Consider the following 72,089-nt stretch of genomic DNA (forward strand, 5'->3'; position numbering starts at 1 on the left):
TGTAATGGTTTCATTATTTATAAATTCTGTGCCCTTGTCTGTTACAAGAATTTCTGGTAGTGCAAACTTTGCTTTCAAATTTAGTCCAAATTTTGCTATCTGTAGGCATAATAAGCATTAGAATGGGGTACAGGGCTGAGTGCTACATAATGCGTAAAAGCACCAACTTTACCATTTTTTTCGAATTTCCTTCTGTGGCGAGTGATGTAGGGCCTTTGGTGTCAAATGAAATTCCTAAAATTGTTATATCGGCTTTAAGAGGTTTCGTTTCATATGGGTTAGTACAACAGTGCCAAAAATAGTTTAACCGTGCCGAAAACGAAAAATTTGTTCAACACGAACTTCAACATTTTTTAGGAGCGACAATCAAAAACAAAACGGCTAACGTTTACAATCTTAAGTGACACCCAAAGATTTTGAGAGAGAAAAAGTGATTTTACTTGATAATTAGCATCAGTAATTTTCTGTTCTTTAGAAAATGCGACTAAATTGTTTTGAAATTTTGTGTAAAGAGCAAAACTATAGGTTTATGACCTGAAAAGAAAACCGTTGAATAATTTGATCCGAGGATTAAGAATTCATATCACGTTCATGTATCTGTTATGGCTGTTTATTCTCTCGTAAGAGTATAGAGTCTGAGATCTGCTTGTGTAAAAAGCCGTGAATTAGCTAAAATCAGCTCTAGTTTATTTGTACTATCAAGTGATTGTAAGAGTGCTGCGCCAATTCCAAAAATGAAAGCATCGCAGATAGCGTAGAATGGTAGATCTGGATCTGGGATTGTGTTTGAAAGTAGTTTTGTGAGAAAGCTTTTTGAACTTCTGATGACTGTTCGAATTTTTTTTGTCTAGTTTTAAAAAAGTGGTCTGAGGTATAGTTTAATCATATCTAACAAAAAAATTAGATATTCCAAGGAGTTCGTACATTTTCTTCTATTCTTTGGTTGAAGTTATAGGATTTCATCTTTTCGTGGTTTTATAGGTGTGATGGCGGTGACTTCGATAATATGTCTAAGGAATTCTTAATGGGTGAAAAAAAAATGTGATTCACCTGGGGCTGCTTCCATACTTTTTTTCAAAAGATTTTTTTGTTTTTCTAAATCTTGAAAAATTTCTTGTTTTGTTTGTGATTGTATGAAAACATCGTCTTGATGCGTAAAATTTTTTTTTGTAAAGAAACTGTTATGGATATACCGTAGAACAGTCTACTTTATTCAAATTATATATCGTGCATCTAGAACTAATTTGAACTGTGATTTGCCTTTTGCGAGAATAATTACGGGGTTAATCAATGTGTTTGGTTTGTTGTTCTTTGTTTACCTGTTTACCTGAATTTCTTCTGTAATGCTGAATATATTGTTCTAACATCAAAATCAGATGTGGCATAAACCGTGAGATATTTTAATAATAACTCTGCTAAGTATTCAAATACTTGTTGATTGGTTCAAGTATGATGAAAATTGAACATTGTCAAGAGTTTTTGTTTTTCATTTGTATATTTTGAGATTTGGAATGTTGGTTTAAAATATGGATTTTTAAGTTTCGTTTTGAAGCAGTTTTAATAAGATCAAGTTTTAATAAAGTTTTTGTTTATTCAGAATGGTCTTTCCTGTGTAGGATAAAATGTTGCATTTGTTTCCCAATATCCTAAAAATTTTAATGGTAATGCAATTTTATTTGGTGAATTATTAAATACATGTAGTGCTATGATATCTGTGTTTGTAGCTTTAGCGTATTTAATGAATGAATTTTCTACTCTAAAAATTTATGAATTGGCTTTAATTCGAAATCAGACGTTCACAGTTTCTGTGTAGTTTGATCAGGCTTAAATTGATTTACTTGATTGAAAGAAAATTGTATATATGTTGGGATAAAATTTGCAATAAATGGGATTTCAACAATGTTAAACTAGGTTTTGGAGTTCATTTCATGTTGATATGTTGATAAAATTTGACTCTGCGCCAGAGTCGATTACAAGTTTATTTCTAGGTCTGGTGTTTGAAAGTTTTTGTTTTCCGGGCTCTCTAAAAGAAGTAGAATCGTCCAAAAATTTTTTGTTGTAGATATTTTTTGTTGTATTCTGGTATAGGTTATTGTACTTGAATTAGCTGCAAACATATGAGGTGTAATTTTTAGTAGTTTGGTTGTTATCTGGTTTTTTAGGTTTAGTATTCTTAATGTCATTTTCATATAATACTTCGATTCAATCGGTGTTTCATATTCATTATCTATTTTAAGCTTGGTTATTGTGAGTGTGTTTTCTGTGTCTTTTTTGTTATCTGTGCTTTCACAGTGTATGTGGTTTAATTGTAGTTCTGAAATTTTCGTCTTGTCAATACACGAAGTATCTGAATTGTGTCATCTGTAGATTGTACTTGGTTAATGTGCCTTTGATGTTTTGGTGTACTACTTCTACAGTTTTGATTTTGTTTGCTTGAATATTGTGACAAATTTGATGTGTTGATTGAAAATAGTATCATGATTTGTTTTGATAGTTGTTATTTCTATTTCTGGAATTTTCACGATATCTATTATTATAAGAATTATTGTATGGTTTTTTAGTAGAGTAACGTTGTTATTTATCATTGGAGTGATTTCTAGGTCGATTGTTTGAATAATTTCGACTTCGATTATCAGAAGAGTTCAGTGAACGATCATTGGAGTGGTATCTATTTCGGAAATTTGAATATGAGCGAGTTCTGTTAAAGTTTGAATAACTGCTTCTTGTTGAGGTAATTCTTCAAACTATAACAGAAACCGCTCAACTCAAAGTCCTGAATTAGATTATACTCTAATGATCAATCATGGAGCTCTTCTAATAGTCGAAAATTATGTCGAAATTATTCAGATTTCAGTTTGATCGAGAAAAACTTTTTCTGTATTGCTGGTTTTGATTAATTGATCTGCTATATCTAATTTGTGAATAATTTTGTGATTTTCGTTGACCTGGTGATCTTTCGCGAGATTTATTTGAATCAGGTGACTGTGATCTGTTATTGCTATAGCTTTTAGAAAGTCGCTTCCCTGAGCTACTACTGTTTTGTATACTTTCATTTGGTGTTTTTTGTCTTTTTTCTTGTAATTGTAAATTGGTTGTCTATGTTTTGGTGGTCTATTCAAATTGTTTTGCTGTTTTTGTCAACATTCAGCATTACTATGCCAGTATCGCCACTAGTTACAACAATTTTGAAGATTTGCATTAGAAAAACTTTAGAAGGTTTGCATTAGAAAAAAAGGTTTGCATTGAAGTTTTGCATTAGAACAGTTTGAATGAAGATTTGCCTTTGAAAAATTGAATTCTTTCCATGAACTTTTAAGATTTGTGTAATTTTTTGAGTATTTTTAATATGTGAAGTTGTTGTGTGAAAAAATTATTTTTATAATCTGGTTTCAATTTTTCAGTTTTTTCTAGTTTCATTGTGATTTCTATTTGCTCTAGCTTATCTGCTAACTTTCTAAAATCTACATTGGGTTTTCTAATTGATAATGGATGTGATGCTCTATTTTACTGCAATTTCGCGTAATTGTGGTGTTAGATCATCATTAGGATTTTGGTCATCTTTGTGATTTTGTAATCTTGTGTGTTGAGAAAATACGTTTTCGGACTGGGGTTTCAGTTCGTACTGCGAGATATTTTTTTTCATTTGGAAGTCTGCGACTTTCGTTACATCAAATTCTTTGATGTTCTTTGTTTCTTTCGGAGTCGAATATTTTTGAAAACTTTTGTGTAAATCTTTTCCAGTCGGATTCAATGTCTATGGGTAAAACTGAGAAACATTTTGGGGCTGCTCCATCAAGCGTGGTTTGAAATAATGCTGCATCCCTATGTATCCAATTTTGTTGAAGTGGTGCGTTTATTGGTAGGTTCTTGACCTTTATTCAAAATAAGATTTGCTGTAACTGCTTTTATATAGTCTTCTTCTGAATATTCAGGGTCTGTTCCTAAGAATAAAGTGAGTGGTTTATCAGATGTAATGGATGATCTACCCATAACGTATAGATTCATTGTCATTTGAAATGATTGTGCTGTGTTTGGTGTTTGTGCAAAATTTGTAATTTGTGTTTTTGTGATTTCATGTTGTTGTAAGTAATAAGGTTATAGGATTTCGTTTTGCATTGGTTTTGATTCGTTACCTTGGGTATATGTGTGGTTTTGTGTTTGCTTTTTGTTTCTTGGTTATGCTAAGTTTTGTTGTTGAGAAAAATGGCGTTTCATTTGTCGTGTTTGTTCTGAATTTATGTGAGGATCAAAATGTCTGATTGATGAGTATCATCTGGTTGGTCATATATGTACCACTTTTTGTTTGTTATTTTTTTATCATTTTTGGTTGAAATTTTTTCATTCTCAGAATAAAGTGGTTGACTTCTCGTAAATTGTCTGTTTGTTGTAGTTTTATTTTGTTGAAAAAATTGATAATTTTCAGTACGCTCTGACGGAATTTTTGTTTTTCATTAACAAATACAGATTGAGATTCTGCTTTTGTATCTGCTGGGTGTAATCAATTTCTTGAATTTGGTTCCGTGTTGTATAAAGACATTTTGATATATGTTTGATAATATTATATTTTGCGAAAAAAATCATAGTCGTAGTTAGCAAAATTATTTCTGTTAGCTTGTTTTTGCTTATTGTTTTGTCGTGTTTTAGCCATTGGTCTATTTGTTCGATAATCCAGTTGGTATTACTTTGGAACAAAGGATGGATTTACTGTTGATTGTAATGCTGTTTGTGGAAAAGCAGTATTATTGTCATGTGGTGTTGTGAGTATTGGATGAATAGGAAAAATGCTCTTGTTTTGTTTCAAGTATCGCTTATACTATTTTTTGTCTATAAAATGTGATGGAGTCTGAATGTCTCGGTGTTCAGATTTCTAGTTCCAGTACGGATTTCTTGTGTGCTTATAAATGTTGAATTTCAATTCTTATTACTTGTCCTATCATTGAATATTATGTTATAATTTAAGGGTGCTGTATCAGTTGTCAGCGGAATTTTTTTGAATATTCATTGTGTACAGAGACATTGCGAATTAGTGTACTTGATATTTTGTAAGCAAAAATAAAACACGAAATATGAGATCATTCAGGGTCCCATACATAATCTGTTTCGTCTGGCAAACTGTTTCATCGTTTGGAGTTTGTGATCGAAAACGTTTTCTTGCTGGTGAAATTAAATCTAAAATGTGTTGAAAATAATCTATTATGCACTATGCTAGGAATCTTTGCAGGGTGGTTTTTACTATTTGTGCTATTTCGTCATGAAAAATTGTTTCAAGAATTGTATCTGAAAGTTGCGAGAAAAGATTGACTTCTTGTCGTACTATTGCATTTCGAGATGTTTGTGGTGGTGATACGTAATATATTTCGTTTGATTCTATTAAAAATAGATAGCTACAAATAATAGCAAGAATATAATTTTTGTGTAAGTTGAATTTGCTCTTTGTGAGTTTGATATTGAATATTTTTTAAATGTTTTCTGTAAAACTTTTTAAAAATTATATTTTTATAACATCTGTTTGTGTGGTGTTTGACTTGATGATTGTTAAGGTAAAATTTCAATAGTAAATATGCCGTAATGTGAAATTATATTAGTAATGCCTGGTAGATAGTGATGGTGTACTTGTCTTCCAATTTTTATTTCGGGAAGTTCTTGCTTACATGGGCTATTTCTTTTTTCAAACAAGTTTGCGAAAATGGCAAAACTGTACTTGTCCTCTAGCGGAATCGCTCTTTGGGTAAATGACATAGGAAAGGACAGCGTTCATGTTAAAACGTTTGCCGTATTGAACCATCTTTGTGTGGAATTACAATTAATTTTTAACTTTGAATCTACTTTATTGGTTGATTCCTATTATAAAATTTTACTGGCTTACGAAGGCTTTTATTTTTCATTCTGTATTAAATTTGAGAGATGATGACCTTGTGCTTTCTGATTTGTAAAAAAAAATTTGATCGCTAAATGGTTTATCTTTTTTGACATTTAGTTCTCAAAGATTTTGAAGTTCTTGAATTGTAATTGTTTCAGATTCGGAAACTGCAATGCGTTTTTTGGAGATTTGTTGTTTAATACTTTGTTTTTGTTTTGCTATTATTGCCATTTTTCTGGTAAGTTTTATCGAACTGATGCATCCTATCTATTGTATGTGCGGTGTAATTATAAAATCGTATCTTTTGTTTTTAATTAAACATTTTTGGAGTGCTTTTGTTTGTTTATTTTCAAGATTATCTCTTGACATAAATTCAGAATGTTTGTTGCAAATTCAAGGGGGATAATTTTTTTAGTTTCCTTAATCAAAACTTCTGCCAACTTTTTTGGCGTTTTCATGATTTAAGGGCATAGGTCGTCGTGTGTAGACGGGTTGGAGAGAGAGTATTTCAAATCGCTAGAATGATGTTATACTTTCTCTGTGGCTAAGACATATTTTAAGTGAAATTAACCTAATCTTACTTATGGTTGTGATTTTTGATCAAGGGTTGAAGAATACTAAGTCAATCCTCAAGGTGCAGGTCTAATTATAACACAAGTAAAATTACTAGATACTATCATAGATCTACTTTATGATGTATTTTAGTCTGGTCAACTAAGAGGAGGGGCTCAAGTGAAGGATTACTAATCGAATTTCTTCACTATTTATCTTAGATGAAATGGTTATTTTTTTGAAAAAGTTTTTTTAGTCTTGGTTCATTGCTAAGGGCTGGAGTGTGAATCAACGTTAGAGGTCGTTAGACACCTTTTATTAGGCGGTGGTGGGACCAGAAATGTTCTGATCAATCCAAGGAAAGCCATGATGACAAATTGTGTTTAAATGAATTATAAATTATCAATAACTTGAAAATTGAAAATCCAAGGATAGAGTTGATAATCTGGTTCCAGGGAAAACTTAGCATTTTACAAAACAAAGATAGCCCTTGACAAAATTTATGTTTAAATTTTAAGTTTTTGGTAAAAAAAATCATGAATTGAAGATTGATTAAGAATTGGAAATTTAAATGATAATAATTTTTAGTTGATTATGGTTATGTTATGAATGAAGTGACACAGAGGAATTGGCTAAAAGGGGTGTGGTAACGAGTCCTTGAGAAGCAAGAAATTTCTTATAAATTTACTAAAACCAACTTCAATTTAACTACTAACTCATGTTTGTATTTTATGATAAATCTAATTTTAAATTCACAAAAATGTGAGAGTTACAGCAGATTTTTTGAAAGTGAACAACATTTGTATAATTTTATGAGACGTTATTATGTACTTAATATAGTTATACATCATTGAGAGGTATATGGCTTGGAAATGATTTTTACAGCTCCAAGTAATTTTTATTTTATTTTGAAGAGGAATAATTGTTGCAGTTTAAATCGTTTCACGATATAGAAGCTTGGTACGCTGTTTGGGTTTTGACCTGGTGTTTGCCGTATCGTTTCAAATGAAGGAGTATACATAATGAGACGTAGAGACGTCCTTATTAGGTTGTCTATGCTGTCTGACATTTTTTTAATGATTTTTGATCTTATTCTTTTTTTATGTGGTAAACCTAAGTTTGTTAGCAAAATTTGTTCGAGAACCTTGGTCGCACGGTTCTCGAACAAATTTGGCTAACAAACTTAGATGAGTGTAAGTCCGAGGTTGCTCACTCATAGAGTATATTCAGATAAGGTACACCGTCTGCTATGTACGTGCTACTTCTTAGTCTAATACCGATCCTAATCTTACTCTTATATCTCCTAGTCTCAATAGATCAAGTGAATACTGGTATTTGCGAGTTAGAGATCTGGAACTGCTCTAAATGAGAACAAATAATGTCTTCTAAGTTATATTTAAATTGTTCTGTTGCTGAAACTAATAATAGTTTCAGCGTTACAAATTATTGTCAGTGTTAGTTATGGATCATGATTCGTTAGTAAGAAACACTTTAGAGAGATAGTTTTATCAAAAAAAAAGTTTGTTCTAGTTTTTTTTTAAAAAATTTTATCAAGTAGGTCCGGCTTCTGCCATTCTTGTGTTTTCGTTTTTGTGCGAATTGAGTGAACACGCTTATGGTACTAAGGTTTCAAATCTTACTGTTATTTGCTTAACTGATTCTTCAGGAAGTTTTCTTATTTCAATAGAAAAATCTGTTTTGTTGTCTCAATTTTTTAATGCAAGTTCTCGTGTCATTTTTTGCATTTGTTTGCATTCAGCAACCTCGTGTTTTCGATTTTGGTCAATCTAACTTTTGCTCTGTTGCTTGCATTTCCATTTTTTATCCAGTTTTCCTTCTGGGATCTGTCTAGGATTATTGTTACTTTTTTAGCGGAAATTGAACATGGTGTTGCAAACAGTGTTACGGCTAAATAGCTTAGGTCTTAAATTTTTTATTCTCTTTGGTTTCACCAGATGAGTTGACTCGTGATGAGAGCTAACTCATGAAGTAATTTCAAACTCCATGAATTGCCTGTTCATCATGCTTCTAGCTTTCAGCAGACTAGTTTCGTGTGATTTCTTAGTCCAAAAGGGATGTTGATCTTACTCTTATAACCTAGGCCTTAGTAAAACTTAATAAAGTACTGTAAAAGCAATTAGTTGTTGACCAACTTTATTATGTGTTATTTAAAAGTGGTCTAACTGTAAGAAGCCTGTGTACAATTAAAATTTAATTTATTTATAGATTATGATTTTTATTTAAAAAAAACATACTTCACAATAATATTCAAAATTAATGATATAAAGTGTGCGTGAAATGAAAAACATGAAAGAAAACCGAACAAGTCGCAATTGGGTTACCACCTATTTTTGCAAAAACTTCTAAAGATTTGACTGTAAATGCAGTACCTTCAATTTGTTTTCATGCACAATTGGAGTACTTGATGAATTACCTGCATCTTTTGCCTGGCAGTCTGAACGCGTAGTTGGAAACGCGCAATTTGGCTATTCAAAGAATATAATATCCACTCTATGTCAAGCAGTGATTCCATAGTAGTGACACAAGGAAGTCTTCCGAATTCATCAATTAGATCAGAAGACGACTCTGTAATTGAAATTAGAAGGTGATGGAACTCGTTAAGGGCTTGAGCAAGAAAACTTTTCATCTCCAGTTCCTGAAAAACGAGCAAACAGAGAATGAGACACGGAAGAAAAATCATCAGATTGTGCTACCCCCACTGACAATATGGATATTCACAAATTTAGTTTGAAAAAGTATGTAGACTAATATGCGATCAATTTTAGTTTTGAACAAAAATGTAGATTAGGTGATAAAATTTGGTCATGATTTGAATCAATTATAAATCAATTTAAAATGATCGTAACTCTAAGGTAAAAGAAATGATTCAATCGGCTTTTAATTGACCTAAATCTTAACGAATATTTGTGTTTTTTTTTGGCCCAAAGTTTGATTTAGATCGACCACTTTCTTGATTTTTTACTCAAAATGTTATTTTAAATGAAAATTTTTGTGATTTCATTGCATAGTTTCGAGCTGAAAATCTGATTTATGTCAATCATTTTCTTGCTTCTGCAGTTTTCAAAAACATGCTTAAAATTTAGTTGACTTTTTTTAGTTCGACCACGTCAATTTTCCAATCACTCCTAAGATCCTTTTTTGATGGAAGTTTCTGAGCCCCAGGCAAATTTTTGAGAAAACATTTTAAAAAACTATTTGGGGACTTTTTTTAGGTTTCAGCCCACGATCCCCTTCAAAAATAGTATCTATTGGCGCTAAGGTGCCTCAAAAAAGTTTTTAGAGTAGGCCAACCGAAAATGTCTCAAGAGGGGATCATTGAGGTGGCGCGGGGATCGAATCACTGAGGGGCGAAGTGTCGCGTCCAACCCCCTCCCCCCTAATTCCGCTACTACTGGCTGGTATATTTCCCTAACTATTAGTGAAAAATAAGCGGCGATTAAAGTCTAATTTGAACTAATTCGTTTAGCAGCCTAGCGATTTTGAAAATTTAAATCACTTACAAAAGTAAAGCAAGGAAAATGTTCATACCCATGTTTGCTTAGCTTTTTGGTCTTTATCACTTTTTATACTGAATTGAGTCTCTGTGTGTATCTGAGCTGTTGCTTGATCTTCTTTTCTGTCCTCATCTCTGTCATCTGCTTGCTGCTTTCTTGTTACCCCGCTGAGGTTTAGGTCCTCATCTTTCTCTGACATTTGCTGTCCTGTTCTTCGAACTCTCCTTCTGATTTCGTTCTCACAAAACTGCAAAAAGTAACAATTATATTAGTGTCAAGTTGGCTTATCGAAACGCTGAGGTCAAAAATTTCAGGTTCAACGTTTCCCAGCCAAGATAAAAAAATTTTATGTACATTTTAGAACAGTTTGACCAAAAATTGCAGATTTCAGGTCAAGTCCCCCAGGGGTCCATAATTACAACAGGGAAGCTAAAAAAGTAAGTGCAAATAGGGAAAAATCACTCACGAGGAAAATCAAAACAAGAAAACAGTATTCTGTCGAGTATTTTGTCCAACGTTTATTTAACAAAAACAAAGATCAAGTTTTGACTTTATTTAAAACAGTTTTAAAACGTGCAACTAAATTTAGAAGTGAAAAATGATAATGGATTGCAATCGATAATAATTGATTACAAAAATTGATTTCCCGAAAATCGAGTTTTTTTCTTACATTTTTAAAGCAACTGCGAGTCACAAAATGGCAGTATTATCAATTATTATCCGCATGGAGTTCCAGTGCGGGAACGCATCATTTTAAAAAGCTTGATTTAAACGGTTCCACGATATTTGGCCTCTTTTTTAAGCAAAGTCAATAGCTTGCCGAGAGGGGGAGGGGGGAGGGTTGGGGTGACCGCTTGCTTTAATTGCGGTTGATTAATTGAGAGGGAGCACGCGTCAATTTTTCTTAAAAGAGCTCGAAACCTCATTTGTTCTTTAAATCAAAATTTTCAAAATTTTCCGAAAAGCAACCCCCCTAACTGAAAAAAATTTCGGCGAATGCCACTGAGCAAAGTCTGAAAACAATTAACTGCCGATTAAAAACTGTTTGACTTACCTGCAGATGACTCGTTCGCGATAACAACAATTGAAAAATTACAAAACTAAACTATTTTTGAACGCAAGAAATCATTGTTTTTTGTACACGTGGAGAATGAACATTCTTTATAAAAAGCCAGAAACATCGTGTTATTGTATCGTTATAATACTCTACGTTCTAACTTGTTTGGCTGTTTTATCTAGCTCAAATTTTTCGTTGATTGACTATATGCAAAACACGATAAAACTAATTTTTACCCATGAGTTCATGCATGTTTTTTGCTTTGTTAAAGGTAGAATCTATCGATAATTCTCAAGAACCAAATGTTCCAATCCAACATTATCAGTTTTTGGCACGAAGTCTGAATAAGCTATGAAAGTACAACTTTAGCTTAGCTATACATTCGGTTATGCATTTTCAACCGAGCTTTATGCTCGAATCTGGTGAGTTTTGAAGAGATATGCAGCTGATATAAGACTTCATTAAAGTGTTTGGTCCTGCAAGTGCGTACATCTAGTTGATTAGATAAAAAAACGAATTAGCGTGAACATGCAAGCCAGTATAATAATCTCAGGTCTACTTTTCTTAAAAAGACTAAAATATTAGAGGCGTCAATCAGATGTTAGTTTTAAAATCAAAAGCAGTGTTTTGGACAAAAAACCCAGGTTGACCTCCAAACACCGAAAATGCTTACCATACAATTCCATACATCCAATGCGTGGAAAAAGGCTTGTCATACAATTTTCATACAATTTCGAAAAGTGGTTGAAAAAAGATAGAAACTCTTTTCTGCGGCTGTTTGATTCTAATAAAACAGTCTGGTGATGAAAAAACCGAGGTTTTTTTTGTTTTGAAAAAATGCTTATCATACAATTTCCATATATGGAAATTGCATGACTAGCATTTTTTTGATGGCAACATTTTTTTGATTTTTTTTTTTGAAATTGCCCCAACTTTTTTGTTTTTTAACAGCAAATAGAACTTTGTGATCAAACTAACATTCTCAAAAAACTTTTTTGCTTGCAAAACTTAACTTTTTGTGTCCTGGATACACTAATGTTGAATTTTTTTTTTGACTTTTCGCCTGAACAATTTTTTCAAAAGTGCTGAAGACTCTTATTTTTTTTGTATGGAATCTTTGTGTCTTGATCAATGCCTGATAATTTGAAAAATCAAAAATTTAAAATAATCATCATTGGAAAATTTTGCCAAAAATTAAAAGTTTGTCACTTTTGTTATATCATTTGTGAAAAACAGCTCGATGACAATTCAGTTCTTTCTCTATGCAATGTAATTGCAAGACCGTCCAAATTTTGGTGCTTTGAGTAACCAAGATTATTGTCACTTGTGTTGTGTTCCAAACACAAACCAATATTTATCAGAAATAGTTTTAGAAACAAAAACAACTTTTTGTTTTATGAAAAAAACACCTATCATACAAATTCCATTAATGGAGAAAAGTTTATTACAGATATTTCATACAATTTTCTGTACGTATGCACTTGTAGGGAACTGTATGACCAGAGATTTCCTATTTATGAGAATTGTATGAAAAGCATTTTTGATCATCTCGGGAAGAAAGGGCTAAAAAAAATTTCGCAAAAAAGAATGTGATCCAATTAGAAATCAAAAGTTTTTAACAATTATAAAATTTTTCTACAATTACTCAAAAGAAAATACACAGTTTATACAATTGTGACTTGAAAATTTTTAATTTAAATTTAGAAATTCCAAATGAACGTTAGTTTGTTCTGTAAAATCAATTTCACACACGTTAACAGCTAATGTGGAACAAAATTAAATCATATCGCCATCAAAAAATTAACAACTAAAATGATAAAAAAAACCAATAAATTTCTTTTGAATGGCCAACGCAACAACAAAATCTTTTTAAATAATTAAAACAATTGAGATTCCTAGATATCTTTAAAATTGTTTCTTGTTTCTTATCCGAATAATAAATACTCCAAGATATTTATTAAAGAAAAAAAATAACCAAAAAATACAAAAATTATATCCATAGCGAATCAAATAATCGTCATTCTACTCTCAAAACTACCACCTATTATATAATAAAAAAATTCAAAGCTTAAGTTTTCACTTAAAAATAATCTAAATCACAGAGCGCAAAGATATCGAATATTTTTGAGGACATCCCCAAACCTATTTTTTGTTTGAACCGCGGGTTAACACGAAAAAAATCACGAAGCAGTTGCAAGACCCGGGTCGAGATCCCGCTCAAAAACCGTTCAAGATATATATATATATATATATATATATATATATATATATATATATATATTGAGCGTTTTGCGCGGTTTTTCAGCAATATTTGAGCGGTTTGAGCGGTTTGGGCGTTTTTTTTTTTGGAAAAACCGCTCAAACCACTCAAATCTTGCTTGAAAAACCGCTAAAAAACCGCTCATTTCTTGCGGTGATTTTTGAACGGTTTTTCAAGCAAGATTTAAGCGGTTTTTAAGCGGTTTTTGAGCGGTCTTATAAAGAAAACCGATTAAAACCAACAAAAAGGCCTGGAAAGGTAATGTGATCCCGGGTTGACCTCCATAAACCGAAAATGCTTGTCTTACATTTCTACACACTGAAAAAGCTTATCATACAATTGCCTGCATCAAATGTATGGAAAAATGCTAATCATACAATTTTCATACATTTTCAAAAAACCATTGAAAAAAGATTCAATCTAGTTTCTCCGGCTATTTGAACCAAATACAACAGTCGGGTGATGAAAAATCACGACGTTTAATTTTTTTGAAAAAAAAATGGTTATCATACAATTTCCATAATCTTGCGCAATTTTTGAGCGATTTTTTTTCGTTAAACCGCTCAAAACCGTTCAAATCTTGCGCGGTTTTTTCAGATAAACCGTTCAAAAACCGCTCAAACCGCTCATTTTGAAGCAAGATTTTGAGCGTAATTGTCTAAAAAACCGCTCAAACCGCTCAAATCTTGCTTCAAATTAGGTGAAAAATCTCGACTCGGGGAGAAGCTCCCACAAAAAGGTTCCTAGAAAAATCACAATGAAAAAACCACGGATCAAACAAACCCTCCTCGCCAAGTACGAATCATCACCACAATTAGAAGTTAAATCAGCGACGGTACATTAATATGCGGTCAAAGTTGTTGATACAAAACTACTTAAACCGATGGGAACTTTTCAATAATAAAAGCTTAAGTACATTTCCGGCGGATACAAAAAAATCAAACCACTAAATGATATTATAGGCAGATAGATATTCCCATTGATAAAAAAAAGCTCTTTTATTGAAGATATTTTTCTAATCGGACGAATATATCAGGATACAAAAAACAACATAGGGTTTCTTATGAATATTTTGCTCATTAAAAGCACACGCTCATTCTGTTCCATTTAACGAAAAAGAAGAACTCCTAGCCGATCCAAAATTATCAGAGGAAAATATCAATTACAAACAAAGACCCTGGAAAACATTAAAATAAGGGCCTTGTTTTATTTCAACTGAAGTGATGGCAAAAACAAAATCTAAACGCATCAAGACAAATCTAACTATAATCAGAAACAGAGCACATTATATTTTTTTAACCGTTCAGCAGCACATCAAGCAATCTAAAAATAGATGCCTCGGAAAACTATTTCCCAAACAAAACAATCACATTATAATTCTCAGTTTTAAAACTTGAAGCAGTTAACCAAGTACATTCAGTAGATGGAAAGGGAACAGAAAGAGGAACAGAAAAAATCTACAGAGGAAGAGGAACAGAAACAGAAAAACCTACAAACTGTTTCAAAAAAAATCTGTATTCCGCAGGCACATTACAAATGAAACCAATATGCACCAAATTGTTACAACGAGAATTCATTACAACTCCATACTGTGTATTTTGTGCATTGTATGCGGATTAGGCAACCAGGACGCTTCCTTTGTTTTTCTTTTGTTCCACGAACATACAGGCACAAAATTGTGCGCCTATCCAGTGCACAATTTAGCCGCGTAATGGTTTTTTAAGTTTTCTTCTGGGCATAATGTTTTTTTTTCTATAGTTTTTCTGCTATCTTGAAACTCTTGATGATAAAATACGGGGCTGATATAGGATCATAGGAATGTTGAAATTTGAAATTTTTGCCGAACTTTTTAAAGTGGTACCCGGGGTGACATCCATAGAAGAAAAATACTTATCATACAATTTCATATATGAAGTCTGTGGAAAAATGCTTGTCATAGAAAATTCAAAAAAAAATTTAAAAGTGTTTCAAAAATTTTTAATGAACATTTTTGGTCTGCTTGCATCTTTTGAAGCTTTCTGGTCATCAAAAAATTCTTTTGTTCTTTACCTTCCTTTGATCGTTTCGACTAAAATTTAACATGTTTACAGACTTGTCTTTGGAATCAGGAACATACAAAAAGAAAATTGTGCGCCTATCCACCGCACAGTTTGACCTCGCAATGTTAATTAAAGGCTCTCACATTAAAAAGAAATTGTAAAAACAACAAGATGAAAAAGATAAACTTTTATTTTAATCAACGAATAAAGACAAATAGAATTGAATAGCCGTCATCAGACAGAAATATTTGTTTAATGGTACTTTTAGACGCAACTACCCATTACGTGATTTAAATCCAGTAGCCCAATGCAATTGATACTATGCAACATCCATAATATTTGACTCCTGATTCTCGAAGTTCATAATAATTTTTTTATTAGTCAACGATAAGGGAACAAAATAAATAAACCAAGAACAAATTTTGAAAATTTCTTTACTAAAGAAAACTTTCTGTGCTCGTACACGCTGATCCCCAAAGATTAATTGATTAGTGGAAGGCATGAACTGATTTTTGCAGAAACTGATGTCTAAATAAAGATCAAACAAAACTGCTCGTATCAGGGCGAAGCCCTGAACGTTACGACTGCCTTTTAAAATCTATCGAGCAGAAGATACATGAAAATTTAAATGTGAAAAAATCAATATTTTTTAAATTTGAGATTTTTTTGTAAAAAACATCCACCACATGTCATATTAGGTGCAAAGTGATAAATTTTGCTCCTATTCACGAATCAGTTATGGCATATAAGCTTCCTTGAACCAATTTGGAGCGATTTCTAAGAGGGATTAAATCTTCGCTTACGCGTCAATAGCGCGAGCGAAATATATCGCGCGTTAATTGTCCCAAATTGGCCACAATGGCAATCTTCAAACCCCCATAACTTTAAGAAAAATGATCACAGGTGAAATATTTTTTCAAAATTGAGCTCAGGACAACAATACCGTTCGAATGATATAAAAAAATACAATCAAAATAGCTAGTTAAAAAGTCGAAAATTGTCTGAAGAAAAAAACCCACCCCGAGCACAAGTTTTCCGTTACTTTTGTATCGAAAGTCAGAACAAAAACAAAAAAGCGTGAATTGACAGTTTATGTAAAATTATTCTCCTAAGCAAATGTTTCAAAAATTTGAGCCACAAAGTTTATCATATTTTCTAAAATAATTTTTAGCAAAAACCGAAACGATCATTTTTGTGTCGCCCAAGTGAACAATAAAATTGAGAGGATCTTATAACCCAACAAAATAATCTAACAGACGATACAATTGTTGGCGATCATTTTCATCACTCTGGTATACTGAAACACAATTCTGGGGGATCCCACACTGAAGTTTCATGGATATTAATTGATTATATCGGATTTTCATTGTCAGTCTCTGTAAAAAAAACAAAAATAATCTATTATAATCGATTGAAAATGGATTACAATGATAATATTGTTCAACCATTAAAATCACTACATATTCGATTATTTTCAAAAAATTTTATTTAAAAAAAAATTCATTTTAATCGATTATAATCAATAATAACGTATTTTATTAAATCATTTTTTCATAATTTTGTTGAACCTAAGTTGATTATTTTGTTCTCCTGCTTAATTTATTTTTTTCTATTTTCAATCGAGCTCATGAAAAATAAAAAAAATTTACCTATAGATCCAACACCAGCTCTCCATCCCCCCTCCACGACAACCCGTACTTACAGTTAGGTGGGTGGTGGGGGAGGCTTGTGGTGGTACGTTTGGGGGGGGGACGTTTGGGGTACGTTGGGCGGGGGAGGAACTGGTCAAAAATGCTGTTTTTGGGAACTTTTTGGAAAATTACTACATATTGGCCGCCTCTGGATGAACGTGTTCGTTCGAGTTTTGCACAAAGTTGCAAAAATTAGAGCCGTTTTTTACAAAAATCAATCAATTTTCATGGATTTTATGTACAAAAGATAATCCATTATATTGAAAACCAAAATGGATTATAATCGATTATAATGGATGATAATGGATTAATACTTTTCAAAAAAATCGAACATAGAGGGTTAAAAATCAATTACGAGGTCTAAATATACCAGAATATTCGATTATATAGACAACATTTTAGTCAAAAAAAGTCCATTATAATCGATTAATACCCATGAAACTTCGGTGCGGGATATACAAGTTATTTCAAAAAGAAAATACCACTCAATGAAGCATACCAGAAGGTAACAAAAAATTAATTCAAAATTAACACACTCTAGAAAGAATTTTTAGATTTATCCCAGGAATCTCGTAATTTATACAAACATCAAAATTTACTACTCGTACGTAAATTTCGAAAAAAGATCACTCAAAATATTTGAAAAAAATCATCAAAAGTTATTTGTATAAAAAATCATATTAGACAAAAAGGAAAAGAAATGCATCACATGAGTTAACCACTAATTGCTCAATCACAAGTTTAGACATAACATAAAAACGACAGGGTAAAATACCAAGTAAATTCTTCCTTAGAATATCTCGCGAACCACATTTGAACGGAGTACCACAGCAAAAAATAAAAGACTACAACAGAAAAAAACATGGAAAAATAGATATCTGATGGAAAAGATAAATCCCACAGAGCAAAACAAGAAATCGGATCTAGGAAGCTCTCCAAGATTTCAATCACAACCGACAGAATATTAGCAAACTTTCATGCACAATCAAATTTCCTTTAAAATAAGTTTCGAAAAAAAAATTAATAAAAATTGCAGAACAGAGTTGTAACCATTCGTCCACTTAAAAAGTCCACTGAAAAATTATAGTTGTTTTAACTCTTGACACACTACGGTAAAAATTCAACATTCAAAATCATTCTTTTATTATCTTTAATCAAGAAGCAATAACTGCAACTCGACTTGAAATCGCTAGCTCCCCTATTTTGCAAAATAAAACAATCAGTTCAGACTAGAAAAAATACATTTAGAGCAAAAAGAACTGAGAAAGCAGTTGAAAAGTTCAAAAATCTACAAACAATTTTCACCCACAGGATAAAAAACTAACATATTACGACCAAAATAGATGACAAAAACAAAATAATTGAAAACATCAATCGAAAAAATCATTCCCAATCTTCTGAAACTATATCGGCAAAAAGAAAGCAAAAACATCTCTCAGTTTTTCAAATGCTGAACTCTGAAAAGTTAATTGCAATTTTCAATGAATAATTGATTGAAGTAAAACTTAATCAACAGTAAAAAAAAATTCATGATCTATTCTCAGGTACTTGCCACCAGCCCGACTATCGGCTTTCTGTTTTTAATTGTGCAGAGACAACCCGATCATCAGCAGTCCTATACTTTCAATTATTCTTCAGCAAAGCCCGATCATTGCCAATTCTCACTCCTTATCAAATAATAATTACATGCAGTGAGCTCAATCCAATCATTATAATATTATGCGGCCAAACTGTGCACTGGATAGGCGCACAATTTGGTGTCTCTGAGTCTTTGGAATTAGGACTCAAGTGTTTAAACAAGCTCCAAGATATAGTGGATTTCATTTACAAATTTTTGTGGATTCCACGCTCAAATACAAGTATGGTAATTCCTTTCGGCCCATTTTTTGTCGCTGATTCCGCAACGAGCAAAACAGCTAGTTTGAGAGCGGATTCCACAACATTAAAGCGGAATCCGCAAATGTTGTAGATTCCGCATTTTCTTAGTTATGCCGAAAGAAAAAAACTCTTGCGTGAACATTTAGGAGCTATAGCAGAATTTTAGCTAATGCATGATATTTAGTTAAAGTAGAAAAATTTAACTGTTGTCAGTGGAAACCAAAAACATATCTTAAATCAATGGTTAACTAAAAATGTGGATGTACTCCATTTTTAATTGAGATACTTTTCCCATCAAGCTGTTTTTGGGACCAAAATTTGAGAAACACATCATTTTAAAGACGAATAATCAAGCTTAGTGCTTAAGAAATGCGAAAAACGGTTGTGGTTTGGTGAAATTGTGACTTTGTGACTATAACCAACGGCTATAGTTGGGATGAGTTCTGAGGCTATTGGAATGACAGCCAGTGGCGATGTTTTAAATGTTCTGATAACCTCTAACCATCTCAAATACTTGATCTAAAAATTCTGTTAGTCTCTGACCTAAATGTGTTGTTTTATCAGCATAGAAGATTATCACTTCAAACCACTCTGAGCTTAATCGCCGTGTTAAAATCTCTGAATTTGAAACTCGGATTAAAGAACGGATAAAAATAATTAAGTTGCTTAACTTCGATTAAATATCGCACTTAGCTTAAAAGTTTACAGCGAAAGCTGAATAAATTTTTGCCTTTATAATCCACGAATACTTTACTTCGTCTCAATTGATTCTGTTTTTGAGATTGAAAAACTGGAAAAAAATGTTAGAGACTGTAGTCAGTCTGGTGACTTCATACTGCTTGCTGTGGTTGAAGTTGAGCTATTTTCAGTGATTGAGTAAATAGTTTTGGCAGTTATTTAGATTTAACTGTTGTCATTTAATGAAAATGAGCTCTTGGAAAGTCTCGTTGATGACCCTCAAAAACGTTTTAACTTAAAAACTTTTTGATAGTTTCTTTTCATACGGTATAGATCCAGATTCTGTAGAGTGTCAAGAAGTTAGAAAAGTGGAAAACTAAACGTATATTTTTCAATTGACTTTTCGTTATGATGCTTGGTTTGAAAAACAACTGTAAGTACAAGTAAACAGTTTTTCTAATTTAATTTTTCAGATTTCTATTATTTGCGTAACAAAATTGAGCTTATAAAAATGCTAATGAGAAAGGAAGTTTGAATGAAGCTTAAGCTAACAAATCGAAACTCACACAAACTTTTTTTCGCACTATAAATAACTGCACTCAAAGTTTTTTTGTTGCATGAAAATTGTCAATAATGTTTCCTTGCTTCTGTTTTTTCTGTCTGATTACTGAAAAAACAAATGCATATATTGGCTAACCAAAAGCAATAAAATTTTTTATTGTGCATTCAGAGTAGCATTTGCAGTGCTGAAAAAAACTGAGTATAATTATGAACGGTTCTCAACTGAGTTTTGAAAATGTTAATTTACAAAATTCATTCACACAATTGCACGCCAGAACGTTGAGAAAGAAAAAGATGTAATTTTGTAAAAGTATACTTTTCATCTGAACAAGAACACATAGCTTTGGAAAATTTAGAGGGTTTCTCTTGAACTCAAAAGTTTGTGCTAACAAACTCTTCTAATAAAAATGTAGCTTTCCTTAGCTCTTTGGAGAAATTTCTTCAGTACAAAACAAATTTGAATTTTTTTTAAGATCATTTACATTTTCAATCCATGTGAATTTGAACCCTTGGATTTGCACAATTTGAAAAAAATTCTTAAACGCAAAATTTGATGGTAAAAAAACCCTCCTGAAGTGACACATAATCTGTAATGAAGAAGCTTCTGTAAGTGTGATGGATATTTTTCTTGATTGCATCAGACTGATCAAGTTTCGACACAAAAAAAAGTTAAGTTGAATATGTTTTGTAGAGAATTTGATGGATTTCACTACCGTGCAAAAAAAATTAATTGAATTAAATCCGTTTATTAGGTATTAACATTGGGTAGTATTTTGTCTGGTTTAACATCGAGTTAAATCGATTTCAATCTCAAGTTTGTCAAGGACAGTTTGATTTTTCTATTAAATTCCGCAACAGTTTGCGGATTACGCTCAATAATGTAGATTTCAGTTGCCACTCGTAAATTCCGCTGAAAATTGCGGAGTGTGCGACAGCGAAACAGTTATATCATATATATTCTTATTTGTTTTCGGATTCTACAAGTTCTTCCGGATTCCATGAAAGTCGCCTGTTTTTGGAGGGATTTCCAGCGACACGTTTTTTTAACCGCATGTTCGTGGAATCTAAAACAGCAAAGAAGATCAAAGAAATTTAACAAAGTCGCCGATTCCCCGACAAATCTGTTTTCGGCTTGTTTCGGAATCCACAGTTTGTCTTTTGCATGAAGTCCTAAAAATCCAATCCAATCTGTCAGCAGTTCCAATCATCAGCATTCCCAAACCACTATGTATTCTGAAATTTGACCAGCATCCCAATCATCAGAAAGGTACAACACAACATTTACCTCTGATAAAAAATCAAATGCCGGAGCATAACATGGAACTAACGTTTCAAATTCGTCATACTTGCTCGAAAGAACGACTTGATTGGCCTAATCGTCTCCAGAGAACAGTTTAAAAGACATTATTGTTCCCTGCATTGTTAGCAAAAAAAGTTTTCTGAGAATATTTTGCCGAAAACGACGCTTTCGATAAACTATAACAAAATTATGCAACGTTTCATCTTATATAAGCAATAAAATAATATTTTTGACAACGAATATTGACAAGCATTAACATTTGGCAAGCATTAACATTTAGCTTTAATTTTTTTTCTCCATATTTTTTCAAAAACAATATTTTTAAATTGACATCTTCTAAAATTGTTTTTTTTCTATTTTCAGTTCGCCTCTGACGAAAAGATCTCAGTCCAAAAATATTATTCTGTCGCACAGCAACAGGCTACAGTGCTGATTTAAACTAACTGGACAAAACAATCAAATTTGAAGAAAGCAAAACGTACTTCTCAATATGGATTGAGAACAAAAATTGCTTAGAATGCTACCAGAAGTTTTGTGATTTAAAGGTTTTGCAAATTTCCTAACCAAATTTATTTTCAAAAGATTGGCTGCTTTTATTAAATCATAAAATGCAGCCATTCTGACTGCTTTTGATAATTCCCAAATTAAACTAAAACTGTCTTTTCCATTGACGAGCAAGATATATCACGGTGAATTTCCCACAGAAGGGTATAATCTTTCCTCTTGAAAAAAAAATTTTCTCCTCTAGGGAAAATATATAATTTGACTATTAAACAAAAATAAGTTTACTTATACAGATTTTTGGAGATTATAACTTCCTAAAATTTTGTTAGACTGAAGTGACTGCCACTGTGATATAACGTGCTCATCAATTGAATTGACAGTCCTAGCATAGTTTGTCTTTAATTAAACACAAAGGGGTTTCAACTTGGTGTTTTCTTTTGGTTCCGGATTTTGCAAAATAAATGCAAACATCAAAATTGAAATTCTAAATTTTTCATTTTTTTTGTTTTTTTTCCGGATAATCTAAATCAGCACTGTGCTCTTGTCTGTTGCATTTAGCAAGCAAATCAAAATAGCAATAGTCTTTCGAGTTTTAGTACTACTGGACTCAAAGAAACGTTTTTGTAAACAATTCATGAGAACTAACGAGTTAAAACGTGAAAAATAATTGAGGTTTTAATACATAAGCGTTTGTCTATCACTGTTAGAGGCTGGCCATCGAGTCAACTTTAAAAAAGCACGTTTAGTTGATATTGAGCCCCAAATTGTAATTAAACGGTGAGTTAACTTTTCTTAGCTTTTTCATCTAATACAGATATCAAACTTAAACTAATCTTGTTTTACCGGCTCGATATCCGTGTTTTATTTTTAGGCAAGTTTCAGTAGTACCACTAAAAGTAATTTTAGTACCGAAAAAATATAAGCTAATCGAGTTTTGGTTGCAAATAGTCTACAAGTTAGACTCGATACTCTAAATTTGCGCAGATTAAAACGCAATTATATTATATGTATACATAGTGTTTCAAATATGTAGCAACAAAATTGCAAAGGTCGGAAGAATTGCGCCGGTCGCGGTCATCTATTCATAAGTCGCGTCGGTCGCAAACAGTATCACTGGCTTCCGCTGGTCACAGACACAGATCAGAGTTTTACTATTGAGGAGATATCGAAGGGCGATCACATAGGTCTCGAAAATTTTTTTTGCGATCTTCCCTAGTCTGCGAAACAACAAAATTTGGTTAAGTAATCCTTATTATAAAACACAACTTTGTTGCGCAATAGCTTAAAAATATAGTTGTCGTTTCTGAGGTTAAAATTTATCCTATTGAGTTTTTTGTTAATCGTTTTTTGTCAGATGTTTTTTATCTTGTACGTGAAAAAGGTAAAACTAGATTTTCGGGGGTTTTATTCCGCGTAAGGTTTTTTATATATAAAAATGTGAAAACTAGGAAATTTCTTTTTTTTTGTAATCTACATTGAATTAACTTTGATATATTTTTTTGAATTCGACGCTACAGAAAACAGAAACTAACAATTTTGTTCCAAGTATATCTTGGAATCCAAATACAATTGAATTAATTTTGAAAAAATCAACCTCCAAAATCATCGGATTGACATCTGCTACTAATTTGTAAAGTTTTTTGTCCAATTTGGGCAGATTTGGAGTTAAAATTTACTTAATTGAGGATCCCATATATTTTTTATTTGTAAGGACTGTTCGCGCATTTTCAATTTTACATATGACAAAACTTTGGAACCCTGCTAGAAAATCTAAGATTTCTTCTCCAAAAAACATTGGACTATTTGTAGATTCGATATCAAATTACTCTCAAAGAAGTTTGTTTGGCAGAAGTTTCTTTCGGCAGCAATCGGCTTTTGTTTGTAAACTGTTGTCTATAACAAATTGCAAAAGAATCTGTTGCTTCGCGCACAGCAATAATTGCCCTTATTTGATGATTTTGGCTGTTTATTCAAACAAAACATTCTATAAAACTATTTTGTATTTTGAGTTTTATATACCACTAGACTTGAAAAAAGTGTCTAATCAGTTCATACGAAAATGTTTGATTCAACTAGCGAGTTACAACATGAAAGCTAAAAGAGATTTTAATACATAAACTTTTAGCCATTTTGACTGTTAGAGCGTTGGCCATCCAGTTAATTTTCAACAAACACGTTCAGTTGAAACCGACCGAAACCAAACTTCTAACAACACTGTGAGTTACCTTTCAAAATAGTTTCCTACTATTTGCATCTAATTTAAATATATACCATACACTGTTCGTGCTTTTCCTGGGTCAAGATCTGCAACATACATCTAAATTTTAAATATCAAAACAAAAAAAAACTCGAACAAAACGAAAAATGATTTTTTAAAATGCTTTTAAGCGCGGATAATGGGTTGTCCGAAAAGGCGCAAAATTTAAGTTTCATGATAAATTTTAAATACTATTTGAAGCATGTTAAAATAAAAGGACAACGGTTGCGGAAATTGCTCCGGTCGTTGCGACCAACTATTCTTTGATCGCGTCTGTTGCGGATAGCTTTATTTGACCTCTACAATCGCGGAAAAATTAAAATTTGATTGTAGCGCTTTGGAAAAAATCAAATTTGGTATCGACAGTCTGGAAATCTGTTAAAAGCTAATCGATGAAAAACTTGAAGCGTGTGACGAAGCTGAGGCTTCTGATGAAATGAAATTTTTGGTAAGCCAAGCTAAGGCACCTGCTAAGAATTTAGTTTTTCGCTCTTTTTTGTGATTTTTTTTCTACATTGAAGCAAATTGTTTAGTAAATCTATCTTTCAAAACATCACTCAAAATTCGTTTGGGTTTTCACTCGGAAATGGCAATATAATGACTCATATGCACATCAAAAGAAATGATAAAGCCTCAAAATTGCGTTAACTTGTCTGTAAAATAGTCCAAAATCAACTTTTCAAACAAAACAATCAAACATCACTGTAACTACACCTTACTTGTTTTCAATTGGCAAGATCATTTTTATTTGTTCAAAAAAACAGTTCACGTTTTCATTTTTGATGAAAATAGTTTTCCAGCTGTTTCAAATTACTACCTTCCTTAAAAAATTTCAATTCAATTTAGGAAATTGCTCATTATCTAAGAAAAATATTTCCTTCTGATCCGTGATTTTTTTTGAGAAACTTTTTGATTATTGTGTTTCTGCTGATGTTTATGGATTTCAAAACTCAAACTTTGCAAGACAAAAGGCCTGGTTTTCACTAAAACCTTTAAAAACAGCCCTGGACTTTTAGACATGTATAAAAAATTCAGGGTAATTCTCGAAAGGCATAGCCACGGTTTTAACTCTAGCCACCCGAGATCTATCGATTTACAACTTTACAATGATTGTGATCGGATCTATTTCTCTTTTGATTGCAGGAAAAAATTGGGAAAAAGATCATCACAGCTATTAATCGAATCGAATTACAGCTCGAATCGTTTTTTCGATAAGTTTTGAAGCTGTCAATTTTCGATTTATTGATACAGTATTCAACTACAAATTATCCTATCTGCAAACATCATCTTCAGAACTGTTGCAAATGGTATTTACGCAGATTTTCAAAAAAACATTTTTTTAGGTCGACCGAATTGATTGTCGAGCTCTCCCCAAGCACGGTTTAGTCCTGTTTTGGACAAATTTTCTGCGCCGCATGCAAAATGTTGAAAAAAGTCCAAAAAAGGCATTTTTAGGCACTTTTTGAAAAATTTTGACCAAAAAATAGCGTTTTTTTGGCGCGCGCTCCCCCCTCAAAACAGTATATATTGGCGCCGAAGATGCCTTTGGAAAAGTTTTAGAGTCGGTCAGCCAAAAATGGATTTCTTAAAAAGTACCAAAGGGCGGACCCTTTGGCTCGGCAGGGGGTCGAATCCCTGATGGGGGGGGGTTCGTCCGCCCTCCTGCCATCCCCTAAATCCGCCCCTGCTCAAATACTAAATAACAAAGCCACTTGGAGTATATAGTTAAGTAATTTATCTCTTATCTGATTTCAATGAAGGGTACTTTCAAAAAATTGCAAACACAAGATCTCCACAGACAAATTCATTTACAAATTCATTCTGCCATTTTTTTGCCTTAAATAACTTAAAAAATTTGCCCTAAAAGTACCTATAACTGCAAAACCGAAACGAGATTTTAAAAATACTATTCGATTTCAAGCTGAAGAGAGCGATAATGTCGGATCGTAGAAACAAAAAATCAAAATCAGATTTTTCAAAACAGTTTGTGTAATGTACATTACAAAAGTTTCTTAGAGCCACGTTTTCAGAACTACAATTTTTCACCTCTTCTTATTTTTTTTTTCAGATGCAGTGTGATCGATTTCTGCTGCAGCCTTTCTTTAGACAAAAAAAAAGATTTACTACAGCGAGCGCTCTTTTCTCTAGATTTTTTTTGGTTTAACATGGAACACTTTATGGAAACCGTAATGATGAAAGATTTTGACACTCAGCTCTCACAAATTTTGTCTAGTAGATATCAAATAGCAAATTTTTTTTTTTTTTAAACTGAAAATTTTATCCTCGGCATGAAACATCAAATTTGAATGTGATAATTTTTATTTTCAAAAATGAAAACGCATAAGGTTTGTCTTAAAGATAAGAAAGCGAAAATTTTTTTGTTAAATTTAATTTTTATACGAATTTTCAAAATTTTTTTTCTTCATAATGTTATAAGGCAAACATGTATTATTTCAAGGAGTATTTTGAAAGTTATTTGTATTTAATTAGCTGGGAATTTGGCATGCTGTTTTGTAACAAATATTTTTTAGCAGGCAAAAGTAAATCCCTAAAACCACTATTATAATAACTGAAGATTTATATTTTGGCTGTTCCCTAAGAAAAAAATGATTTGTACTGCATCATAATTTTTTATCGACAGAGAAGGGCAGAGAATTTTGTGCTAGAAAAGGTTTTTTCCAGTATTTCTGGTTTGAGCCCTGGTCGACATCCACAAAATTTCTAAGTTCAATTTTAAGATAAGAACAAATGCCTTTCAGATTTTTTCACAGTATAGAAAATGCGTACCATGCTTATTTCAAACAGATTGGTTGAACTATGCATTGAATGGCCCAAACAAGCGTGTTCCCCATAGTATGGATTTTTTTTTGTTTATAATTTTCTGTGAATCTGTCAGATCGAGCCATTGAATGATCTGACTGGAATTGGTCGACTTGCATAAAACAATGAAAGTTAAATAAAAACTTATCATAGCAGAAACATCACCAATTGTTTTTTAGTATAAAAACAAACAGAAACTGAAATAAGACTCAATGCACAAACCTTGATAGTTATGCAACGCTTTTTGTACTTCTCAAAGTAGTAAAATACTGAAATACTCAAAGACTTTTCAATCGGAGCAAACAAAAAAGCAACTTGTATCTACACTGCTATTATTTTAGTAACTTCTCCGATTGCTTCTTTATACTTACAATTTCTGGCTTTGGACGTTGTTTCTGATCCAAAAAAGAATGTTTTTTTTTGGTCTCTAACTTTTGCAATTATGCAGGTGTTCGAGTTTGAACTTGTCTTCTCCTTAAAAAAAGAATTCTTTTTAAAATTGTATAATTTTTAAACGCTAATTTTCAACCAGTCAATTCGGGTAAATATTTTATGTTTTCGTTTGTAAACACATTATAAAAAGCTTACACTAACAAATGATGTCCTAACTTAGTGACGTTCTCATAGAAGTTTCAATTTTATAGGATTTTTTTTACTGTACTAAGTTGATTTTTATTATGAATTAATCCTTATATAAAACTTACTGATTGTACACGGAGTGTCAAAAAACTAATTTTTAATACTATTTTTTTTCTATACCGTTCCAAGTTTTTAACTTCAGCCAGCTGTTTAAACAAAACTTTATAGGAAAAGATTGCATAACTGGAGACATAGCAACTATTTACGTTAATATCAATTTCTAATTGTATCAGGGTAATCATAAGCAAAATATAAAAGATTCGTTTGTTTTCCAATTTATTCGTTTTTTGTAAGAAACGGAGAAAAGAACACTAAAGCTCGTGTCAGCCCGGATTGTTCTCAACAATTGTTTATTAGGAAAAACTGCCTGTCATGTGTTTTTTTACATTGAAAAACAACGTACTCTGCTGCTTTCATATAATTTTTTCTACGATTTTGAATGGTACGGAGCTGTACGATGAGTTTTCTCCATAGTATGAAAAATAAAATTATAACTATGCTGTAAAAACTACACTTACATAAAAACCAAAAAATATATATAGAAAAATTTTCAAACTTTTTTCCGGAGCCAGTGTTAATCGTCAACATTTTTAATAGAAGTTTTCACTTTGAACCAAGCTTTAGTTGCTTGCCATCATGTTATTTGAAGTTTTTGTAATTTTTTTTGGAATGGCAGTTTTTTTTGGAAAAATTTTGATTAAAGATTTTGACTCTCAGCTCTAGTAAATTGTACCCAGTAAAAGATATCAAATAGCAGATTTTTGTTTGCTTTCTTGTATTAGAACAAATTATCTTGTGGAAAAAATTGGCATTCAGAGAAAAAAATCTCTGAGCGCGCAATTTCTATTTTTATTAGCTTTTAGCTAACCAAATTAAGTAAAAATTTTTTCAGTAATCAGCATTACTATATAGAGGTTAGGAGACCTTTATGATATTTTTTCACTACTTAAACAATTTTTTTTTTGTATAAGAATGTAAAATGACGAAAAGTTCCAAGAAAAAGCAATTTTCGACAAAAAGCAGTTTTTTCAATATGCATGGTTGGTTTAGTTTGGTAATAGCAGGAATGCCTCTGGAAAATTATTTTGAAGAAATTTGTCGAAAAAAACATCCCTCAAAAAAATCAAAAAAAATGCTTATCTGATGTTCTGCAAACTTACTGTTGTTTTCTTAGAAAAAAAAAGATTATCTGATGTTGTCCAAATTTATTGTTTTTTTAAAAGAAAACATGAGTTTTGTTACTGTTTTATCGTAATTTGATAAGTTTCGACGTTCAAAAAAGTTGCTTAATTTTTGTTCCTTGGGTTTTTGGCAATCGAAGTTATAACTTTGAACAAATTTTTTCTTACCTCATTGAATGTATCGGTTTCCTTGCTCAAATTTCAATAATTTTTTATCCCCATTTTATAAAATTCTGATTGTAAAGTTCATTTGTGCCTTTATTGTGATGCTGGAAGCGTTACGCCAATTATCAAAGCGTGGCAAATTCTCCCGCACTACAAAAATGTTCCCAATTTTTGAGGCAAGTTAGTCGACTGTTTTTACTTTGTAATCTTTAAGTGTTACATACTTGACGTTGATGTTGTCCCAACATGCTTTCGTTACCAAAAACTATGCTGTTATTATTAGTTAAATCTCAAATGTCAATGTACTGATCGCTCACGGCGTAATGTTCTATCGGCACTGAAAAACTTCAGATTGACGTCAATTTAACTCGATTTTATACAGATAAAAAATAATCAGTTTAGAATTGATTTCAGGTAGCCCAGTTGCTTAAGTAAATTTATGTAGAATGAATCTAAACGGGTTCGAACTATAGTAAAAAAAAAAAAATTTTTTGCCTAAAAGACGATTTCGAATCATTTTGGATGAATTTTCACAATATTCAAAAACCTAACAAATTTGACTCAATTTAACTGTTGCTTTGGTTTCAAAACTTGAGCTTACAGTTTTTGTACTCAAGAAAGCATTTCAGAAGAGCTACAGAGAGCTAGAGTTATTCGAAGTCCATTTTGTAAGGGGAAACTTTTGATTTTAAGTTAACGCTTTCTAAAATTTGCAATTCTATGGGTTCCCCCGCGGTGATGAAAAGTAACGTCATACAAAAAGCCTTCAAAATTGATTTTTTTGGATAAGCAATCGAGATTATAATTGAAATTTACTGTTCTTTTTCGGTGCAGAAAAATTCTTATTATTTTTTCTCGTAATTTATTTTCAGGCCTAACATCAACACGAAAAGTCAATTGAAAGGCATACGTTATATTTTTGATTCCATTTTTTTTACTGTTTGATAGTCGAGAAATCTAAATAAAATCTGTATAAATTTTTTATCAAAAGCAGATATACAAAACTGGATAAAAACGTAAATTGATTTTGAGAATTGATTGAAATTGGAATCGATTGATATTGATACTTAATGTATTTCCTAATTTCAGAAAAATTGATTATAAACTGATTCAAATCAATTTTTGCACATATTGCTATATTGCTTATATAGAATCCCGTGCAATTTGTTCCTTTTAGTACAGGTAGGTAATTTTACTTGATCCGAACGGTAGTAAAACGGAGTGTAGCCAGTATTTAGACAGCCGCGTATTCATACTCGTCAGTATTTAGACAAATACTGTATGAACCAATCAGAATCGAGAAAAGACATAAATAATCCAAAATAAACAATAATTATTTATTAATTTCTTCCTTGGCTCAATTCTGATTGGTTGAAACAGTAGTTGTCTAAATACTGACCAGTCTGAATACGCGGTTGTCTGAATACTGATATGTAACCTAGTAAAACATTGCGCAGACAAAATGCATAGAGACTTTTTTGTGGTCCCGCTATCCAAAACTGTACGGGTTCCTAAGGAAATACTCAGCAATTAGTTAGCTTTCTAGAAAAAAAAACACATTACATATAGAGTGTGTTTTGAAAAACAACAACATATAATTGTTTCAGAAAAATACTCTGATTTTCAAATGGTGACAGACAGAATTCAAAGATCGACTAGAAAATATATCCAAGAGTCCTTCAACATCCTCAGTGATCTTGATCCTCATTTTTAGTCCAAGAAATGGATAACGAATTAACCATCTACAGAGGTGACCTTGAATCGCATCCGAAGACTGTTCAATATGAAGAAAACAACACTTCACTCAAGCGTAAAATTGCTAGAGCGTTTAGAGAAGAGATTCCACCTGAAAGTTTGTATGAGGTGACGGAACCCTCTGACAACACGGTTTCTGTCGTTCCCGTTTCCCTGCTATCACCCGGTAGGACCTATCTTTGGCCCTACACAGAAAAATGGCATGACAAGCTTTTGCTTCAAAATGCTCTTTTTTCATCGAATGCAGCCTACCAAAATGAACCATTAAAGTATTTACAAGGACAAGAAAATAGACAATTTCACGAAATAACAAAGATAATTGCAGTAAATATAAGGCTCGGCAAGCAAGTAGCTTCATTATTCCTGGCATCACGGGGATTAAAAAATACCCTAATAGTGGCATTTAGAGGTACAAGTTCGAAAGAAGATGTGCAATCCGACATCGAGATCGGATTTTCAACTGATAACAGACTTCAAGGACAAATTCATGGCGGATTTTTAAGTCGAGCTCAAGAAGTCGCAGAGTCACTCGGAGTAATATTGAATATTGCCAAAGACAACAACGCGCGCCAGATTCTCACTTGTGGGCACTCTCTTGGGGGAGCAGTCTCATCATTGGTACACATGTTCCTGCTGTTTGAGCTTCATAATTCTGAACAGAACGATATCAACATTTCGAAGGAGAATGTTATCAACATAACATTTGGAGCACCAATGGTGGGTGACAGAGTGTTTGCCAACTCTGTCCGTGAAAGAGGCTTCACAGAGAACATTTTTCAGTTTGCTTCTGCCTGGGATGTAGTTCCTGTCATCCTTTCTTTCGGTCATTTCAAGGAGTTCTTACGAAATGCTCCTGCAAGAACATGCAAGGAAAAAGTCTTAAAAGCGCTCGGAGTTATAGGCAGTCTTTTCTTCAAAATCAGACCTACGGAAACCACGAAACTCTGCCTGGTGGTTCTGGGACTCGAAACCGAAGCGGATAAAATTAAGAATGCATTGGTCGTTCTGAAAAGTTGCAAAACAACTCTGCAAAGAAGTTTCGACGAATCGCATTACGTGCCAATTGGAAATTACCTTCGTATCCGAGAAAAGGAAATAACTCCTGTGGGCAACAATGAAAAAATCATAGAGCTGTTGCTAAAAGAAGCTCTGCAATCTGAAGACGTGAGTATTTCTGAACTACAACAGGGACATTTGCTCAAAAGTTACTTCAATTGCATCAAAAATATAAAGGAGTTCGTCACATGTGACAAAAATGATAAAATCTTATTGGATAAGACTACGGTAATGAACTTCGTAGCAGATGATGGCTTGAGCTATACTTTTGACAAGGCTTGCTCCTTCACTTGTGGGTATGTTTACTGTTCAAAGCCTCTGTTCTTGAACAATAAGACTGTGAAACTTTGTCTGGGCTGTAAAGACGACCCTCAGATGTCGGAACATGTTTTCCACACGACATGCTGGGAGCATTTACACAAGGAAAACGACCCCAATAGAGGAAACCACGAATGCACAACGATAAATTCGGATGATTTAGGAAACATAGATGGTCAGGAGAACTTCTTTTATGACGAAAGTAAGTTCATAAAATCTTTGAAATTATACTTTTCAACTTTTATCGTCGCAGGAAATCAAATATACTGGGGTCCAACGTTTCACAGGAAACTTGTAAGAGCTGTTGGCGACTTTGACAATTCTTTAAATGATCGGAATGTTCTGGGACTCTATGAAGAAAAGACATGTACTGATCAACATGTTCTGATCAACAAAACGGAGAATCAACCAAACAATGCATTCCAAAACGGCTTGAAACTTGAAAGTTTGACAATCAAAGTTACAAATTTCATTTCTAAAGTGAAAAGGCAGGAAATTATCACTGAGAAGTCTATCGCATTATCAACTTTATTTTGCTACAACTCGATATGTGATCTTACAAGTTTTTACAAAGGAAAAATTAACAAAACGGCATATGCTAAATATTTGACCGAGAACTTTGCAGCAAGTCTAAGTTCCGCATTCTTCAGTTGGGGGGCGGAGTGTATCAGTACCCAGATACCGTTTCAAGTCGCATACCCTCATCATACACCATGGTTTTCTTACACTGTTTCCGCTTTTGGAATTCCATGCGGGTTCCTTGGCGGAGTTATGGGCTACGTGTGGTTAAAAAAAATCTCCGCACGTGCCGGTTGGATCAAAACGGAAGAAGACAAAATGAAAGCAGACATTATAGCTGACGCTCTGAACTTCTTGGATGTTCCACTATCCAACAACGATTTTCGTAAGCTGACTAAAAGTGACGTCACAAAATGCGCCAAAAAGAAAAGTCTCTTTTATTACTCCGCTGCAAGTTCACCAGGAGCAACCGAGGAAGAAAGAAATCAGAATGAAGTTTTGAGGCAAATGGTTCAATTGTCTCAAAAGATTCTGATTAAGTTCTGCCAGGATTCGCAAGTGCTGAGTAATTGTGTGATAAAACTCGTACAACCGAAATCAATGTTGCGCGAAGATTTTCAGGTGCACAAGATGAAGGAAAAACTCGACAAATTAAACAAGTATTGGGAAAAAATCGGCTCTAATAGAGTCATACAACTTGCAGCAACCCAAAATTGAAAAAAAGAGCGGCTAAAATGTGACGAAGTAAGTATAGTACATTAAATAACTGCACCATCTAAATATCACTACTAAATACGCTTGATGCTTTTGTACATATCTTTTCAATAAACAGCTTTTAAAATTATCGAAAGTAGCTCGTTTTAAATAAAATTATCAATGTGATAACTAAGAAACACATAATCATAATGATATTTTACATTCAATGCATTTAATACATTCAAGTATACATTCAAAAAACTACTTGTATCAGGGCGATGACCTGAATGTTCCGACCGCCATTAAACATCTATGGAGGAGTGCTCAATTTAAAAGAAAACGATGAAATTTTCAAAAAAAAATAAATTAAAAAATTTAACTTGAAATAATATTTTTTATTTCAAATCATCCCTCACGCGCTATTCAAAGAATAGAGTAACTTTTTGAACATTGAAGAAAGCAATAATGAGAACAAAAAGAATGACTGAATTCAATTTGCAACGATTTATTAACCGTAGTAAGTTGCTGCTTATGCGTTAATACACAAAAAAAAAAAAATACATCGCACGTTAATTGTCTCAGATTGGCCAAACTGGCAATATTTAAAACGCCTTAATTTTTCGAACAAAAATTACAGGTAAAGCATTTTTTAAAATAGAGCTCAAGATGCCTTTCAGATGGTGAAAAAACTTTATGAGCACAACTATCCGACATTTTTTTTGAAAAAAATTGAAACGATATCTATTCCCTTTGAATATCACTCTAAACTTTGTTTGATGCTAATCTAAATGTTTTTTTGAACAAGAGTTTTTAACACTATGTAGAAATTCAAAAACATTAATAGCAATGGAATGTTTCAGAAATACTTCACCATACTGGCGCTTCACATAGAATCCAGGTATAAATGTTCCAAAGTTTAACTGGATTCCACAGAACTTCTGTGTATTCCTGTGCATAAAGCACAAACATTAGTTAGGTCGGCACAATAGTTTTGTCGCGGACTCCGAAAGGAGCGAATAAATGGTTCTTCTAGATTCGACAAGTGTATGTTTTTATACACACACACATGTGTATATATATATATAAGTATATATATAAATGGATTACGGACTATACAAGCGGATTGCGCAAGTGGAAGCATATTCCTCAAATGAAAGCCGAGTCGCAAATCGTATTGTAAAAAAAACAATACGTCGAGTCGCAAATCGTATAGTAAAAAAAATATCTCGTGATGGAATTTGACTACTTAAGTTGAGGTTATCTAGACAAGAGCGCTAGCCACTAGCCCCCTTGACGTGAGCAGAATAATTAGCTACCTAAAAAAAACCCTGGCCTAGAAAGTGTTCTCAGTCAGATTTGAAATAATCTTTTTCAGATCTAAATTTTGGATCTGAAATGATGTGCAAGGTAAGAACAACGCTTGAATATAAAAAACAATAATTTATTTTGGATCAAATTTCAGATCTGAAGTTTCTTTTTTGTGGTTATTTCTGGTCTGCCATGTTTTATTCTGCTTTCTTGACTTTTAGGTAATTCTATACTATATAAGGTACATAGCGAAGTCGACTATCGGAGAATGCTGAAATAAGTTTTCCCTAACATGAGATAAGCCTTGGAAAAACCACAAAATATGATCCAACATTGTTTAAAAGAAACGGTTTATATAATTAATTAGATTTTTTTAAAAAAATTTAAGAAAAGGTTTGTCTAATCTAATTTCAGATTCTAAGTTTTGTGTTTCATTGTTATTTCATATCTGACTTTTTTGAAATTCTTTTTAAAGATTTGAATTAACGAAATTCAGATCTGAGGTTCAGCATATGTACAAGAAAAAAAATCAAATCTTGTATCGAAAACCCACTAAGTACGTGAAGTAACAATTGTTTAAAAAGTGTTCATTTGCATTGTGTAGTTGCGAATATTGTTTATACTCAAAGCACGTATAGTCAAGGTTTATCTCATATTGGTTAAGCGGTGAACTGTTCTTATGTTATTGTTCCGACTTTCGATACGAAAGTAACGGAATATTTGTGCTCGGGGTGGGTTTTTTTTATTTCAGACAATTTTCGACTTTTTAACTAGCCATTTTTGACAAAATTTTTTTAATATCATTCGAAATGTATTGTTGTCCTGAGCTCAAACTTCAAAAGATATTTCACCCGTGATCATTTTTCGTAAAGTTATGGGGGTTTAAATATTGCCATTTTGGGACAATTAACGCGCGATATATTAACGCGTAAGCGGAGAGTTAATCCGTCTTAGAAATCGTTCCCAATTGGTTTAACGACGCTTATTTGCCATAATTGATTTGTTAAAAGTAGCAAAATCTATCCTTTTGTACTTTATTTGGCGTGTGGGGGGATGATTTTCATTTAAAAAATTTTTAATTTTAGAAAAAAAAATTCTTTTTGTTTTATTACTTTTAATTTTTAATGTTATTACTGCTCCATAAACCTTAATAGTCAGTCGGAACATTCAGGGCTTCGCCCTGATACGAGCAGTCTTGTTTTTCTTCTAAAATTGCTTTTTTTCTATGGTTGGGTTAGACATACATCATTTGAAAAATTGTTGCCAGCTCATAAACAATAGTTTTTATCCAACTTCACCTTGGATGAATTTTCAGTAACAGTAATTTCAATTGTATAATTAATTCTATATGCTAAGAATAAAACATTAGACGGTGATGAGGAAATTTCAAGCCCCTTGCACAACAAAGCATATTCTTTAGGTGGCTTCAATAAGTAAAGGTCGAAGTTGTTCTCAGTTCTGTAAAAAAAGTGTCAACCGATGCTAGAGAACAAAATACAAAAAAATATATGACAGATGACAGCTCATAGATTGGAGCTCTGGAGTTTTGAGTTGACCTGAAATATTAATTTCTGTTCTTATACTTTTTTTAAAAAATATTTGAAATCTTTATGAAAAAAAAACGTGAGTTTTGCAAAATAAAAAAGCATTTTAAACAGCTTTTCGAATGTTGCTTCTTCACCATCTCTTAGAGTCTTACTATAAGCTCAATATTAATGCAAATGGTTAAAGTCAAGGACATGATGATTTATAAGAAGAACCGATTCAAGATCTTTGCTTTATGACATCCGTTTCTACTGACTAACCTTAACGTGGATTTCTCTGTAAAATTCTCATAAGGAAAAAACTAAGATGTCATTCTTTCAAAACACAAATCATTATGGAAGAGGAAAGCTATTTTTTTAAATTAAACAACAGCATAGTTTTGTGGAAAATAACATTAAAGAAATTGGATCAATCGCACAATCCCTCCCAACTGATAGCGGGGGTATAAAACACTGGTTTTTCAGATAATGACATCCAAGGAAAATAGAAACAAATTGATCTAATCAATCAAAATAATCTACAGATACTAAATTATGATTAATTTTTTACTCTATTAACAGGTTAAAATAGTTTTTCTGCATAAAAAATTCTCTTGCAGTAAATTTAGCGCGGTTGATCCTATAAATTATTCGCGTCGACAAAAAATTTACTTCAAGAAAGATTATTTATTTTCTGTAAAACATTATCTGCTCAATTCTCAATAAAATGCATACTTATTACAATTTAACTAGACGTTGAAGAACCCGCATTTTTTTTGAATCTGTAAAAATCTTAATGCAATTACCAACAATATCTATCATCGCGAGACTTAGGTTCTTTTCACTTGGGAACTTAAAATCTTGGAGGATAAACTTTATAATGAGAACATGACTGTTCGTACAAGGGCAAAACCCTGAATGATCCGACTGCTTTTACAAGAATTATTGACAAACTATGAATTTGAGGCTGATAATACCAAATTTTAAGCGTCAAAATTCGAGATGTGTAAAGAATCATTGCGCTCAATTAGCTTGCCTTAATTGCAACTCAACGTTTAAGTCAACGTTTATTAACTCGTGCTATTTGAACCAGTCTGATTTATTCATCGCTAAGCCTCAAATCGCAATACCACGCCAAAATATCACCCTTCGGTATTTGTCGCTATAAAAAGCCCCTAAGCTGCGTCTTCAGAGTGATTTTATGGTGATTTTGCGAAGTCGTGGCCTTTCCTTTCGATTTTCTCCTTTGGTGAGAGCTGCGTTGGAGAAGATAAGTTCAAAATTGAGACTCAAACTGGATACGCAAAAAGAAGACAATTTTAAAACGCATTGGCGAGCACAAAGTTAAGACAAGACTGCTCGACTCAGGGCGAAGCCCTGAAAGTTCCGACTGCCTTTTAACGTTTATGAAGCAGCAATAACATAAACAACATAAAAAAAAATTAAATGAAAAAAAAATTTCTAAAATTTGAAAATTTTTCTAAAAAAATCATCCCCCCAAACGCCATATAAAATACAAAACAATAGATTTCGCTCCTTGTAACAAATCAGTTATGGCAAATAAGCTTCTTTCAACCAATTTGGAACGATTTCTAAGACGGATTAAATCTCCGCTTACGCGTTAATAGCGCGAATTAGATCGCGCGTTAGTTGTCCCAAATTGGTCAAAATGGCCAAAATGGCAATATTTAAACCCTCATAACTTTACGAAAAATAATCACAGGTGAAATATCTTTTCAAACTTAAGCTCAGGACAACAAAAGTTTTCGAATGATATTTTAAAAATTTCCGTCAAAAATAGCTAGTTAAAAAGCCGAAATTTGTCTGAAGAAAAAAAGCCCATCCCGAGCACAAATATTCCGTTATTTTCGCATCGAAAATCGGAACAACAAGACTGCTCGTATCTGTATTCCATGTTATTACTGTCTATGCAGCAGTAATAACATGGAAAATTTAAATGTAACACAGTAAAATTGATTTTTTTTTCTAAAAAGTCTGAGATTTTTTGTGAAAACATCCCCCCACATGCCATATAAGTACAAAGTGATGGATTTTGCTCCTATTAACAAATTAATTATGGCAAATAGCTTCTTTCAACCAATTTGGAACGATTTCTAAGACGGATTAACTCTCCGCTTACGCGTTAATAGCGCAAAATATATCGCGCGTTAATTGTCCCAAATTGGCCGAAATGGCAATTTTTAAACCCCCGTAACTTTATGAAAAATGATCACAGGTGAAATATCTTTTCAAATTTGAGCTCAGGACAACAATACCTTTTGAATGATATAAAAAAATTCCGTCAAAAATGGCTAGTTAAAAAGTCGAAGTTTGTCTGAAGAAAAAACCCACCCCGAGCACAAATATTCCGTTACTTTCGATATTGAAAGTCGGAACAACAAAGTCAAAAATAAAAATGAAACTCACAATTGATTTGGTCAAAACTGCATCTCTAACACGAATTCAAAACAGATTAACAAATCATACAATGATTTTTTCGGCCACTGGGGGAAGAAGAGGCAGAGCAGAGACATGCAGACAACTTCGAATACAGCCGCAAAAGCTATCGTGTCACCAATTGCCAACCGTCTGTTTAGAGAAACTAACCTTGACTGGTACTTGCGAGCGTGGTGGATTTTGAGACTGTATTCGTAGATCTCTGACTTCTTTTTTGAAATCATGTTTAGTTTGACCGAATCAGCTTTAGGCTCAGCTTTGTTGTTGATTTTGGCTTGCTTTTGCTAATTTTTGCTGGAAATGTAATGGTGAATGGATTGCCGTATTTCAAAAAAAAAAACAAATTACCCGACTGGAAGTTGACTTGCACCTACAAACTGAGGGAATAAATTGCATTTACTTGTTTTTGCTGTTTTTGTAGCGCTTGAGAATGCACTTAGACTTTTGATTGAAATCAAGAGTTTTGAGAAGAAAAAACAATTAATTGTGATTTTATTTCATTCGAAATACAAAAAGTTTATTTTAAGGAAAGTTAGGCAGAAACAATGGACACGAATAACGATGATTTGCTTGTCTTTGCTTCATAGTTTCTCGTACTTTCTGCTTCAGCGCTTCATTTTTTTCAGTTTCATCTTGGTATCTGAATTTAGCGGCTCTTTTCCAGCCCCCCCCCTCTCACGTAAAATTAGAAATTGAAAGTACTTAAGAAAGTAAAAAGAACAGCAGCTTGCATGAAAAACATATGAAAATCAAATATATGCTAACTTGTTCATAATCGGAGACTTGACCCACTGATGCAACCCTCTATAGTGTTTATTACAAACCTTTTCCCTTTTTTGGTCATCCAACTCTCACGTTTTTTAATGCGTCTGTGGCGCTAATGTGAACAAAAATTTAGATTTTTTTTCAAAAAACCTTTTTTTTTCAAAAAAAATTGGGAACTTTTTAAAAATTTTCAGAGGCGCAGAACTTTTTGGCAAAATTGAACCATTTCTGTATTCCAGTAGAGCTCAAAAACGTTTTGATTTCCACTAAAAAAAAATTCAAAAATTTCTCGTATGTTTCATGTAACTGCAAAAATCAGTTCAAAAGTGTCCGAGTAAATCCCGTTCCAGAAAAAAAATCAAAGGGCTAGTGGGGGGGGGGGGGGGGGTAAGGAGTGGAAAAGAGCCCTTGTTCCCATCGTGTGCAATCCACACCCCAGAGTCCTCAACTCGTCTCTGGCTCTCGCCCATTCCATCCAATTGCCACGATCCATAATGGCACGCCTCGTATGCTCACATGCATGCAAAACAGGCTCCACCCACCTTCCATATATGGTAGGTTCTGATCTGCTTCCATCACGAATGGTTCTGTAGCCTCCGAATTTCTGACTTAGTTTGTAGTCAACTCCGCGTAGTTTTTTCCCGACCGGAACTTCGTCATCGCTTAAAACTTTCGAGGAACAGCAGAAGTTAGCCAAACTTGATAGTAAAAAGGATATTGACAGAAAAAATAAACCTAATTGAGATGAAAGAGTCATGAAAAATCAAAATGTCGAATAGATGTCGATTAAGATGACAAAATCTCATAAGCAAATGTTATCTTAAATGAACTTAATGGTACTTTGATCCATTTACTTACATATTAACCCTCTTAGAGTCTTATAATAATTTCAATATTGATGCAAATAGTAAAAGTCAAGGACAGGATGATTTATAAAAAGTACCGATTCAAGAACTTTGTTTTATGACATCCATTTTGAGTGACCAACCCTAACGTTTTCTAAAGGCGCCTTTGGCGCCAATATATACGAGTTTTGAATGATTCGCTCACTCAGAAATCTACAAATGCCTAAAAAAAAGATTATTATTTTGTTTTCAAAATTCGCCTGCACAGAAATTTTGGTCAAAATATTATTTTGTCTCATAGGAAAAGTCTCATTGTTGTTATAAAAAGCAATAAGATATCTTTGTTTAAAAAACTGAAGCTTTCTACAGATACATTTGTTTCGCTTTTCCTTCATTTTTGCTGAAATTTTTTATTTCAATCATTGTGATCGGAACATCTTTTTCAGCAACTGGATAATCTTTTCCAGCAACTGGATAATCTTTTCCAGCAACATTTCCAGCAACTGGTCATACTTGTTACTTTCCGAAGTTTTCTTCACCATCTCTTCAGACTGTTTTTACATATTTATCCGAATTATAACTACTAAAGCCGCTTCAAATAAACAAAAGTGAAAGCTGTCTAGACTTTAACTTATTAGAATCTTCTCTAAAAACGAAAAATTCGGTTTTTTTCAGCTTAATTGGTATTCTTTGCTCCTTTTTATCTGCTATGGGATCGTTGTATTTATGGTATTGAATGAATTGAATTCAAAGTTGGTTTTGGTGGAGCAAGTGTTTTGAAACTCGGCTTTCGATATTTAAAAATGTTCATTTTTGTAACGGAAAAATATAAATTATGCGGAACTTAAAACCTAAAAACTTTTGGACGCATTACATTTAGCATTGAATTCTCTAAATCAGCTAACAAGTCCTATTTTATATCTATAGTTTTCCATTTTGAAAACTGTCAATAATCTGGATGCTTCAACTTTGATTTGTCCAATAGTCGTAACTTTAATTAAATTTTGAGTCAAAAAATTTCCTAAACTTTTTCTGATCGGTTATTTGCAAAGTCTGAATAAAATTACCAAGAAATTCTGAATGTTTTCTTGTTTTAGTTTACATCTTAGCGTTACAAAAAACGTAGTCTTCAGTGCAAAATTTGGTTCCCAAGCTTATCACCCCGTGTTTTGTAACCCCCTTTTTCTTAACCCCCTCTCATATAACCCCAAAATCATATAACCCCACTACAATTTAACCCCTTTTTAAAACCAATTGTTAGAATCAAAGTGAAAATTACTTGAAAAGGATTCGGAACCATATCGTCGGTAAACATCAAAGCTTTGATAGCGAAAAATTTTGCGAACCAAAATGAGTTAACATGCACGCTGCTAAATGCGTTTTAGATTTGAACAGACATGACCTTGCCGATAATCTAGACTTTGATATGAATTTGAAAACGAATCCGACCGACATGATTCAAATTGGTGCATATACAAAACAGTCCAAAACCATTTGAATTTCTTGACCTTGATCTTTTGGCGCCGACAGAATTGATCTACGCTTTGAAAACTCAAACATGGGCTTAATTAAAGATCAAAGAGCCAAAGTTGGAAGAATAATTCGGATGTCAACGAAGGCCTCATGGTATTGTGGTTAAAGCGTTAGTCTCAAAATCTAGAGATCAAAGGATCGAAACCATGGCGGAACAAAATATTTTCCAATTTTCCCAAAAAAGTTGAATTTCGGGTAAATATGATAACGGGTATATCAAGGGTACAATAAATGGGTTAACCTTACAGGGTTGGGCGGAGGAAAAAGAAAAGTCAACACCTTGTATGTATTTATTATTTTGCCGGTTTCAAATCGACTCTAGCTCAATTTTGAAAAATCAAGGAAAATAATAAAACTTGGAAAAAATTTTATTGCTTGGCAATATAGATTAAATAGCAAATACTTAACTCAAGTTCGCCATAGCGCGGAAGAAATGCAAATCAGTTTTTTCTTCTTAGACATGCATAATATTCTGCACTTTTTCGTTGAGCACCCGGTATTTTTTCTTCTTTGTAAATTGGTGCCCACTCGAGGCGTTATAGAAATTAAGTTTTTGGACGGAAGCGTCTTTTCTTTGGATGGTAGGGCTAGTTGAGTGGCAATGTTGTCTGTAATTGGCTGAATGGCGGTTGCGACTTCGACGGTTGGGGTGTTACGATCGCTTAGCTCCTTGATGTTTTTCAAAACTAGTCGAGCATCAAGTTTGCCCGTGGAAATATCGTGGTTATGTTGACCCCTCGTTTCAATAAAATTTTCTCCATCCGTAATTGCTGTTGCGCGGCATTTATGGGTTTGGTACTTTGAGCAGTTCCAATTTGTTGTTGTCTTGTTTTTTCGTTTAAGGTAATACTCGTGGCCTGATATCACTAGCATTTGTTTGTCTTTTGAAGATAAAGTAAAATGGAATGACGCTTCAAACATTCTATCTGATCTGATAGAGTGGTATAACAATGATTAAGGAAATAGGCAGTAGGATTTTTTATAAAACTCACAAACTTCTTTTGTTGCCTTCAATTAGCACCATGTAGGTTATCTCTGTTTTAAATGCGTGAGTGAGGGATTATTTCTCTAAATAATCGAAATGCAATTACTTTTGAGATGCTAGAGGCATCAATTGAATTAAGACTAGCTTTTCAGGCCTCAATTAGTAAGCTTAATTGGACTACTACTGTACTTATAAAAAGGACTTAATTTGAAACAAATTATCGTCATTAAAAGGGGGTTAAATTGTTATGGGGTTATCATGCTACGGGGTTATGATATAGGGGGTGTAAACAGAGGGGGTTAAATATCGTAGGGTTAAAGAGTGGGACACCGCAAAATTTAATGCATCCATCTAAATAATTATTTATTATTAAATGATTGGAAAATCTTGCAAACAAAAACGATAACCAATTAAGAAAAGTCTATTTGAGATAAATGAGTGACCGTTCTTTAGGCGTCTTATGTTAAAGAATAGCTGAGGCGGAAAAAATCCGGCTTAGAAATCATTGCAGTTCGTTTTGGGACAAGGTGATCCAGTTACCGCGTGGACAGATTAGAAAAGTATCACTTTGCTGTTGACATTGGGTTTGCAAAAAAAAAGAAAAATCTAAAATTTTTTGTGTCTGTTTCATCAATTTTAGCCATAGATAGCTTAATGGGCCACCGGAATCTTCAGATGTCTTCTCTTAAAGAAACAGTCTTGCGGTGAATTTCATTTAGACCATTCAATGTGATCAAAATAAAAGTCTACTAACAATTTATTTTTTTAAATCAAAGAAATTGACAACATTTTTTTATATTGTTATTAAGGTCGACCAAACTGATTTTCCGAGCCCTCCCAAAGCACTAAAAAGACCCTGTTTCGGCCAAATTTTAGGCGGATCAGGCATAATGTTGGAAAAACAGGCCAAAAGGCGTTTTGAGGCATTTTTTGGAAAATTTTCACCAAAAAATTGCGTGTTTTGGGCGCGAGCTCTCCTCTCAAAATTAGTATTTATTGGCGCCAAAGTCGCCTCAAAAAATAATAGCATCCCACAGCTAAACTTGGGTATATCAAAACAGTACTAGGGGGTACTTTTTTGGTCGGTAGGGAGTCGAATTTCTGAGCGAGGGAACGTCCAAGTCCAAATCAAACTAAAACGTCTAGTTTGACGTCAGATATTATGCGGATAAAAATTTATTACGAGGCCAAACTGTGCACTGGATAGGAGCATAATTTTGTGTATCTATATTCCTGGATTCCAGAGACAAAAATTTAAACATGTTTCAAAATGTAATTGGATTCAATTTACAAGGTTTAAGTGGAATCCGCGTACATATACTTGTTACGCAAAATTTGAAAGCGAAATCCGAAAATGTAGGTGGATTCCACTAACTGTAAGTGGATTCAGAAATGTGTTCGTTGCTGAAGTTGCATATGCATTTGCGGAACTTAAAAGCAAGGGCTTAAACATTGTCAGCAGAGTCCAAGAACAAATCTTAAGACATTGGTTAACTAAATCAATGGATGTCACAATTTTGGGATCATAGTTTTGGAAACAACAAAACTGAACAAGTTCATTACTAGGAGTTATTGGGTTGACATATTGCCAAAATGAGTAAGTATTTGGGATTCAGTTTTTGAGATTTAGTATTTGGGATTCAGTATTTTGGAGCGTGAATTAAAATCATGATGAGATAGTATCGCCGAATTAAGTCAGTATTCGTGATCAAATATTTGAGATTCAGTGTTTGGGATTCAGTATTTGAGATTCAGTTTTTGTGTGCTTGATTGCAAATCATACAGATAGTATTTAGGATGAGATGACATTTGTGAAGTCAGGTCATGAGTGTGAAATCAAATCATGACTTAGCTAATCAAATCTTTCTGAATAGATAACTAACAAATATTTAACAAATTTAGAGATCTGAATGTCTTTTTCTCAAAGAACTTAGTAATTTTAAGGCAATCACTTTATCATAGTAGTACCCTTTTTGTGGAGAATACAATTTATAACAAGAAATGTCATGTTTCCATCTTATTTTTACTGCTTCCAGTATGTGCTATGGTCTTAAACAATTATGCCGGCCTGTCTAAATTGTTCGTGGGAGTCAATTATTTAATTAAAGTAGTTTGTTCACAGGGAGTAAATGATCTATTACACTAATTTGAGTAAGTCAATAAAGAAAAAAACTACCAAAACTTGAACTACAGCAGAATTAAAATTTAAGTTCAAAACAAGAAATTAATTCCTGAAAATGTTGCCTAAGTTGGGTGTGTTTGACAGGAATTGAGACCAGATCGAATTTGCGTGAGTTTGACAGGAATTGAGATCGAAGTTGAATATGTTCGACAGGATTTGAAATCGAAGCTGGGTGATTGACAGGAATTGAGATCAAATGTTTGGCATTTCAACTGGTAGCTGATCAACTTTATTTAAAAGATATAAATTTAAACGCTACTACACTTACATCTAATTTAACGGAACCCATGCATACTCAACTTACAATTTGCGGATTGCGCTTACATTTTGCGGATTCAACTTACAATTTGCATACTCAGCTTTCAATTGCGGATTCCGCAACAACTCAATTCAAGTATACATATCTCTTTTCACTCGTTTGTTGATTCCAGAAAGTGTTCTGGATTCAGCAAACATGTTTTTGGAGCTTTTGGAGCGATTTTGAGCAATAGAGTGTTTTAGGTATGTGTTTGTGGAATCCAAAACAGCCACGAAGATTAAAGAAAAATAGCAATGTTGCGGATTCCGCAACAAAAGTGATTTTGGCTTGTTGCGGAATCCACTACAATGCACAGAATGCACAGTTTGGCCTCGTAATGTAAAAGCCGAAATGCTGTTTCAGGTTTTTCTTAAAAAAAATTGGCATCCTCCCAAACTATATAATTGCAAACTATAAAAAAATAGCTGTGAAATACTTATGATAAACTGAGATTGGAAATATGTTATTAGGATCATTCTTATAAATATACTTTGAATTTGCGGTTACTGATTCCGGATAAATTTTAAAAAAAAAAATCCTTCAGCACTAGATTATTCATTAGTTTTTAATCGAGGACTTCGAAAAAAAATCATTATTGTTTTGCATGCAATGGTTAAAAACAACATAAAGGAATATTATGACTTTAAAAATTATAGTCAGCAAAACTGCTACGATCTTTTTTTTTACTGATTTTGAAGTTTTTTTTGCAAAACATGTCTGATTTTGGATGAAATTTTTGAGCTAGAGCATCCAGATTCATGCATCACAATATCAACAATTTTACTACTTTGCTTCATTTTTTGGACTTAAAATCAGAACAATTTCCTAGTATTTGAAAATTTAACCCAATTAAGCGCAAATTTGTTTCAGCCTAAAAAACAAATAGGTTACAATTTTTATTATGATAGGATGCAAAATACTTGGTAAAAATAGAAGTTTTTTTTTGTAACCCATAAATTTTAGAACAACTTTTCAACAGACATAATTGAATTGTTTCAGTTTCATTTTAATGTATTTTTACATCTTAGTCGCACACTAATTTCAAATCTGAGATCATTTTTGAAAAACTCTCAACGAGAACTGACTCGAAAGTTTATAAAGAGGATGTTACTGGAGCTTTTTTTCATTCACGACATTCACCACTTTTCTTAATGACAAAACTCACTTGTTTTTGTTTTTAAACTTTATCGCCCTGGCTTTGGCGGTACTAGATATTTATATTTTTGTCCAATTTGGTTTATGGGAAAATTTTCAAAGTTTTCTTACCATGTCGCATAGTAAAAAAAATTATAAAGGATCAATTCAGAATTTAAGATTATATTAGTTTTGTAGCTAATATAAATTCTGCGATAAAATAGTTCTTGATGAGAAAGGACAGAGCCAAATCAGATTTAGATGAATTAATCTCAAGGGAAAGGAAAAACATAGGCGTAGATAGCAATTTATCACTACAACACCATCATCATCATTAGCATCTCTTGACTTTTTTGGATGTGAATGAACGAACTTCAGAAGCTACTTATTAAATGCCTTACCAATACATCAACTCAAATAAAGGTCTAAATAACCTCGATGTGTTTTGACATTAACTGGTTTGAGTTTCTTTTTTCATTGACCTCTATATCCAAAATGCGGGGGTGAAATTTTGTCATTACCCCATAAGGGGACAAACTTTACGTCTTTGGACGTTTTAACAGCGTTCAAACATGTTCGTAGATTGAAACGTTTTGAGACTTTTTTAAAATAGTTTTGAAGAAATAGAAAGAATTTATTAAGATATAGCTCTCAATGCCGCTTAGTGTCTTAAAATTTTTGCATCTCCAAAAATATATCTTTATAATCTCAAAAGTCGATAAAAAGGACTTTCAAAGAGTGGTTGGAATATTCCAACCAGAGATCTGCCGAATAAAAAACACCTATGATTGCGCTCGTGCCTGATTTTGGGTAGAGTTATTTGAAATCGTCTGGAAAAACCTCTCCGGAAATCAGTTTCTTTCCACTCTTAAAGAAATGACCGGTCCAAAAGTGTGTTCACATTTATTATTACTATTAAAATTTTCAATTTCAAGGTATGATATTTCCTCTGTTCCCGCATCAGTAGGGTCAGATTTTTTCTTGCGTTTACCAAATTGCGACAGTTGAGCTTTTGGGTTTTAAGCTTTTAAAGTGATAATTTTTTCGAAAACATAAAAACGAATAGTTGCTGTCATCCGGCCGCAAGAATAGTTTTCATATATCCATAGTATTTATATCTATTTATAATGTAAAATATCAATAATTATCCGGTTATAAACCAAACCGATGGCCTTGATTGTTGATAAGCAAGAGCACATGGCTGAACCTTAATGTTCAGAAGAAATCAATTCAAATTTATGTTCAGTTCTTTCTCTCAACCAAAATTACTTGGAGATACTTAGTCAATCCGTTCGGATTCTATGAAGAGCTCATATGCTATGGTATGACATTGCGCAGTCAGCAGCATACAGAAACCCGCTGAGTATTCCACCCTTCTGGCAGAAGGCTTCCCTAGAACCACCACTGGAATGGTCAAAGTGGGCGGCAATGATGAGGATGGCCGTTTTTGCCAAGAAGGAATAGAGGTAAGAAATTTATTAGGAACAAAAACTCCCGTGCAAGAACCAACGGAACTAAACTACGAGGTCGAGATTTATGGAGAAACGGAAGCACAAAAAGGTAATAGGGACATCAGAAATCAAGAATAACTTGGGAAAATAACGTGATGAAAGGCAGGGGAAAAGGCGTACTTTGTAAAAATATGCAATGGGATGACTCAGACGCGAAAATCAGAAGCAATCTATTCTTCTGTCTTGGAGCAGAAGGGCAGAGAAAACTACAATTAAAGAGACCAAACCTCGATATTCAGACTCAAACAAGAAAAAATCGAATGCAAATATTAGAAAACAAATTCGTTATCTCACGAATCATGGCTTTCGGAATGTTCATTTTTATTTGTCTGAAACAACGAAATAAGGGGACGTTGGAGCAATTGCTTTTGGATCTGTTCGAACTTGCATTTTGGGCTGACTGTGGGGAAAGAGAATATAAATGGGTTTGGGATATGTTCACAGCCCACATGTCCAACAAAAAGACTGCAGAAGGACCTGTCGGCAGAAACAAGATCACCACCAGACGCGTTCGAATATGCAATCAGGAGAGAGAAAAAGATTGACCATAGTAAAGCGTTGAAAACAAACTCTTCGGAGCCCAAACACATCAAGGAAACAAGAACCAATGGGCTGTATTCAACCACACGGGAGAGGTGGTAATCAAAACAAAACGTATCAGAACAGCCAAAGAGGTCGGGGAAAAATGCGGGGTCGGAAGAAACTTTCCCGAAGAAATTTTAAGAAATGACCGGTCGAAAAGTGTGTTCACATTTATTATTACTATTAAAATTTTCAATTTCAAGGTATGATATTTCCTCTGTTCCCGCATCAGTAGGGTCAGATTTTTTCTTGCGTTTACCAAATTGCGACAGTTGAGCTTTTGGGTTTTAAGCTTTCAAAGTGATAATTTTTTCGAAAACATAAAAACGAATAGTTGCTGTCATCCGGCCGCAAGAATAGTTTTTATATATCCATAGTTTTTATATCTATTTATAATGTAAAATATCAATAATTATCCGGTTATAAACCAAACCGATGGCCTTGATTGTTGATAAGCAAGAGCACATGGCTGAACCTTAATGTTCAGAAGAAATCAATTCAAATTTATGTTCAGTTCTTTCTCTCAACCAACATTACTTGGAGATACTTAGTCAATCCGTTCGGATTCTATGAAGAGCTCATATGCTATGGTATGACATTGCGCAGTCAGCAGCATACAGAAAACCGCTGAGTATTCCACCCTTCTGGCAGAAGGCTTCCCTAGAACCACCACTGGAATGGTCAAAGTGGGCGGCAATGATGAGGATGGCCGTTTTTGCCAAGATGGAATAGAGGTAAGAAATTTATTAGGAACAAAAACTCCCGTGCAAGAACCAACGGAACTAAACTACGAGGTCGAGATTTATGGAGAAACGGAAGCACAAAAAGGTAATAGGGACATCAGAAATCAAGAATAACTTGGGAAAATAACGTGATGAAAGGCAGGGGAAAAGGCGTACTTTGTAAAAATATGCAATGGGATGACTCAGACGCGAAAATCAGAAGCAATCTATTCTTCTGTCTTGGAGCAGAAGGGCAGAGAAAACTACAATTAAAGAGACTAAACCTCGATATTCAGACTCAAACAAGAAAAAATCGAATGCAAATATTAGAAAACAAATTCGTTATCTCACGAATCATGGCTTTCGGAATGTTCATTTTTATTTGTCTGAAACAACGAAATAAGGGGACGTTGGAGCAATTGCTTTTGGATCTGTTCGAACTCGCATTTTGGGCTGACTGTGGGGAAAGAGAATATAAATGGGTTTGGGATATGTTCAAAGCCCACATGTCCAACGAAAAGACTGCAGAAGGACCTGTCGGCAGAAACAAGATCACCACCAGACGCGTTCGAATATGCAATCAGGAGAGAGAAAAAGACTGAACATAGTAAAGCGTTGAAAACAAATTCTTCGGAGCCCAAACACATCAATGAAACAAGAACCAATGGGCTGTATTCAACCACACGGGAGAGGTGGTAATCAAAACAAAACGTATCAGAACAGCCAAAGAGGTCGGGGAAAACTGCGGGGTCGGAAGAAATTTTCCCGAAGAACGGGGGCAGCAAAACTAACAAACAAATCAAAACAAAATTGGTCGAAAAAGGGGCTGACAATTTTGACTAAACCATTTGTTGTCATTCCCACCTAAAGATAAAATCTGTACTAAATAAGCCAAACGTGGTCATTTCGCGAAAGCATGTAGATCAATAAAAGTTAACTACATTCAACAAACAGGCAGTCAACCAGACAAGGAAGAAGAAAAGTCTATCAACGCAGAAGACAATAACGACCCAGTGGCTTACGCTGAACTCATGTCGACAAACGGTTGGGAGGAAATTCCTCAAGATAACTTCTACCGAGTTGGGATATTTTTCGCGATTGCAGTTTTTGGAAGCCCATGTCTTTTCTCAACGAAAAAATTGTAGAAAGACTACGAAACAACGATCGTTCAGCAGTATTTAAACTCATCCCACCTGCGGATGTAGCCCGAGATCTCGACTGCTATAATGGGAACTACATTGTCTTAAGAATGACCATTCGGGTGGAATCCAGAGGTTGGATAATCCAATGGGCTCCGTTTATCATTGTAGACAACCAAAAAGCAAATCTCATTGGACGCAACATCCAATCAAACGTGGTATCAAATTTGTGCAAGACAAGCCAAAAGAAAAGAAAATCAAATATTAAAAATTCATGAGCAGGAAGAAAGTTCCGAAGAAGAACTAAAAAAACTGGGTTAAAGATGACTTCCAGGGTTTTTGTGAGAGAAGGGGGAATTGAAAAATTACATAATGCGAACTCAGTTTGTACAAAATATCAGACCGATCCAACGAAAAGGCCGAAGAAAACCCATTCATCTAAAACAAAGAGTGGAAAGGGAATTAAATAAACAAATGAATGGAAAAAATATCAAAAAATTTGAATAGTTTCCGAAGAAACAATTCATCAGCCCGTTATAACAGTAAAAGAGGACAAAAAAGTCTAATTTGCGCTCGATTCCAAGAAAATAAATAAATTCTTACACAAAAACAAATACCAAATTCCCAATGTTTAATTTTTATTGGACAACATCACACAAATCATCAAGGCAGATGACACACAGCAAACCCTCTTCACTTTTATCGGTCTACGATACGCATATTCACAAATCACACTGGATAAAGAAACAAAAGACCAGTGCAACTTCAGTTTGATAGGGGGAAAAGCGACAGGAACATACTAATTGCAAACGGAATTCTATGGCCAGCGAACAAGCCGGCAGAACTCCAGAAAGCCAAAAATCTCACACGAACAAATTGTGCAAAAACGTTTGCGTATCTTGATGACGTACAGGTTGTAAAAAAGTTCTAAAGATACACGCAAACAATTATTATAGAGGGTAATAAACAAACTGAATGATAAAAAATCGCTCGCGACCGAGTCAAGTGGTTGGGCTATAAGAGAAGTAGCGAAGGTACAACACCAATAACACGAAAAACAGAGGCAATCCTCAAGCTCTCATGACCAAAAAAACTTAGAACAATTGCAATATTTCATTACTTTCACACCACCTCACTCGAGACATTCCTAGCCTCGTAAGAAAAATAAAACCACTACTAAAAAAAATTCAGAAAAACATAAATTATTAGATTGGAAGGCGGATCATAAATAAGATACTCGGGTTGTTTGCAACGCCTCTACATTTGGGTTAGGGGCTGCTTTCGAGCAAAAGACAAAGCTTAGGTGGGTTGGAATAGCACATGCTTCAAAATTTCTAAACGCAGTAGAGAAGAATTGATCGATAAACGAATTAGAATTATTAGGGGTCTTCTGGGCTATCAAACATTTCCAGTACAGTCTCTACGGGAAAAATTTCACGGTAATTACATATCATCAAGCTTTGATAAGCGCGTTGAAGGCCAGCGAACTAGCCAAATCAGGCTCATTTGGTGGATCGATAGATTGATACCATTATCGTTTGATATCAAACACTGAGCAGGAACAAAAATGGGACTAATTGACTATATGCCCAGAAACCCGGTAGGATTAGAACTAACTCTAGCGAGTACGATGAGGATGTTGTGATTGCGTCAATTAACTTCTTCATTTCGAACATTGAGTTGATTGACAGCCTGATATTGAACAACTTGGCCAACAAAAATAGAGCTCCTCATCGGCTGATCAAAAAGCGCGGAAAAATGAATGCAACATCTCAAATTCCTAGCCAACTGCATTTCAAACGTTCCAAACTTAACACAGGCGGTCAATCAAATCAAAGCGAAAATAATCACATGATCAATCAAAGAACACACAAAGTGACAACGAAACGAAATGAAAAAACATAATGGAGGATTCATCCCTGAAAAAGCCCAGACAACATTAGGAGGCAATTCGTCAAACATAACACCCAGAGGGCGAAAACCCGGAAACACATGGAGAGGAGAGTCCGACCGGGAAGAAAGTTTACCAGACCCGCGCTGGTATATAAAGACGCACACAACAATGTATAAACGGTGGACAACCCAATCCACAACAACAAGCGAGTACTGCGTTAGTAGAGCTGACCCTCAACAAGTCGGAACAGAATTACCGTCACCCAACAATGCATCACCAGCAATGTCGACCAGCCAAGTCAAACTTAGCCATGAGTTGATTATGACAAGCGTAGTAGAAAGTAGCGACGACGCCTCCACAACGGAAATCGAAGAAGATACACCCCTCTACAGAAAGATGTTGCAACAAGTCATGGGGTTCAAACTTATTGCCGCAGCTACCCGAAAAGACAAGAACATTAAACCGATTGTGAATTTTGTTCAAAAAATGATTGGGAGGCGCTTCGATTCGCATATGGCGAATACTGGTACAACATACGAAACAAGCTGCACGTCAAGCACGACTGCCTACTCATAGATGAAAGAATCATCACCCCGCAGCAACTATGCCAGATCATTCATGACAGTTTACACCTGGCCCACCCGGGAGCAGCCGCAATGCTAGATATGAGTGAAGTCATCTGTTTCCCGTATATACACCGCACAATCGTCTAAAATTGCCGAAAATGCTCAGAGCAAGGAAAAAAATTAAAACCAGTCATAGGAAAATCATGATCATTCCAAACAGAACCTGTAGTAGAACCAAATGAGGAAATCCAACTAGGCTTTTTGGGCCCCTTTTGGACGAATTAAACATTGACTTATACATCTTAGTCGCGCTCGATAAACGATCAAAAATTTCCACAGCTAAGGTAGTTTCCATTACAACGGCGGACATAGCATATCTAACAATAGGGTACCCTGCGAACTTAGCTGCGACGAAGCACCAATATTCCGAGCCAAAAAACTACAAGTTCTTTGTAATACTAAAAACATCAAACTTCTGTTTGCCCCCTTAGATGATCATAGAAGGATCAGGGTCGTGGAATGGTTGATAGAAACTCTAAGAAGCAGGTTAGGGGTTTTGCGGGTAGACGGCAATAAGAGTCCATAAAAGTAAGCATCAGAATCGTCTCAAATTTTGAAAACGCTAAGACTAACATCACATAAAACAACAAAAAAATTCCCCTTTCGAAGCCCACATGGGCCGGAAACACAACACACCGTTTCATCATATTTCCACGACGAGCTGCTCAATAAAAAATTTAAAATCAGAAATTGCAAAAACGCTCGACAGCGACGAAAAGCAACACAGAAGTGAAAACAAGATATCTACTAAGCAAGTAAAAGTCAGAACTAAATCAAAGATACAAGGGAACACAAAAACAAGTGGACACTAGCATAAAAAAGCATATACACCAGGGAGCCCGAAAAACAGTCCGTATGCGACTAAAGTTAAGGACCCTAGGACATTTGACCAGAAACACAAAACAATAGACGGTAGAATTTTAACGTATACGTCACACACAGCGTCAAATCGTGGGTCCAAAAAAATCACAGCGTGGCTCCCCGCCTACTAAGAAAAAGCCGTTTCGCATTTGATTGTGAGTCCAAAACGTACGGACCATGCAAACCCTCACTGCTAAGTGAATTTGTAGCAAAAAAATTGGCTATGAGAACAGGACCCTGCTTACGTTTTTTTTATGCTCCAGAAATGTAACCAAATGCTCCACAACATGAGTTTTTCCGGGAGGACGTAAAGACAGGATTGTCCAAGAAGTTGGCTCGGAATTTACAACAACAACGGAAGTAGGACGTCAAAGCCACGGAAGCCCTTGAGAAGAAGTGTAAGGCAAAGCCACAAACAAAAAGGAGGACAAGCGATAAACGAAACCAAAAGCAGCCAGGGAGATGACGTTAAAACACGCCGATCAACAAGGGACGGAAACAGAAGTTCCACCAAGCGATTGATGGTCATCCGGTGCATCAGAAAAACGGCACCATCTCCCAAACGCCAGGAAATGAAGACAGCACCGCCACCACAACCTTCAGCAAAAGCGAAACCTATAAGAAAATCCGCTCCGAACAGACGGGCCACCCTAAGGTCAGCATTGGAAAACCCAATATCAATCAATGCCATCAACTCGCCTACAAAGTTTTCAATCGGTCACCAGAACAGAAAATCAGACAAATGAACAGCCCAGGCAAAACAAGTATCAAAAATTTCATCAGAAAGATGGAGTTCGAACAAGATTCTCCAGGAATTCGTTGCCTGCATTAAATTGTTGGAAAGCAGTAAATTTTTGAAAAAGGATAGCAACGTAATCAAAATAATTGACTTGATTTCCACGTCGGAGAGTCCCAAGATGACTGCCACCGTAAAAACATCGAATGAGGAGATATACACATTGGAAGAACACGAGGAGGTTCACGAGGAGGACGATATTCAGATAGCGCCGGTAAACACAACAAAATTAGAGCCAGAAACAACGGTGGACAGCAATATCATGGCAAAACAAGAAGCAATCACAAAAAAAACAATTGAAGAGAAAGAACAAACCCGAGGAACCCAACAGTCCTACAGAGACTATAAAACTCCAGTCTCATAGAGACTTTAAAACTCAAATGTTGGTCCTACGGGAGACGGCAAACTCAATTTTTTCGCATAAGGGGGAGTGTCTTCTGGCCGGAGTGGCGTGAACAGTTACTAAAAATTTATATCTACTTATAAAGTAGAGTTTTTAAGTTTTTATTATTTATGATATCGTGAACCGAACTGATGGCTTTGACTGTTAATAAGCAAGACCACATGGCTGAACGTTAATGTTAAGTTAAGCTGAGTTCATATTTATGTTCAGTTCTTTCTCTCAACCAATATTACTTAGAGATACTTAGCCAATCTGTTCGGATTCTACAAAGAGCTCATAAGTAACGGTATGACAGTTGCACTCAATTTCATGCAAAACAAAACCGAAATGTAGCGAGTTCCGGCTTAAGAATTTAAAATTGACCAGAAAGCGCTTAACAACGCCAAAGATGATTTATAATTTTTACAATTTTTTTTCAGTATTGTTTGTTATTGACCTAACATTGTACGGAAAAACACCGCTCACCATTATAACTTCCCGAACTTCTGGACTGCTCGTAGCAAAAAAAATTTCGAATTTTTTCCGGTTAAACTTGTAGAAAAAACTTTGCAATCATATACTTAGAAATCGATCAGCTTAGCCGATGTATGAGTTGGGTGTATGCAAACTGTTGAAAACGATGTTCTTTAAAATATAATTTTTAAAATTTTTCTGTCAAGAAAACCGAGCCAAATGAAAATGAACCTTGAAAATTAAAATGAACCTCGTTAATGAACCTTGTTTTTTAAAAGATGTTTTAAAATGTTTTTTTTTGCCGAGAATACCAAGCAAAACCATAATAAAACTAGAAAAAATAGCTTCTTGCTGCTCAAAACTGAAAACTTTGCACAACGGTAATAACTAACTAGCGTTATTTTGTGGAACTGTAGGATAAATTTCTCTTGTGCGTTGATGTCAGCTGGTTTTTTTGTGAGTTTATCTACGAAGGAAAGAACAAAATTTATCTACGAACGAAAGAACTCTCATACGAAATTCAACAGAAAGTATAAGTAGTGTACCGATTAATAACTTCATAGGTTTTTGGTTATCGTTAGGGTGGATTTGTGTCGCCTTTCTGTCGTCGAGTGTTGAACAAGGACTATAGTGGACATCGTCAAACGACCGACATTTTGAGAAACAGAGAACTTAGCCCCTCCACTTAAGAATTTAAAGTTGACCAGACCGCGGTTAACAACCCCAAAAATGATTTATAATTTTCACATTTTTTTTCCAGCATTTTAGAGGACACTGTTTCAGTTGCATTTGAGACTGGTTTGTTTTTTTATATAAAAAATTTTCAAATACCAATACTTTTTGTACCGGAGAAAACTGTGGTGGATGAGAATAATGTTTTTTTTTTTGGTTTTTAATGCAATTACGTTAATTACGAAATCGTTTTTGAACGAGAATATTTTCCCTAACAACTTTTCAAAATGATTCCTGTGAAAGTATAAATAGCACAGCAGGAAAAGCTTAGTGAATCAACACTTATTTACTCAAAACTTTCATTACAGTTTGAACACAAAGTTTGAGATTGTAGGCGTTTCGCCTTCAACACTTTTGAAAATTAGCATGAACCTATTTTTGGCGTTTTATTGGTATCGAGGTTTTCAATTATCAGAAAGTTAAATAAGTAGAAAAAACCGAATTGGTATTTTTGAAAACAAAATCAATGTTGAAAACCTGTAATTTTGCCACTTATTTTCAACTTAACTTCAAAAAAAATTTGTTCTGAAATTTTGTTTTGTAAATTGAATGAATATTCTGCGCCCAAATCGGCCAATTGGACGCGGATTTTTCCCCTCCGAATTTATGGTCGAATTCAGTTCTTTTTGTACATCGAGGAAACTGTATTTCTAAATAAAAATATACACCTGGTTTTCTATTTTGATATCAACTTTTCATGTAGTATTCATTTTGCCAGGAAATTACAATGAGTGGGTGGCTAATAACTTGGCTTTATAAGATGTGGGCGTATGAATATATTAAATTTACGAAAGAGAAAAAATTAGCTGGGTTTCCATTCTTGGTATAGGTTGTTTTAGTCATAAAACTGACCCGTAAAAAATCGTACCTGAATTTGATATATATCAAAATTACGCGACTTATAAATATCAATATTATAAATTCATATTTTCACAAGGTCCAAATTTTTTCTATATTCCAATAAAAATGAAATTTATTTTAATTTAAATCATTTAAATAACTATAAAGTTGAAAGAAATTACCGCTTTCCGAATAAACACCCATTTTAGCAACATGTTCTGTATTTTCTGTCCATCGAGAGTTTATTCTGTTTTATTTTGCTCACTACTTGTCATTGAAAATTCAGCCTATCTACAACGGCAAGAACAGGTTAGTAGAAATCATCAAATGATATTTTCACTGGCTTGCTTGAAAAATGCAAATTATACAGTTCCAGAGATTAATAAAAAAATTTCTACAGAGCTGCAAAAAAATGAAACATACACATTTGAAGGGGAAGGGAGTTGGTTTAAGTTGATCATACAACCTGCAAATTGCAGACGACCAATAAAAGGAAAGTTAAACAAATCATTGTTTGGGGGGTAATGAAGTTCGGAGAATGGGAACTAAGTCCAATCGCTTTTTTTGACAAAATTTAGAGGTTAAAAACTCATTTATAATTGTTTTTTTTTTACTAAGCTGCGGGAATTAATTACAAAGAGCAATCAACTTTTCTAAAGTATTCTAATTCTCTAGGTAGCTATGTACAGTATATGTACAAATACTTAAAAGAATGAAAGACGTAAAATGAATTATGATTTGAAACGTTCTATTCTAAAACTAACACTAACTGGCAGTGATCGACCGATGATCGAATCATGCGAAGTGTTAACTGATTCTAATCCATACCGAACGTCTTATTGACATAATCATAAAATTAAATCCTAACATTTCCCACAGGAAAAATTTTTAAAACTCCAATTAATAAAAACTAATTCTATATACACCCAGTTCCCCCTTCAAAGTAGGAACAAAATTTATAAACTGCATCATAAACAAATAACAGAACAGCAAGCAAAATGAAATCGACAATTGAAACTTTGGAAAGTACAAATGTACAAAGATGAATTTACAGAATTTACAGAAATGAAACCTATCAAAAAACAAATCTAAACTACAAATTGAACATTTAACATGTACAGAGCTATATAAACAAAGAATTATAAATCTAATATAAAATGAGTTCTTGTAAATATGCAAAAGTACATAAAATTGATAAAGTCCGGAGAGTTTTACTTGAAACTTCAATCAAATTCATCTAGACAATTTTTGAGTTCTCAATCGATTGTAGAAGAAATTTCGCTGTTATTGTCCAAATTATTAGCTTTGGCATCTGCTGTAAGTTGAGGTGAGGGTTTTGGAACCTGTGGATGAATTGGTAAGTATAGTCTTGATCGAGGTATGGCTGTCTTGTCCCAATGGATCAAGATAGGGTGGTTTCGGCAACCAAAGTGAGTTTCGAAGGTACATCCACAAGCGGCGTTATTATGTCTGAAGGTAAGTCAATAGGGAAACTTGCCCTCGAGGAATAATGTATTCCGTCCTCTATCGTGATCACTTCTGTAAACTGTCTTTTTTCTCGAATACGTTATCGATGTATCTTCGTTCGCCGAAGATTTTGTTAGGGCCTACATTCCTACGAGTTCTGGACGGCCTTGGTTGATATACCGCTGGGGAGGGTGCTCCATGGGTACTGTCTAAAAGGATTGGGATCTTTTCTGAGCCATCTCTTATCACAGATTCGGAAACGTTCAAGCCCAAAAAGTATCTTGCGGGTCCAGAAAGGTGAGAGATCGTTGGGGGGTAAGATCATCACCTGTAATGCTTAACTCATGGCTAGATTCTGACCCGAATTCCTGGCAATTTATTATTCGATACATCCTCGATTATCCCATCCCATGAGTTTTAATTTAAAGATGAAGAGGAACCTGAGGCACATGAGTTTGAGTAGGTGTGTCCACCTTTGAAGTGCCCTGCCTTTTGTGAGTCTGACCACTACCGCTGGTCTTCTTCGGCGGTGATAGTTTTCTCTTCCCTGCTAAACTCGAAAGTAAAGTTAGGTTATGCCCAATGGATGTAGGGATCATAACCATTTTCTTTGGGCCGGGAAGCAGTTTTCTTTTGAACGCTAGGTCCGGTTTACGTGAAATGTGACCATTATCGAGTGTCAATAAGTAATCAGAAGAGTCGATGACGTTATCCTTCACCAAGTTAAAATAGGGTTCCCCGTTTTTTCTGTTAGCCGCCCTTCTTTAATGTTTTCTTTTAGAGGCTACTTTCTCTTTGTTTGCAGGTCTGCTGGCTTAACCCGGACTATTCAATTCCGCCAGGCAAGTCGTGTGTGCAAGCGCTAACGGCAGGTTGTCCTCTGAATCAGTTAATGTCTCCACGTAGCCGTTTTCCGTCCCGTCATCCAGTTCCCAATTTCTTGTTCGTTAGAACTTCCTTTATCTAAACGATGTTCGATGGAAATCAGATTTTTCCATCTTGTGTAAGTCGTTCTATTAAAGTATTTCTCGAAGGGAGTACAACCGATTGAATGTTTTTGGGTAAATCTAAGGTTCCAAACGTTTTTTTTGATCGAAGAATTTAAATAAGGTTTTGTGATTTGAATGACATGGTGAATAAACTAGATTTTACAGTTTATACAAGCCATTAGTCTTCTTTTTCTGGGTATTTAAATGATTGTATTGCGTGATAGAGTATAAAGGGCCTTGTCCGAGAACGTAACGCTTCTATAATTGAATTTAGAAATGTCTAAAAGTAAGCACTTTGAATAAAAATTTTATGCTCTGATATGTGAGCTATTGACTGAGAAATACATGAGATTGTATCGACGGCAATTTAAGATCGATTGTTGCAAATGAGCTACTATTGAAACCTTGGCCAATCAAATTGCTTCAATTTTCCATTCCCGGCGGGATAATACTGTTAGCCAATGTATTTGTATTTACAGCGACCGACGTTCAATCTAGAATTTTTAATTAACAGTTCAAAACGGTCTCCGATTGAAGCGACTACAAATTCATCGTCGTAATAGGAAGGTGTTAAGGCTTTGCTGGAAGGTAATCTAGATAAAAATAACGGTAAAACTCATGCTCTTGCCTGGGATATGAAAATTTTTAATGTTAAAAGGTAACAATCTGTTTACCCTGCGGATTTGTCTCCTATGCATAGTTTTATTACTTTAGTTGGCTGAAAGGGCCAGAAAATGGGGCTTTATTGTCTGTCACGGTTTTGAGTTCCGCGCCATTGAGATAAATTCTAAAATGTTCTGACGCTCACACTACAGTTCAAGTTCATTGGTGGAATATTTCATTTTGTAGTTGTTTAGAATTTTTGAGGTAAATGCAATTGTTTTCTTTTGCCACCCCTAAGTTGCGCTATAAAAGGTGTCTGTTTTTAATATCGTTTTGTCAAAATGGCTGATTTCTGTAACATTTACTATTTCTGAATTCATTTTTTTGAAAGCTATAGAATGGCTAGTATCCCATTTGTAGACCGATTTCTTGTTTTATAGGGGGCAAAGGGGAGAGCTCAGCGTCGATAAGTTTGGGGAAATTATTACATGCTGGTTTATTGAGCCGAAGAAGGAATTGGCGTAATTCCGAGTTGTTCTTGGGGATTGGGAGGTTCTTGATGGATCCTGCCTTGTTGACCAACGGTTTAACTCCATCTCCCGAGTATTTAAAACCTAACCATTCTATTTTTTTGCTCATTTTCCCAATTTCACCGCCATATTTTTTTGTCTAGGATTGTCGGAATTCTGTTTACAAACGCTTTATTTTCGTCTAAAGATCCCTTCGACGCAACCAGGATGTTGACTATGTAACAATTCTGTTTACAATCGCTTTAGGTTCGTCTAGACATCACTTCAACGCAACCAAGGTATCATCTGTCTAACAAAATGTACAAGGTATATTCTTTAAAAATGAGTCCACGACTCGTTGAAACTCATTAACTATAACTCCCAGTCCATAAAAACCGGTTTAAATTAGATAAGTCCACGTTGTTTCGCCGCTGTTTCACAATGTGAGTTGGTTGTAGGCACTTTTCAGGTCCCAATTACTAAACCAGACCTGCCCTGTGGGACTTTTCGAGAGATGGAAAGCGACGCTGTCTGTTATTTCATGAATGTTGGGTATTTGATACTGTTTTTAAAAAAATCTGGTTGTTTAGCAAATTAGAATCTAATGCAAACATAATCGAGCCTTCCTTCATTTTGGTTATAACAATCGGGCTAATGAAACAATCTTCGTAGCAATTTTCATGTTTCATAATGTGACCTGTAACTTCATTCTTCTTAACTCGTCATTTACGCCCGCAAGTAACTGGTTTAAATAGGTAATAGATGTGTGTTACCTTGCGGTCATTCGGAGTTTTCTCCACTCGCGTGAATAGTTCTTTAAATTTGTTTAAAATTTGGTCGGTTGGTAAAGAAAGCTTATTTCACTTACTCTCACTTGGTGGTTGGCTGACTGAACAAAATGACTCGGGGTTTTTCTTCTGCTTCACTTCGATACCTAGTTTTGATAGGTTATCGTTCCTCAGTATGTTATGTTCATGTCATCCTGTGATGAATAACGGCGTTTCGTCACAAATCTACCCGTTGGATTGGGTTCAGATGATAATTTTCCCCAGAATATTGATCGTGTTGTCTGTGAAGCCACAACATAGATCACTGATCCTCATCTCCGCCGGGTAAATTTCCAGGTTGGGGTATCTTAGCTTAACATGAAGGACATTTTGTTTAATAAAACTAACTGGGCTCGCCAAATCTACAGGTATATTCATGTTCACAATCATCTCCCATCCCAATCCTATAACCAATTGTTTCTGGGTCTCGAGTCCGTTTTCGACATAAATCATTCTAACACTCAACACCGAAAATCGTCATCTGTCCGTTCTCATTCCAGGCGTTAATCAGTCTACATGTTTGTTGATTTTCGATCCAGGAATTTTCCGGCGGAACGTATGTACAAATATCGGTAATTACATGATTATAGTTTATAATATCTACAGATGGTCGTTTGTTGCCTAATTTTACAAACTTTGGCAAAATGCCCTCTACAATTACAATTTTTACACGTGATGTCCTTCGCTGGACGTATGCTCAGATGTCCCTTCGTAAATGTATTCCCACAGTTCAAGCAAGAACTGCTCCTTTCTATATTGAGGCTCGGTTGTTTCTTATTCTGATTAAGTACATTGAAAGACTCAAAAGTCGGCCCAATGGTCAAAGATCTTACCATGTTAGTCAATTTCTGATGGTTAAAATAGCCGTTTTTGTCAATTAGAGCCTGATTTAGTTTAACAATTTGTACCTCTCGAAGGTTGTATTGGGAGGTTTATTATAGGCGATGTCTAGTAGATTCCAGATTTCCGTAAACGAAGTTGTTTTACCCGAGGGTTTTTTGAATAAAGACCCTTTTTCTTTCACTGCCTAGTGCTAAAAGAGAATGAAACCAAGCTTCTTGTCGGCTTCTGCTCGTCTCATCCAATTAAATTTTTACCGTTTTTCGTTGATCCGCTTTGCTTCGGCGGCTTCGTATATTTTCATAGCGTTATTGTTCCTCGCTTCTCTACTGGCTATGTATGTGTCCAACTCGCTCACTGTGGGTTAATCCGTAATTGGAAATTACGTTTCTGGTATCTGCGGTCCGTTAAGACTATCTATGCCTAGATTTTTTTTTCGCAATTATCGCCAATTAGAATTGGTCGCTCCACTGAGTCCAGGAATGTGTTGGCTCTAAAGTATGGTTCGACCAGAATAAGGGAACTCCACGCACGTTCGATTCATTTGACTACGCCATAATAAAGTATTCTAATAATTTAGATAGTTTTATACAGTAAATGTAAAATCACTTTAAAGAGTAAAAGAAGTAAATCGAATTGTAAATTGAAACGTTCTATTCTAAAACTAACACCAACTGGCAGTGGTCGACAGTTGGTGAAATCATGCGAAGTGTTGAATGGTATCTAATCAAACCGAAATACATAGTAACATAATCATAAAAATAAATCATTACAAACTTCAATTTAAAAACATACATGTAACAGTTAGTTTTTCAGAACGGAGTGCTGTCTCAAGATCGCCGGAAAGTTCAAACTTCCAGTTTCAAAAAAGCGACATTTTTCATGGGCAAAGGACCAAATTCTGGAAATTTTTTTCAACCAATCAGAATAAATTGATTGTAACTCGAAAAAAAAAAACAATCAAAACAGTCATTTTGGTAGACAAAGGACATTTATGGGATGAGAAAGCTTCCGCAGTTGGTCATTTAGTTAACTAAATATTTCTTCAAAACCATCGACATAGTTGAAAAAAGTTAATAAAAACTCTCGTTTTTACACAAATTCAGTGCAGCTATGTAATCACAAGCCTTGGTGAAGATGTCAATGATTGCGTATAATATTTAAAAAAAGTCGGTTTTCAGAAGAATTTCAACAGAAATAGTTAAAATAAAGCGCATCTCTCTGATTAGTTCAACTCCTCCATTTTCTCAGAAATAGTTAGTTAACTACGAAAAATAGTTATTTAACAAAAATCTGGGGCCTGAACATGAGAGTGGCCGCATCGAAATTGGTTCAAATTAGGCGATTTTTTTGATTGTGTCTCTTCCAACTAATTTCAACTAAACAATTATTAATAACTCAAAACTGTGGTATACATTGGTGCCGTAAACATTTTATATAAAAATGTAGGGTCGTTTGATCTAAAAACTAATGCAGGAAAGAAGCCACAAAAAACGGATTTTTTAGGTTGCGAGGAGGATGAAGAATTTAGGCACGCGTAATTTATTTTTGCACAACTACGCACTATTATAACTGTATTACAAAAAATGGTTACATAAGATTTTGGTTAACACAGGTTTTCCGTCAAAATTACAAAACTTTTGCAGAAGCCTTTTTGTTTGAGGTTTGTTAGTAAATATTTTGTTGTTTTATGATTTAAACTTAAAAAAAATGTCCGGAACCATTTTGCTCTTTTCTAGTTTAGTTATTAAAAATTGATCTTGTTTTTTTTGGATCTTGTTAATTATCCCCCCCCCCCCCTGTTGCAATAGGGGGAGGGGGGATAGTTAATAAGGTACAAAATTCGTATATGCTTAACTGTTCAATTCTTTCTTTATAGGGGGTGGGGGAGGGGGGAGATTCGTTGCAAGGTACCATGGGGGGGGGGGGGGGAGTAGTTAACAAGATCCATTTCTTTTCGTCATTACCAACAATTTAAAAGTAACAAGACTGCTCGTATCAGGGCGAAGCCCTGAATGTTCCGACTGCCCTTTAAGGTTTATTTTTTTGGAGCATTAATAACATAAGGAAAATAAATGTAACAAAAAAAAGATAATTTTTTTTTCTTAAATTTGAAATTTTTAATGAAAATCATTCCCCATAATCTTTAAATCCCCATAACTTTACAAAAAACGATCACAGGTGAAATATCTTTTCAAATTTGAGCTCAGGACAACAATACCTTTCGAACGATATCAAAAAAAATTCTGTCAAAATGGCTAGTTGAAATTGTCGAAATTCGTCTGAAGAAAAAAAACCCACCCGAGCACAAATATTCCGTTACTATCGTATCAAATGTCGAAACAATAAGACAAATCGAACAATACTGCTCTTATTGAAACAATAGCCTGAAAGTGGTGCAACTGACATGGTACGAATTTGAAACTGCAATAAGTTATCAGTTTTAGAGGACCAAATGATATGAAACATGTACGATGTTTTCTTAAATCTTCAAAAAATGCTAATAGTCTGGGAGAAACACAGCGTTGGATTTCTGCTGTTCTTTTTTCAGACCGATTATTTGAAAAATTTAAAATCCTGTTTTTCATTTAGAAGGCAATTTTGGTTGTAGAGCGGGCGCCAATAAAAACTAAAACATTTTTTAATGAAAGTTTTTATTTTTTCCTGTATTTTGTCTCAAATTACTTAATGCAGCCCGAAAAACTGGTGACAAAACTCGAATTCATAATTCTCCAGGAAAGGTCGACACAAAATCTTTTGAAAATTTTCAGACTACACTAGTTGCAAAGTAATAGAGTGGCCAATTTTTCAGTTATTGTGTAGATGACCTCAATTTTTCAGGAATAGAACATTTGGCGGAAAAATTTGTATGAAAATTTCTTATATCGATACTTTAAAACAAACAAAACAGCAAAACATTTAATTAGTCAAATAACAAATTAAGGATGATTAAAAAAATGATAAAAGATTGACCAGACTTTTTATGCAGTAATTTTCAACATTATTTTATATTTGCAATAATAGATTAGAAGTGTTTTTCCTCGCTTTAAATTTAATATCAAATTTTTGCGTTTTGAAACAACTTCAAAACTTTTTTTGATCAGAGTAAGTTATGAATTTAAAAAAAGAAAACAAAACATTTTCTCAAATGAACACGCATCCAGTACAAAATACAATCGGAGTTTTTGCATCTATTGCAACATCCTTTGGATCAAAAAGCTCACCTCAATTCAAACAAAAAAGGTTGTTGAGCCGCGTTTAATTGCCGCTTACGCGTTTAACAAAGCACTCACTGACGCGCTAGTTATTCTGAGTGGAAACAGCAACTTTTCAATCCACTAACTTTACGGTATGTATTGGTACAAAAAAATTAGCAAAGTTTAATTTTTTAGGCTCAAAACATCTAAAGATAATCGAGAGTGTACAAAACTGCAGCCACATTGCTAGTTAGAAAGTTTCGAGAAAGTAACCTCCCACCACAAACATTCTTCGCTGTCTTTGGATGGCAGAAAAAACAATCAGTCAGTTTTTCAATTGAATTGATTTTATTCGACTCAATAAAACCCCAAGAAACATTTTTTTTTGAAAATGATTTTTTTGAACAAAAAATCCCCTAATGTAATTCTATATCAATAGTGATACCAAGTCAGTTTATATCGCCCAAAAATGAAATTTGTGTTTTGGTAATTTTTTCACAAAATTCAAAATAATTGAGTACAGACCTTACAGTACGTTGTCATGAAATAGGACGAGTTTTTGCTGTTGTGAAAAAACTGGAGAGAGCAATTTTGCTTTTCACAAAATGTTACACTGTGTATGACTAATTTTTGGCAAAAAATACTAAAAAAACATAAACCTTGAAAATTTTAAACAAAATTCCATTTTTCTTAACATAATTTTCTCTCAAACGCCATTAAGACATTAAAGTGATATTTTTAGCATCTGAAAACGTAATGATACCCCCAAAAAATAAATCTGGATCAAGTCATTTTTTTTCAATTTTGGGCGAAAGTAAATTGACGCTTAGGGAGTAGTAGCAGCAAAACTGTTCGCGCGGAAATTGTCCCATGTTAACCAGATTGGCAATTTTCAAATCCCAATAGTTCTTACTAAAAATCATCACGGGGCAAAATTTTAAACTTTATAGTTATGACGTAAAGACGTCCTAATCATTAAACAAAACTTGGCTAGATAGAATTGAAATAAGGCTAGTTTTAAATACAAATGTTTTCCGAAGGAAAACAAACAACGCATTGCAAGTTTTGCTTTTAATTGAAACCTAAACATGATTTATTTGCTGAAAGGTTTGCTTTAGAAAATTGATTTGAAACATTTGACTTTTTCAACTCTATTTTTTCATTTGACACTACTTTTCTGTACTTGAGGCAATTTAATTAAGAAAAAACTTTTTGAAAGTGAAGAATCAGACTTGTCGATTTCACTTTGTTGGTTGAAAAAGCTTTTTTTGACGTAAGAAAAATCGATTAAGTGTTTGAAACTTAAATAAATACTTTTTTGTACTTAGAGGCAATTTAATTAAGAAAAAACTTTTTGAAAGTGAAGAATCAGACTTGTCGACTTCACTTTGTTGGTTGAAAAAGCTTCTTTGACGTAAGAAAAATCGATTAACTGTTTGAAACTTAAATAAACTTAAAAAATTTTTAAAACAAATTGAACAATTTTCAATTCATTTTAACTTGACAGTATGCATTAACATTTCCAGAAGTATTCGAAATCGTCGATGCACTCATTGAGAAATTTATTTATCTGATATTTTTTTCTGGTACTTGACAATTTTTTTTCTTCTTAACCTTTCTTTTAAATTATTTCAAGCTGGCTTCAACCCGTCAATTAGATCAAAATTTTTGGGACCACATCTAGTGGTGGATGAAGGATTTTCTCGAGGGGGGCGGATTTTCAAAAAAAAATTCGAAAGTTTTGTCGACCACCTTTTTTTTAGGTTGACCAAATTGATTTTCCGAGCTCTGCTAAAGCACTGAACAGGCGCTGTTTGGCCCAATGTTTCAGCACCGCAGGCAAACTTTTGAAAAAATGGTTATGAAACAGCCAGGCAAAAAGACACTCAGCAGTGTGCCAAGAGTAACCGCCACACTCCACCCCCCCCCCCCTCGATTCTGGTTGCCAAATTAAATTTTTCCAAGGGATCCCGCTTCGGTATAACTTAATGACATCAAATTGGTCGACCAAAAGGGGAGCGCGCGCCGAAAAAACGCATTTTTTGTCAACATTTTCCAAAAATGGCCCAATTGTGCTGTTTTTTGGCCTGTTTTTTGAAAAATTTGATCGAGCTAAAGTCAGAAAAGTTCGAACTAGAAAATTTTTGAAAAATCGTAAAAATTTAAAACACAAAAAAACACTAAATTCATAAGTCACAAATTATCTAAAACATGAAATTCATATCGCGCGTTAATTATCCCAAACTGTTTAAACCTCAGTTACTTTCAAAAATTGATCACAGGTGAAATATCTTTTTAAATTTGAGCTTAGGACAAGAATACCTTGCGGAGAAAAATCCGTTCAAAAACTCTGCTAAAATGATAAAAGCTGAATTTTCCATTTGATGAAAATGATCTTTTGGGTCCTTTTCGACTCAGTTTTAGGAATAAGTGCTGACCATTTTACAACTGATCAAAAATTAAGGCTTGAAACTATTAAAGATATGCAGTTTTTTTTTGATAAATGTAAATTGCGAGATTGGCAATACTATCCTCGATATATAAGGCCCACACAATTTTTATGAACATGTTTCATTTTGCCTCATAGAAAAAATTTGGTTAAAAAGGTTTTGGGTTAGAAAAAAAACTGAACATTTCCGATGTGTTTCATTTATAATCAATATACAAAAAATGGGTGGGTAACAGTACCTTCTATGAAATGAATCAAGGGTAAAAGTTATGGGTATTTTCACAAAATCGTTTTTAATATAATTTTTGGTTTTTGATAACTGCGTAAAATCAAATTTACAAACCTAGTTTGCGTGGCTGAGGAAATCGGCTTATGTTCGACCCAAAACCTGTGGTCGAGGAGAGCCCTTCCGTATAGTCCCGCCGTTTTTGATGAGTCCCATTCAAATGCTCGTTTAGCCGTGCGGTCCCACCAGACCACTTGAAATATACTTGAAGTATTTCAAGCGGATGTAGGCAAAAGGAAAAATTGTAAGCAGTTTGTCGTTAGGAATGTTACTAATGTTTTCTTTAAAATGGAATTCTCAAAAATAGCAAATCACTGGCATTACTTCGGACAAAAAAGTATAGCTGAAATACTTTTGAGGGCCTTCTGAGAGGCAAGGAGGTCGAAAATTTTTTAATGTGCATTTTTCTAAATTTTAGGGGGCTTTCATTGCTGCGCAAGTAGGCAAAAATGGTGTTCTTGCAAGTAATCAGTAATCATACGAAGTCGACCTGATTTTTAAAAAAGCTCCCCAAATGCTGAGAACAAATTCTTAACTTTGATTTTTGATCTTTGACATAACTATCACAATTTCTAAAAAAAAATTACAATCTATTTCTGATAGTTATATACAAAGGTCAGTTAATTTTTTCACATTTTTAAAAATAAAATTTACTATTTTTTTCTTTATTTATAATAAATGCCAAAATATTGGCAATTTTTTTTTTCGATCGATCAACCTGAACCAATTTAATAAGCCTAAAATTGCTCACTTTGGCGCTAGAAATAAATTTTCACTTTTACATTATAAAAATTTATAAGAACTGTGTCAAAACGTTCACCGATCAAAAACGAAACGTTTTTTTTTTCGATTAAGAAAGTCCTTGATATTGCTGAAGGCAACACCTGTAGCCAAAGCTGCATTTTTTGGTTACTTAATAAGAATCTGATTGCTGTTTTGTTTTTTGTTTTTTTTTTCTTTTTTTTGACGTAGTTCAAATTATTGAGCTCAAGTTCGTTAAAGTTCGTGTGAAAGAGAACTTAAAACAATGAAACCAAATCAAATGAAGTGAAAAATCTATCCTAATATTAGAAACCTATTTTTTTGTAAGTCATTTGTTGATTCGACCGTGACAAATGATTCGAAGCTTACATTTGACGTCATCACATGTCACTAAAAGTGTGGGCCTTGAGGTCATCCATATTCATGGGGGCGTGAATTAAAAACCCACTCGAGTGGAAACTAGAAAAAAAACGAGTAGATAAAACTCTTAAGAGGTGTACAAAACGGTGACAACAAATCAAACCCAAGTCGATTGCGCTTCCTTGTTCAAATCTAACGACGTCATAGAAAAAAGCAAAGAATCCTTTTTTTCATTTTTTAAATAAGCTCCTCTTCAGTCACCGGCTTCTTAAAATTTTTCTTAATTCTCAGTGTTTCTTTTGATCAATTTTCGAATTTACAGAAGAACGATTTGCAAGACTTTCTAATACTGCTTAACAACTGCGGGAACATTTAATTGACAATTAATTCGAAAATTACCATATTTTGATTTCAAAAACCTGCCGAATGAAAAGATAATATCTCAATACTAGTTTGCTTTGCTCCTTGGTTATTTTGCTACATGCTCAGTAAAGTTATCTGTTTACAAAATTAGCAGTGACAATAGGATTTTTTCTCAAAACGAGGCTTCCCATAAGATCTTTGATCAGTTGCTAAATTTTGGACAAAACAGCGCAAAAAAGAGTAGGAAAAAAACAGCTATTTTTGGGCCTACTCTTGACATTAAAATTTTGGATCTCTTTTATTACTGAAAATTTGAATCAATGCTACACGAGTAGGGCGTGCATTAAAACTTGGTTAAAAGCGTGGAACGGAAACAAGAATTTCAGCAGCGTCAAAAAACTATATAAAAAAAGAAATCCCTCCCGTCCTAAAGGATGGAAAATGGAAAAAATCATTAAATTGGATCAAAAAACGATAAACATATGACTAGTATTAACAGCAAAAATCGCGAAATTGAGATCAAATGGCAATTTAAAACGCATTTGGAACGATATTTCTGTTTATGTGGAATTTATGTGGAGAAAATGGCAAAAAAAAACCAAGAAAGGCACTGTTTGATTTTAAATTTTGCGTTTTTTGCAAACAGTTACATTTTAGAATGGCTTATAAGTAGTTTATTATTTTTTAGGATAATGTCAACTCTAACTAATCAAGCAATTTTATCTTGAAAGATTTTGCAAGAATCTTGCATGATTCTTTCCAAGCCCCTGCTTTATTTTAAACATCTTGCAAGATTGATCGGCAAGGGAGCCTAATATATTGTTCGGAGCCTGTTATGAGTTTCAATTATAAATTTTTAATTCAAAATGAATCTCACCAGAGCTTTTTTGAGGACTCTCGATGAATATTAACTTGGAGGTATTTGCGTACGCCAAATAACACAAAATTTTATCAAAATTTACAAAAAAAATATTACCGTGAGCCGCATTTTGATACATTATCTCAAAAAATTTTCAGACGGGCAAAAATTTTTGCTTTTCAATTTGGTGTATAAGCAAGGTTTGAAAAATCCATACGACATGTAAGCATAATTTAGAAAATTCGGCCTTTCTGAAACAAAATTTCTGGACCAACCCTGCTTCAATTTTTGGCATCAATTTTTTTTATAGATTTGATTTTGATTTCACATAGAGCAGAAAAAACATGTTATTAAAAAATTGTATCAATGTTTCAGCTCATTTTCAAATTATTTAGCAGTAGTCTACAGGAAACCTAAATAAACAAGTGCGAGCAATTTGCCATTAACGAAATTGATAAAATCAAAAAACGCTGTCAACAAGCAGTAGATTGTTATTCAGACTCAGTTTTTTTTGTGTTTTTTAAAACTTGTACATTATTTGTTCCGATCATTGAAATTGTGGCTGAGCCCTACTACAATTTTTGGCTTTAATTTCATATTACAGATTTGATTTTTAGTTCATATACAGCGGGAAAAAAATAGTTTTTTTTTTCAAATTGTATCAATGTGAAAGCTCATTTAGCATTAGTCTATAGGAAACCTAAATAAACAAGTACCAGCAATTTGCTGATAAATCAAAAACGCCTGTCAACAAGCTGTAGATTGTCATTCAAACATAGTTTTTTTATTCTCTTCTAAGACTTTCACTTTATTTGTTTCAATCATTTTTGCCTTGTTTTGCAAATCATATCACGTCGTATTTTCTGTTTAAGCTCAGCAGATATTGTAAATTCTATGATTGTAAGGTCACTTATGAATTTTTTTAAAAGAATTATGGGAGGTTTAAAGATTGAAACTTTGGCCAATTTGGGTAAATAACGCCCAATATATTTCGTGCTATTGAACCGTTAGCAGAATTATTTCTAATTCAATTGAGTCAAGCTATTGGGTATATCATACTTTGCTATTAGCAAAAGAAATCACTTTGCACTTTACAAAGCGCGTGGGAGATGAAGAGAATTTTTTTTATCCATGTCCATCCATCCAATTTTTTAAAACAAACACTACTTCATCTGCCTTAAAAGGCAGTAGAAACACTCAGAATTAAAGATGAGCACTTTTGAAAACTTGAAACAAGCCATCTTCTTCAGATTTTATAATCCATTATTTCTATAAATGTCTCTAAGTACTGTGCCCTGCTTAATTTTTCAAAGCTTTAATTAGAATTATTAAAACTCGAACCAAAATTTCAATACAAAATTTGAAAAGTCTTCAATCAATGCAGTTTGTAATTGCAAATTCATTTTACATACAATTATGCCTTTAAGTAAAACTACAAAATTGAACCTTGCTTTCATTTTTTCATTCCATTGTGTCAATACCTAGCCTAATCCCCAGATACCAAACTCCAACAAAAAACGAGTATCCCTTAATTCAGATTTTTTAAATCCATTTTTCTGAAAATCTCTTGAGACTAAGAAAAAAGTTATGGCTATGTTTTTTAAATTTGACAGAAAAGTCGCACGACGGTATAAGATTGAATCAGCTAGCGTAACAGACAGCCGATATAAAACATGAATAGAAATTTA

The 72,089-nt window shown here is 33.8% G+C and overlaps 1 protein-coding gene and 2 long non-coding RNA genes across 6 annotated transcripts in view; 2 read left to right on the plus strand and 1 right to left on the minus strand.

Moving 5' to 3' along the window:
- Window positions 1-8,986: 8,986 nt before the first annotated feature.
- Window positions 8,987-11,147, minus strand: LOC134856757 (uncharacterized). The gene is made up of 3 exons (XR_010164843.1): window positions 10,982-11,147; window positions 9,962-10,174; window positions 8,987-9,068 (listed from the first exon to the last, which is right to left on the minus strand). It is a non-coding gene; the product is annotated as an uncharacterized LOC134856757 (long non-coding RNA).
- An 11,364-nt stretch (window positions 11,148-22,511) lies between these two features.
- On the plus strand, window positions 22,512-33,631 carry LOC134857043 (uncharacterized). Of its 3 annotated transcripts, none has more exons than XM_063873379.1 (2): window positions 22,512-22,672; window positions 30,565-33,631. In XM_063873379.1, the coding sequence occupies exon 2, from the start codon at window positions 30,680-30,682 to the stop codon at window positions 33,320-33,322; it is 2,643 nt and encodes an 880-aa protein (XP_063729449.1). In that variant the 5' UTR covers window positions 22,512-22,672; window positions 30,565-30,679; the 3' UTR covers window positions 33,323-33,631. The 3 variants fall into 3 exon arrangements, with proteins under 3 accessions (XP_063729449.1, XP_063729451.1, XP_063729452.1); XM_063873381.1 differs by lacking the exon at window positions 22,512-22,672 and adding an exon at window positions 23,965-24,111; XM_063873382.1 differs by lacking the exon at window positions 22,512-22,672 and adding an exon at window positions 23,965-24,111 and having other exon boundaries at window positions 30,672-33,631.
- Window positions 33,632-69,325: 35,694 nt separating this feature from the next.
- LOC134853749 (uncharacterized) overlaps window positions 69,326-72,089 on the plus strand; it is an 8,325-nt gene continuing 5,561 nt past the window's right edge. The window contains exon 1 of one of the 2 annotated variants that reach the window (XR_010164371.1): window positions 69,326-69,667. This is a non-coding gene — a long non-coding RNA (uncharacterized LOC134853749). Of the gene's footprint in view, window positions 69,668-71,558; window positions 71,687-72,089 lie in introns of those variants that run through there. The other variant, XR_010164370.1, reaches the window with a different exon arrangement.

This window comes from Symsagittifera roscoffensis, chromosome 1, assembly GCF_963678635.1.
Source record: "Symsagittifera roscoffensis chromosome 1, txSymRosc1.1, whole genome shotgun sequence".
In the NCBI taxonomy this organism is placed as follows: domain Eukaryota; kingdom Metazoa; phylum Xenacoelomorpha; order Acoela; family Convolutidae; genus Symsagittifera; species Symsagittifera roscoffensis.

What these genes read in the sequence shown, in the direction of transcription:
- LOC134857043 (XM_063873379.1), top strand. Translation starts at nt 30,680, where the DNA reads ATGGATAACGAATTAACCATCTACAGAGGTGACCTTGAATCGCATCCG.